The sequence below is a fragment of the Microtus pennsylvanicus genome, chromosome 10, assembly GCF_037038515.1.
Source record: "Microtus pennsylvanicus isolate mMicPen1 chromosome 10, mMicPen1.hap1, whole genome shotgun sequence".
Taxonomy (NCBI): domain Eukaryota; kingdom Metazoa; phylum Chordata; class Mammalia; order Rodentia; family Cricetidae; genus Microtus; species Microtus pennsylvanicus.
In genome coordinates this window covers 93,237,351-93,309,439 of record NC_134588.1, presented here as the reverse complement: position 1 = coordinate 93,309,439, position 72,089 = coordinate 93,237,351, and the positions used below count along the sequence as shown (strand labels likewise).

At 37.6% G+C, this 72,089-nt stretch overlaps 3 protein-coding genes across 3 annotated transcripts in view; all 3 read left to right on the top strand.

Moving 5' to 3' along the window:
- Nucleotides 1-14,684: 14,684 nt before the first annotated feature.
- LOC142859027 (interferon-activable protein 205-A-like) lies at nucleotides 14,685-31,682 on the top strand. The gene is made up of 8 exons (XM_075989202.1): nucleotides 14,685-14,948; nucleotides 18,006-18,047; nucleotides 22,063-22,347; nucleotides 23,366-23,478; nucleotides 24,006-24,164; nucleotides 28,009-28,431; nucleotides 29,998-30,186; nucleotides 31,380-31,682. The coding sequence occupies exons 3-8, from the start codon at nucleotides 22,086-22,088 to the stop codon at nucleotides 31,461-31,463; spliced, it is 1,230 nt and encodes a 409-aa protein (XP_075845317.1). The 5' UTR covers nucleotides 14,685-14,948; nucleotides 18,006-18,047; nucleotides 22,063-22,085; the 3' UTR covers nucleotides 31,464-31,682.
- Nucleotides 31,683-44,661: 12,979 nt separating this feature from the next.
- LOC142859023 (interferon-activable protein 203-like) lies at nucleotides 44,662-61,322 on the top strand. Its single transcript, XM_075989189.1, has 9 exons — nucleotides 44,662-44,988; nucleotides 48,631-48,690; nucleotides 50,110-50,394; nucleotides 52,287-52,408; nucleotides 53,445-53,612; nucleotides 55,826-56,305; nucleotides 57,341-57,757; nucleotides 59,694-59,882; nucleotides 60,868-61,322. The coding sequence occupies exons 3-9, from the start codon at nucleotides 50,133-50,135 to the stop codon at nucleotides 60,901-60,903; spliced, it is 1,674 nt and encodes a 557-aa protein (XP_075845304.1). The 5' UTR covers nucleotides 44,662-44,988; nucleotides 48,631-48,690; nucleotides 50,110-50,132; the 3' UTR covers nucleotides 60,904-61,322.
- A 6,322-nt stretch (nucleotides 61,323-67,644) lies between these two features.
- The window catches only part of LOC142858167 (interferon-activable protein 204-like), a 40,421-nt gene continuing 35,976 nt past the window's right edge, over nucleotides 67,645-72,089 (top strand). Inside the window, exons 1-2 of the mRNA XM_075987360.1 lie at nucleotides 67,645-67,909; nucleotides 71,561-71,620. The gene's annotated coding sequence lies outside the window, so the exon portion shown is untranslated. The remainder of the gene's footprint in view (nucleotides 67,910-71,560; nucleotides 71,621-72,089) is intronic.

Sequence of the window (72,089 nt, the reverse complement as noted above, 5' to 3'; positions counted from 1 at the left end):
TAAAAGCATATATCTATGTACATGCATGTATATGTGCATTGTTTGTATGTGTTTGTGATTAGAGCTGACAATTTGGGATCTGATAATTGTTAGAAGCTTTGGTTCAACACTGGAGAAGATTGTTTCTACCTTTCTTTTATTTTGTTTTTGGTTTGTTTTGTTTTTCTTCAAGACAGGGTTTCTCTCTGTAACAAACCTAGTTGTCTCGGAACTCACTCTGTGGACAAGTTTTGCCTCGAACTAACAGAGATCTGCCTGCCTCTGACTCCCAAGTACTGGGAGTAAAAGTGTGAACCACCACTGTCCACCTCCATTCTGCCTTTTGTAATAACACACTTAATTCATGTAGCTCTCCATTTGGGGGAAGGTGTGTGAGATTTCCTCCATCCAGGCTGTAATGTGAACCAGTGTTGCCATTATGAATATTTTTTAGGAAGTCATGTTATTGAATTTTCTTGATATGCCCATGTGCCATATAGAGAAGAACAAGGTCATCTGGCTCTTACATTCTTTCCACTGTCTTCCCTTAGCTTGGGTGCAGAGATTGTATTAGAGATGCAACAATTAGGGATGAACACTCCACAGTGTTGTCCCCTTTATCAGATATGGATTTAAACAACGCTTTCATCTATTGTAAAAAGTAGCTTCTTTGAAGAAGGATGAGAGCTGAACCTATCTGTAGGATTAAGAATGGGTATTTAGAATGAAATACGTTGGCTATTGTACTGGTCTAAGAAAATGACAATAGTTGTTTTTCATCTAGCGACCATGAGCTCACCATCCAGTAGCTGGCTAGGTTTTCAGTACCGGATATGATTTCCATCCTATTGAGAGGGCCTTACGTCCAGGTGGACAATTGTTGGTTACTCCCAAATTACAAGTGCCACCATTGCCCCATTAGGAATATCTTCCTGTGCTGGTCATTGTTGTTCATATGTAACTGGGAAGGAGTATTAATGACTTTTCTCTTGTGGCAGCTCGCATATCAACTTAAGATGAATTGAGAGCAAGTCAACAACTCTTCAAATGTTGTACTCCAGATATCTAGATTCCATCACAAAACCACAAATGTGAACAACCAGGAGAATATAGCTCTTCCTATACACAGTAATCCCATTGTAACAGGCCCCAAGAAAAGCAATTTAGATGAAGCAGTGGCAAAAACTTTGAAAAGCAATTTGAAATATGTCTGAGGCTATGAAAAAAATTCTGCATAAAGACTGTGAAAATATAAACAGTTGAATGAAAAATGAAAACAATTCAAGACCCAAAAGTAGAATTTAGCAAAGATATTGAATCACTAAGAAAACCTAAACATAAATAAAACTGGAAATAAAATATTCAGGAAGTCTACAAAAGCCTCAGATGTAAGTCTCACCAACAATTTAAAAGACTTGGAAGAGAGGATTTCATAATTTAAAGACAAAGAAGAAAAAAATCAAATACCTTATCTTAGTCAAAGAAAATGTTAAATACAAAACCAAATACAATTAAGAGTTGTACAACACAGAGCAATATGGTGTGTGTGTGTGTGTGTGTGTGTGTGTGTGTGTGTGTGTGCGCGCGCGCGCGCGCCGTGCATCCGCCCCAGTGTCTACACTCTGTGCGCTAGAACCCAGTTCGCAAGCTTCGGGAAAGGGTGCTGGAGGTTGAGAATACAGACGCAGGGACAGACCAACACATGCAGACCTTCAAACGCTGATTCAGAAAGCCCCCTCAATTAATACCGTGTAGGCTTAAATACACTATAGTCAATGGCCAACATGTGATAATCCCATCCTCTGAACCTCTAAGGTAGGCACAGTTTCTAGTAACTTCAATTAGAAGGTTCTAGCAAGATAGAGCAGCTGAAAGCCAGGACTCATTAATCCCAACATCCAGCTGAAGGCCAGGTCTTAATTGGTCCCAACATGTGTGTGTGTGCATGCATGAGTGTGTGTGTGTCCTGTGTATGTGCGTGTCTGTGCGCGTGTATGTGTGTGTTTGTGTGTATGTGCATGTGTGTGCATGCGTGTGTGTGCATGTGTGTGTGTGTGCATGTGCGTGCGTGTGTGTTTAGACGATGAAGCTAGAAAAGAGAACATGAGAAGGGAGGCATAAGTCTTATGATAAGGGAGAAATGGTAATGGTGGAGGAATACACGTGACAAGAAAGCAGAGCGGGGACAACCTTGGAGTAAAGACAGGAAACCTGCAAGAATGGGTGGGAGGGCACAAAAAAGACTTCATGGCAGAGAATGATGAGAGTAAAGTATGTAAAACATATTTACAGACTGGGGCTCATCATCTTTGTTAGGATAGCTGAAAGACTGATGCTGAAGGTATCTGTGAATGTGAATGTGTTATTATTTCAGGAAAATTAGAGAAAAAACCTGTGAAAAAGACTAAAGAGAAAAAGTTACTGTATTCTTTGTTACTTTGAAAATAACTATCAAGGATTAAAGGAGAACAATCTATTTTCTTCCTTTGTAAACAGAAGAAGTCACGCAAAACATCTGTTGCTACAGGAGAAGACACACTACCTGAGACCATGTCCCAGCTTAACATAGCATCAGCTTCCAGCACACATCCTGCTGATGATCAACATGAGACTGCTCCCAACCTTTCCCTAGACCTTGCTGAGATTCTCCCTACTCCTGCTCCAGGCTTCGCTGTGAGTCAACCCCAGATTCTTTTCTGGAATCCACCAAACTCTCCTAGCCATTCCTCCTCAAGTGTTATGATTTCCTGTTTCCTTTATGATATCTTCATGATATAACTACAGGGCTTATAACCTTGAAAGAAGTTCTTTAACTTCCCACAAATTTATTTATTTCATGTGTATATTTATTTATTGAGTGTAAGTTTTGAGATACTGCTTGCAATTTACATAAATACACTCTTCTACTGCTTGTGTCATTACATCAGAACACTGTATGTGTCATTTCAGAGCAGCATCATTTGGAGCATGATGTCCTTAGGCACATCTAATTATTTGTGTTCACAAATCATAATAGTAATGTAAATAGAAACATTCATAAGTCTGGAAAAAGTACAGTTTGATTCAATAATATTTTTCTTTGAATGACCCCAGCTTTATAAAACAATTTTCTAAGAGGCTTTGAATTTAGAAGACTGGTTCCCTGCTTGATCATAAACATGCAAAGCTGTCAACAATACTGAACATCACAATTATATTGAAATGATTCCATGACAACTTACCATTACTTTTAAATCAAAATTTAAAATAAAGTTGTATGCTTTGTATAACTTTATAAAAAGTGTATTGAAGATAATAGATATTGTTCTTGCAGAAATTTTATATAAGCTGTGTTATGATTCCTATAAAGATTTTAACTTAAATAGGTATTGATGTGAGTCCTAACTGGGCTTTGTGCATGATAATCCAGCAAGCTACTGGTTTACAGGTACCTCTGAATATTGACTGTTATCTAGGTGTGATTGGTGTCATAAATATTTTTCTCAGCTCTGTGGAACCTTCTCTATTTTAAATTGCTCTCCTGAAATTCAGAAATAGTGCAAGAAGTCAGCTGTGGTAGTTCACAACTGTAACCCTTGCATTAAGGAGACAAAGACACGTGGGCCTCTGTGGGTTGTTGACAAGCCTAGTCTACATTGTAAGTTCCAGGATAAATAGTAAGATACTGGCTCAAAAAGAAAGGATGGGAGGTAGGAAGGAAAGAAGAAGGAAGGAAGGAACTTAGGAACGAAGGAAATAAAGGAATAGATGAAGAGTGGGGGGAAGAAAAGTGAGGAGTATTGTAGAGACAGTTCATCAATCAACTGCCCCTTTTCGCTTTTTTTCCTGCTCCAAGATTCTCCTCCATATTCATTATTCTGCATGTGAAGAGCTTCTATTTCAAATTTTCAGATTGGCAAAGTCCTTGGGTTACATCCTGTGACTGCCTAGATAAGCATTTATTTATTTATTTATTTTTACACTGTGAGGTCTGAGGAGAAGCACACATGCCATGGTGCTCTTTTTGAAGTCACAGAACAATTCTGAGAGTTGATTTTAAAGCAAATATTTGGTTGCCTGATACAGATCAGAATGGTGAAAGATTGTTGTAATGAGGCCACTTGTTTGTTTCCCAGCCTTCCGGCAGCTCAGACCCAAAATATTCACATAGAAACTGTATTAATTAAATCACTTCTTGGCCAGTTACTTAAGCATATTGGTAGCTAGCCCTTACCTCTAGAATTGACCCGTCTCCATTTGTTCATATTTTAACACGAGGGTTGTGTTTCAATACATCTGTCCCCAACAGTAGCTCCATGGCTTCTTTCTGACTCCACCTTCTTCCTCACAGCATTCAGTTTAGTTTTCTCCACCTAGCTCTATTCTACCCTATCAGGCCAAGCTAGTTTTCTTTATTTATCAATTGTAATCACAGCATACAGAAGAGAATCCCACATCAGAAGATTCATTCATGCCAAGTGATGTTCAAATTTATATTTTGAGAGTGATATTTACTAGAAAGGCCTTCTATAGTAAAGAACAGGTTTGTCTTCCCTCAAGAAGCCAAAGTTAATAAAAGGTAGGTAGGTACTGAAATGAGGCCTAGAATGTAGCTGAAGGGTACAATTCCTTGTATTATTTGTTCTTTGTACATTTCAGTACATTCTACAGTTTAGTCATTTGAAATAAGAACTCCATAAAAGTGGAAGACTTATATGACAAGAACTTTAAATCTTTGAAGAAAGAAATTGAAGAAGACACTGGAAAATGAAAAGATCTCCCATGCTCTTGGGTAGGTAGAATTAACATAGTAAAAATGGCAATCTTACCAGAGGCAATCTACAATTCAATATAATGCCCATCAAAATCCCAGCAAAATTCTTCACAGACCTCTAAAGAACTACTCAATTTCATATGGAAAAACAAACAAAAAATCCCAGAATAGCCAAAACAACCCTATACAATAAAAATTTCTGGAGGCATTACAATCCCTGACTTCAAACTCTACTACAGAGCTACAGTACTGAAAACAGGCTGGTATTGGCATAAAAACAGACAGGAGGACCAATGAAATCGAATCTAAGACCCAGATATTAATCAACATACCTTCGAACAACTGATTTTCGACAAAGAAGCAAAAAAATTCAAATGGAAAAACAAAGGCATATTTAACAAGTGGTGCTGGTATAACTGGATATCAACATGTAAAAAAATGAAAATAGATCCATATCTATCACTATGCAGCAAACTCAAATCCAAATGGATCAAAGACCTTAACATAAAGCCAGCCACACTGAACCTTATAGAAAAGAAAGTGGGAAGTACACTTGAATGCATTTTGGCACAGGAGACCACTTCCTAAATATAAGCCCAGCTGTAACACAGACACTGAGAGAAACAACTAATAAATAGGACCTCCTAAAACTGAAAAGCTTTTGTAAAGCAAAGGACATGGTCAACAAGACAAAGCGACAGCCTACAGAGTGGGAAAAGATCTTCACTAACTCCACATTAGACAGAGGTCTGATCTCCAAAATATAAAAAGAACTCAAGAAAGTGGTGTTCAAAACAGCAATCCAATAAAAATGGAATACAGACCTAAAGAGAGAACTCTCAACAGAGGCATCTAAAATGGCTGAAAGAAACTTAAGGAAATGTTCAACATCCTTAGTCATCAGAGAAATACAAATTGAAACAACTTTGAGATTCCATCTTACACCAGTAAGAATAACCAAGATCAAAAACACTGATGACAACTTATGATGGAGCGGTTGTGGGGTAAAGAGAACACTTCTGCATTGCTGGTAGAAATGCAAGCTGGTACAGCCCCTTTGGATATCGTGTGGCAATTTCTCAGAAACTTAGGAAACAACCTTCCTCAAGACCCAGTAATACCACTTTGGGGTATGTATCCAAAGGATGCTCAATCATGCCACAAGGACATGTGCTCAACTATGTTCACAGCAGCATTGCTTGTCATAACCAGAACTTGGAAACAACCTAAATACCCCTCAACCAAAGAATGGATAAGGAAAATGTGGTGCATTTACACAATGGAGTACTACACAGCAGAAAAAAATAATGACATCTGAAGGCGTAAGTCACAAACAATGCCACACCAATTTGGGATTACGATTAATAGGGTGGTATTTATTTAAAGGGGAAAAAACTTACAGATCACTGTCCCAGGCAACAGCCCTCTACACAACCAGGAAAGGAGTCTAGTCGCCCGTGGAGCAGGAAGTGAAGAGAGCGAGAAGAGGGAAGTGGCCGCTTTTTTAAAGGGAGAGAGACCACGCCCCAATGGGCTGGTATCTCAGCAGCTATAGGTTGGAGGAGGCGGAGGACCTCCCGCAACAGACATCTTGAATTTTGCAGGCAAATGGATAGAGCTAGAAAACATCATTTTGAGTGAGGTAACCCAGAACCAGAAAGACAAATACAATATGTACTCACTCATAAGTGGTTTTCAAACACAGAACAAAGAAACCAGCCCACAAATCACAATTCCAGAGAACGCAGACAACAATGAGGACCCTAAGAGAGACATACATTGTTGAGGGAGCTGCAGGCTGTGTTCCTACCGCCAGCTCCCGGCCACCTGGCTAGCTTATGCCCGGAAATAACAGCACACAAATTGTATTCTTTTAAACACTGCTTGGCCCATTATATCTAGCCTCTTCTTGGCTAACTCTCACATCTGGACTAGCCCATTTCTAATAATGTGTGTAGCACCCCAAGGTGCGCTTACCGGGAAGATTCTAGCCTACGTCCATCCTGGGTCAGAGCTTCATGGCGTCTGCCCAGGAGAGGAGAGCATGGCGTCTGAACTCACTTCCTCTTCCTCCCAGTATTCTGTTCTGTTTACTCTGCCTACCTAATTTTCTGTCCTATTAGGGCCAAGGCAGTTTATTTAACCAATGACCTTCCTCCATCAATACATAGATCTAATCTACATGGGAAGTAGAAAAAGACAATATCTCCTGAGTAAATTTGGAGCATGGAGACCTTGGAAGAGGATTAAAGGGGAGGGAAGAGGCAGAGAGGGGAACAGAGAAAAATGCAGAGCTCAATAAAAATCAATAAAAAAAATGGTTGGTAAAATGGAACTAAGAAGAAATTTACTGTAGTCATTTTAATATCTAACAAAATCAACTTCAAATCAAAACTGATAAAAAATATTAGAAAAAGACTATATACTCATGAAAGGAAAAATCCACCACTAAGAGGACTTTATAATTTGAAAATCTATGTACCACACAAAAAAGCACCCAAATTTAAAACAGTAATACTACTATAGCTTAAATCACATGCTGACTCTCACAAACTGATAGTGGGAGACTTTAATACCCCACTGATGTGGGATTCCCCTTTGTATGCTGTGAATACCACTGGTTAATAAAGAAACTGCTTTGGACCTATAGCAGTGCAGAACTTAGCTAGGCAGGGAAAACTAAACTGAATGCTAGGAGGAAGAAGGCAGAAAGAAGCCATGGAGCCTCCAGAGACAGACATGTTGAAACTTTGTTGGTAGGCCATGACCTCGTGGTGATGCACAGATGAATGGAGATGTAATAAAATATAAATAAATATATAAATAAATAATATATAAATATTATAAATAAATAAAGATGTAAGAGTTAGCTAACAAGAAGCTAAAGCTAATGGGCCAAGTAGTGATTTAATTAATATAGTTTCTGTATGATTAATTTGGGCCTGAGCTTCTGGTCGGCTGGGAAACAAACAAGTGGTCTCCTTACAACAAATTGGCATCCATGTTGTTGACTAAATCCACATAAAACCTGAGAAAGCTTAAAAAGAAATCCTAGTCACAAAATAACAGAGTTTGGTATGGTTTGGTAGGGGCATTTTCTTGGGTGAGCTCTGTTTGCTAGAAGCAAGCAGAGGCATGGCTCCTTTAAGAGAGGTTTTCTTGATTCAGTGGTAGCAGACAAAAAGCCACATTGTTTTGAAACTGCAGCTTCCTGGCCCATGCTGCCAGTGCAAATACTGACAAGGTCCAGCTATTGAGCATTCAAATGGGTTTTGTGAGCAGAGAGTGACAACTTGCTTAATGGCAACATAGATCAGCCGTATGCTTGAAAATGAGGCAATGTACATGGATCTCAGAGGCAGGAAACTGCTCCACCATGCTGGACTGGGTAAGGCAAGCAGGCAGTGCCATATTTTCCTCAGCAGTGATGCAGCTTAGGTTCTTAAGAAGCACTTAGCATTTGAAGAAGCTGTCCTGGTCAAAAGATAATTACAGATATGCAATAAAGAGAAATTCAGGTGGAAAAGACCTCTAAATAAGTCACAATGTTGGATAAATGTATGTAGGCTAGGGAGAGGAAGATAAAGAGTATAGTCACAGACAGTCATAGATTAAAGGAGTAAAGGTAATAAAATAATTATTAAAAATAATAATAAAAAAATAATAGAGTAAAAAAATAAATAAGCTACATAAAGATGAACTATACAAAGAGAGTCTAGATTATGTATATCATTGTGTTGTCTTTGAATTTTTTGACTGTGAAAGAGTTAAGTACAGAAAGACATTTCATTATATGGGTTGCTAAGCTAAACCAGCATATATGTTCTAAAGGTATCATGACTTCCAAATTTTGAGTCTAAGGATTTGTTGCTTTGGAAAAGAGGTTATTCTTTTGTTTCCACAGAGGATGAGAACCTGTGGATTCATTCTAGGCTAATGTGGTTTAATGGACCAAGAACCCCCAAAAGGTTACAATGAACACCCCCAAAAATTACTTCACCCAACAAAAATCAGGAAGCAGTTTGGAGAGAACTATGCCCAAATGCCCTAAATGATTGTTTATAAATGTTTGTTTACATTTAAAGGGGCATATGCTGTAGAGATTTGCATTGGTATAAATCTTGGTTTAATGATACAAATTTAACATCAATTTTGCTATTTGTATATTTCTGCTCTTGATTAAGGTATTGTGTTTGTGCAGTTCATTTAAAAATGTGATGTATAATTAAGAAATATAGGTTAATAAAAAATTATTTATAACAGTCAAGCTTATAATCATGTTAGTTATATTTTCTAGATGTACAAAAATGTATTTTAGATGGATAGGCATTCTTCAAACCTTTCAAAGACTACAGAATATGGCATTTAAAATATTTTAAGAATTTAGGACTTTTCATAAAAGTGAGATACATATGCTCCTGGCAGTACCAGTCTACTTCAAGAGGATGATGGGCATCAAAGAGGCTCCTTATGAAGTTTACTAGTTATGTGGGCAAAAAACTGTTTTTGCCTGGATTGTTTGACATGCAGGACCCATAGAGAAATGACTGCTGAAATTGCCTAAAGTTGAGACAGTCCTTTGGTGTTCCTGCTTCATGAAAGAGTCTGCCATACATTCTACAGGACACACACAAAAAAAGTGACTGACAAACTGCCAATATAGGTGACTAGATATTGGTTAAGTCTGGTTCTCTCATGGAATATCTTGTTTTGTCTGTCTACGATGATTGAAAGTTTTTCTTTATTCTGTGTATGCATGTATTGTTTTTTTATATACACCTAACTGTCTGTATTGAGTCATAAATGTTCCCAAGATTAGGAGCTGTAGTTAGTAACTCCAGATATGCGATGTGAGAAGCATTAGCCCCCAGTTGAAACTTAGGGAAAAATACTCAAGAAAGACCAGAATTTCCAGGGAAAATTTTGGCTATTGCATGTTTGACTAGCAAAGTAAAACTAAACACCACCCAAAGAATTGCCATTGTAATGAAAGAGAAAGAGCTTGCAAGCTACATGAATTTTACAAATTGCTACACTGTCCTATGGACTACTGGTTCTTTTGAAGCAAGAGTCCATTTTCATGGTGTCTTGCAGCGAGGAAACCTGTTGGACAGGTAGTCATATGCTGACCCAAGTCTACAAGTCTCCCAAATACTCTCTATGACATTGTGGAGGACAATCACATCCAGGCTAGCACATTTCACTCCCTTTCCACCATAAGCTTGCAACAACATCATAAATGCATTTAGTCTGATTTCAGAAATCACCATAGTCTATCACAGTCTCAACATCGACTCCATAGGTTTACTTTGAGCTCTATGCTGCTGGAGGCTGGTCCTCTAGGTAGTGAATACCTGGCATCCAGTAGCAGGTATATTAAAAGAATAATTATGAAGACTGTCTGAGAGAAAAGAATCAACTCTTTGGGGAGATTGTCCAAGAAGAAGGGGCAGTCCCCCATCATCACCCACAGATCAGATCTCACTCATTGTGCTTGCAGTTCCTTAACTACTGATGGCCGAATATAGAAGGGCGAAGGGCGAGTAATCTAAGAATCCCCTTATATTTTTTGTTTTTTCTTGTGTCGCGGATATCCCTGCGCAGGTGTGTGGGTTCACATGGGTCCATGAAATGAAGACTCAAGATGCCTGAGAATGAATTTAGCCTTTGCAGTCACAGGGATCCCTAGCCTCAGTGGACTGAAGCACTTTCCCTTCACCTAGGGTATTTTTATTTTTTCCCATATTTACCCATTAACCAGTTGACTTCCTTATGCTCAGAACAACCTGAATGAAGCTTCCAAAAATACAGTGCCAAGGGCAAATACCTGATTCAGAAGGTTGCTGAGGTTTTCCAGGTTGTCCCCTAGCCAAGTTTTGCATAGGCTTTATTTGAGAAGTACTTAGACATGATTCACATAGTGTCACAAAAGGTATCTGTCACACAAAGGATGGATTAGAGCTAGGAGCTAACTTCAGAGGTAGGCCAGGTGTGGCCCAGGCAGGTTAGGCTAACTAACTCTCTGGTGCCAGGCCAGCAGGAAATTCTGCTACACCCTTGTGTTTGTCTTTCCTTCAGGATGGGTCAAGGAAAGAGTCTGGAGAAAAACGATTCTCCGTTGATATTATTAAACACACGCTTAAGAAAAAAAGGAACTGATATCAGCACTGGTCAAATGACTGTTTGTTGTTGTTGTTGTTGTTTGTTTGTTTGTACAGTCAGACCCTGGTTTCCAGACCAGGGGACTTTAGATATAGATATTTGAGCTACAGTAGGATCAAATATTACGAACAGGTATACAGAAAATCGAGGGAAGATCATGTCTCTTGCAGCATTTTTATTTGGGGTGTGCTTAGACAAGCCCTGACAGGTGATAAAGAGCCTCGGTGTGCTCAGGAGCCCTTTGCTCCCCCTCCTCATGAGGGACCTCCATTGTTATCTCATTCGGTATCTAAGGAAGAGGCAGCAAGGTATTATAATCCTGATTGGCTTACTCTGTGAGGCTGGACTGTGAATCATTCCACAGGACTCTAAGAGAAATGTAAATGGAATTGATGGGATTTGCTGTTGCCAGAGCCAGGCCCATCAGCAAGGGAATCACTGGAGAAAGAAAAGAGTTAACTTGCAAAATGCTTCTGGGTGTGGGAAAATAGTTTGGAGTGGCTTGCCAACCAAAACAAAGTAAGTCTTGCTAATGGTGTCTGCGGCTCTATGCCAGACCGCTGACACAAAACTGGAAATTCCAAAAGGTAATTCCCACCCATACCTTAATACCAGCTTCTGGGGTATTTCTACTTACCCATCTCTCCAGCCATTTCCTGCTCTGAGCACTTGTGTCTCCCCCTCCCTTTGGGTAAGTGTCACTACAGAGCTCCCTGTTTTGTTTACATTTACAAGAAAAACCACATCAGTGTGTCCAGAAGCTTCTTGTAGCCCTACCCAGCTCTCATCACACAGACAGGACACCTCTCCTCAATAACTCAGAACATTTCTCTCTGACAAGTCTTTCGGTCCCTTTGGAGATGTCTCAGATTGAAGCTCATTACCAGGACCTTTTACCCTACTGATTCCTCAGGATTCCTCCTAGTGTCCTCCTTTAGCTTCCTTCTCCCTGAGAGCTGCTTACAGTTTTCAGTTCTCATTTAACCCTGAGCGTCTTTCTCCTTGACATTCTGGGATGAACTTTTCTTCCTTTCGCCCACGGAATAACCCTATTTTCACTCACAGTGCATTATAAAAAAGATTAATAAAATTGCCAGTCTCCCTATACATTGTCTTGATAGTTGAAAGGCTTCATTTCAATACTAAAGAACTTCATTTCAAAAGCATTATTGTTAAGGCTAAACTGAACAGGGTTGGAACATAAAGTCCTAGTATTACAAAAGTTACTAACTTACTGCCAACTGGTAAAGTTACTTTAACAACACAAGTTACTGGCTAGTCACCTAATAAATAACCAAACTCTTTCATGTGTTCAGAACTATATTTGTGGTCACACTAACTATTAATGCAATCTATTCTTTACTCAGCCCCTGGCATTTAAAATGTTTAAGCTTCTCACAGTTGACAAAACTACCCCATGCCTTGCTTGCTGCAAATTATGTAGACTTTGGCTCAATCACACCACTTTTTCTGGCCAAGGCAGGGTCAGTCCCCCAAGTGGCTTCCTTACAGAAAAATCTCAGACCTGGATTTGGCAGTCAAGGCCTATGATGCTCTACATGACACCTGAAGACCTACAACCACTTCCCCCCAAAAGGCTATGGAGACCACTGGACCCTAAGGCAAACTGTCTGGGCAATGGACATCTTTCATTTTAATTAATACAAAGACCAATTAGATTATATTTCCAGTCACAGTTTATCCTTTTTAAATCTCTGAGAAATTGACTGACTGCAGCTTTAAACATAACAAACACTTTTCCAAGGCTTCAGCTTCCTTCTCAATTTTCTTCAAAGGTAAAAATTGGGCCATTGGCCTCATTTCCTGAACTGAAGCCAGGTCTACCAAATAAGAAATAAACTTATCAAGCAGATTTCAAAGTAACTTTTTATTATTCCTTTGTTTAAAGAAACTTCAGGAATCATCTACCTATGTCATCCGATAAATAACTGGATTGAAAAAAAAAGGGCACAAAGCTTAAAGTTTAAGTTATAAGGATTCAAAAAAATACTTTATGTATAAAAAATGTGTTTTAAGGTATATAAGCACAAGTTTACATAAGGTCTGAGAACACAAAGGCTTAATTTATGATAAAAATGATTTAAGACACACAAAAATAAAAAGAAATGTTTCAATTCTCTTCCCCTCACTATGATCTTGTTATATTGAGACTTCTAAATCAATAAAAGTCTGATAAGCTATTAATCTAGCTCTGGTAAACACTGAATATTATCATAGTAATAAGTTCAAGGTTTTAAATTTCTTTTGGTTGTTTTCTAAGTATAGATTTTAAAAATATATTTCTAATTGTGCTAAAATCATCTGCCTAATATATATATATATTACTCAATCTTTTGGATAAAGGAAAAAATATTAATGCTTTCAACCAAAATCAATTTTAGGTTTCCAAACTTTTACTATGACTCAAGAACATGGCTCTACTGCCTTTTCTACAACATGGATACAGACTACAAACAATAATAATGCTAACATATGTAGAAATGTTGCCTCTTTAATAAGAGTCTTATAAGCTTTAGGAAGTCAACTTGGATCCACCACCTCTCACAGGTCAAAACAGACTCCAGATAAGTACCACCAATTAGCAGTCTATTTCATTACCAGCCTATACCTCAGGGGGTGTGACCTCTTCCCCTTCCCCTAGTTTGGGACACCCCTCTCCCATCTGCCAGTACCATGGATTTGGAAATTTCAAAGGTACACCAAAGAGAAAAAATTTCCCCTTAATGTCCCCCCAGAGGGGCAGCAGCCTCCAGCAGCATGGGGCTTGGAAGGGACCAATGGAAACAGCATAGAAGATTTTTTTTTATCTGGTGAGGGAGGGGAAGAAAGACATTCAGGTACTCTTTTGATGGTTTCCTTCAGAGGTTTTCTTTCTTCTTCTCTTTTATTCTGATTTTGTAATCTCTTCTCTCATTTCTTATCTCCATTTTTTCCAGCCTTGTGCTGATGGAGGCTGCCCACCCTTGCAGAAAACAAAGTTAAGGAATTGTAAGGGCGTACTACCCCTCTGAGATTATGGGGGCCAATTACACACAAACTACCACATGACTCATCACAGATCTTTCGCTGTACAGGAAAAGCGCAATGCAGGATAAGGAATAACAGCATCTGACAGATTTACCTCTGACTGCTTCCATCCTGAACCGGGCAGGAGAATGAGAAGACTGAGCAATTCACTTTTATCCCTTAGTGATTTCATCTTCACTTAAGTGAGTGTACAATTTCTAGAGACTCATACATGTATAAATCTGTTGGGTATGAAAAACTGAATATTGGGAGTTTGGGCCTGTTAGGAATATTTTCTTAAAGTGAGCTTTCTGCAGATGCAAATAATCCCAATCAAGCCAAATCAGACCAGATTAAAAGATATCCAGGTTTAATTAGACACCTGCACTCCTGGGTGGCCCCAAAGGGACCAGGAAGTCATCAACATGACCACTGGAGAGGAAAAGGGAAAGTCACGTGTTTATATTTTGGGGAGCAGTTAAAATACCCTATAGGACGGTCTTGACCTTTCCTGGGGAGGGGTCAGGGTTTGGTGGGGCACCTTGACCCTCCTTGGGGAGGGGTCAAGGTTCAAGGCACATAGGAGAGGGAGGTTGGAGGCTCGGATTTATAGTGCCTACTTACATTTGTAAGAAAATGAAAAATAACTGAGTAATGAGAAGCTCTGTTTTTGAGATTTTTTGTTTTGTTTTCCTGGAAACTACAGGAAATAAACTGTTTTACTAGCTGGGGAAATCGAAAGCTATGAACACTGCTGGGAGGAGTCCTATTTCATCACAAGTCTCCCCAGAGAAACAGCATGAGGTCAGACGTCTAGCACTGCTCAAATTAGGAACTCACTCTATAACCAGTTTCCTGGTCTTCCTTGTTATTTTGTAGATACTACATTTTCTCAGCGTTTAATGAGATTACAACACCCTGCTGTGTACTTTTTGAGAGATTTATCTTCCTACACAAAATAGACAAGCCCTATTTCCTGCCTTGTTGAAGATCTACAATCTGGACATTACTGAGAAACTTCCGGGAGGTAAGTTCTACCCTTGAATATAAGGAGTAGCTCTGTGAAACCAACAAGAAGGTAGGGGATCACTGTGGGTTCTTCCAGTGCAGGGTGTGAGGGGGGGGTGGCAGAGATGCAGCTAGCATTAAGGGCAGGGAAACCCTGCAGCTGGGTTCTAATCCTTCCTTCAAGACGATGACAGACACATTTTTTTTTCTTTACCTCTGGGGCTTGAGGCAAGAAAAGATGCATTTTGGTTCTTGTGGGTTGTAAAATAAACTTTCTAAGTTTGAATAAATAGAAAATGATAAAAAGGCTTTAGGTATCTTGCCTGGAGAGAGAGCGGAAACTGGTGGCCGTGGCACATGACTGAGGAAAAAATACAAGGGAGTGATATGAAAAATTACCATGAAATAATATTGAGTGGAAAATGCATCTGCACATGGGGCTGTATTATCTAGTAATATCCTAATACTACACAGCACAAAAGCCAGCAAATGTGTATAGTAAAAATTTTCTAAGATTAACAAACACAGTGGTTCAAATACATCCTGTTTTAATAAGCATATTTAACATTTTCTTCTTCTCCCCTTTACACAAGGTAGTAAAAACTATAATTAGTCACAGGGAGAAACTTCCTGTCATCACGAAACTTACTCTTTTTGCTTGGTTATATCTTATTTATTTTTGGTTTTTGACCATACAATGTGGGGGATAAAGAAGAGTTAAATACAAATATACTTCTATTTCTACTTTTCAAATGTTTTACAAATTTTTGTGTCCTCTTGCATAGTACTCCATATGTACTTAAACTTCATAATTTAAATGTTGATTAGAGAGTTATATCCATACTAGAATATATTGATAAGTTTATCAGTTATGTTGCTCAAACATTCTAGATACTAAAAGATGTTTTCGCCTTACTCATTCAGTAATTGATACACTGTTGTACTGACCTCAAAACTATGGGTTCTCCTTTTGATATTTTTCAAATTCACAGATGTGTGCTCTCACAAATATTGAACGTATATGATTTAAATATGTGTGTGATATGTATACTTGTGTTAAAATATAATCCATGTTTTACAGAGCTGTGAATGAGCAAAATCATAACAAATAGCATGCACAATTATCAGCGGTTAGTTACATTTATAATTAAAACTATTATAACATCTAGGATGAGAAGGTTTATCATATTTTGGTATTTAATAAGAGTTTTTACCTTCAATACTACTAAAGCTCCACCAGTGTACATAAACATGATTTTGTTTAGTTTCTCATTAATTTTGGGTGTTTTTCACTGCTAAGGGATATTTTATTAACAACCTAAGGGTACATTTCTTAAATAACATTTCACAAAAGTTGTCGTTGGACTGGTTAGATCTTTTGTTATGGGCTGGTAAACAGCAGGTTTCTGTTCTGCTTCTGCTAAGGTCATTTCATTGTAGAATGTCTTTATCTTACATCAACAAACTGTATGTCCTCTTTCATCTGCCCCTCAACCATGTTGAGGCACTTCCTCTTCGATTGTTTTTAATCAGGTCTTCATTTTTGTATTTTTCATGAAGGAAGAAATGTATGTTTTTTTCTTACTCATTTTTTTAGTTCTTTGAGAGAGTCACACAGTGTAATTCGCTCGTATTCAACCCCTTCCACATCTCCTTTCAAATACCTATTCCCTTCTCTACCGAACCAACTTTGTAAGTCATAAACTACAGTCTGTGATCAACTAACGATGGGCCGTGCCTTTATTAAGAATGGTTCTCCCCCTTCCAGCAGCTATCCATTGCCCAAAGCTCATAAGCTGGGACTTTGTGTCCACCACTTCTCACTTCATGCTGGGGTTTCATCTGGCTTAAACTTCTGACGCTACTACAACTGCTCTGATCTCACATCTGTGTGCAGCTGTGTTCGCAAACACTCTGTCCCTGTAATTATTCACCATCTCTGGGCTCCAAAATTTCTTCTTTGCCATCTTTTTCAAGTTTTCCTGAGTATAGTGGTAATGAGGCACATACTTCCTAATTCCCCCCCCCCCAAAAAAAAAGAACCTTGGCATAGCAACAATAAGATATAGGCACAACCAAAATTCTGTGCTGTAACTCCAAATTCTGTAGTTCAATGAGTTAGGAGGTTTCCGCACCACAAAACAGTGTCTCAAAATTTCAACGCAGCAGAGACACCCTACTTTCTTTAACAGAATAGCACAGTTGGACAAGGTTATTTCAGATCTTTGGTCTGACTACAAGTTCAGAACTTTCCATTTTTGAACTTTCCATGTTGTCATTAAATAGGGCCACTACCTATTATCTTTATCCATAAATTAGGCAAAAACACTATAGATTTTTTAACTTGGTCATCTAAGAAGGAAGAGTTTCGCTATAGATAAGAGAGCAGCAGCTAATGCCACATTCCTTTCTATTTATTGATAGCTAAATGTGCTTAAACAATCTGACTTAGGAACTAAAAATAAGGAAATGCTTTAATAAGTGCTCAAACCAAAAAGACCTACATCAGAGATCTTCCTCTATTTGGGAAACAGATTTAGTTCTTTGTGGCAATAGAACCTGCAGAATTCTCCTCCTGCTACCTCCACGTTTAGAAGAATAGAGGAAGTATCTGGGTGATTTACCACTTTCCTCTTAGAAATTACTTTTATTCAAAGAACTGTTTTTCTCAGTGACCCAAGGTAAGTCTGTTGGACCTAAAGGTTAAATGTTGGAACATCCACACATGAAAACCAAAAACCAAACAACAACAAGAAAAAACTGAGCCCAGCAGACCTTTTTTTTCGTTGTATATATGGAAACTCTTCAATATCACTAGCTAGAAACACCAAAAACTAAGAGCAGTGAGAGCTGTCCTCACTTTTGTAGCCTTCCTCCCCCCCAGGAAGAGCACAGTGCAAGACACTCAGGGCTGCACAACTTGAAGTAAAGTGAAACCAGTGTCGTTCTCCCCATCTTTTAAACTACCTCCTGTTCTTAGCAGCTCAGGGATTGCAATATCCCTGTCCAGTACCTGAGAGATTTATTCATTTATCTTTTTACTGAAATGAAACTATCTCTGCTTCCTGCTTTGCAGCCAAACTAGGATCTGGACACTGCTGAAGAAATTTCCAAGAAGGTGAGTCATTCCCCTGCTATGTAGAGTTGAGAACTCTGTAAAGACAAGGGCAAGGGTGGGGGTAATGTGGGGGCAACAGAGAAGATTGGAGGGAGCAGGGCTGCTGGGAGATGCTTTAGTGGCGTTCTGATGGTTCACTAGGGAAGATGGCAGACATATTTATTCTACACTTACCCCAACAAAAATGTATTTTGATTAGGACAGATGGTAAAATGACTTTTAAGTCTAAGTATAAGAAAATGAAAAATGAAAAGAAGGCCTTAATGATCTTGGTTGGAGAGTGAGAAGGAATTTGCTAGCTGTGGTGATCATGTGGGTAAAAGATAGGACAGAGACATGAAAGAAGTACCATGAAATACTATTTGGTGAAAACAAATCTGGATCTGTGGCTGCATTCTGTTGTCCTCTGATATTGCATGACACATGAAACAACTGAAATGTATAGTAAAATGATCTTCAGATTCACACGATCATTTAAGTACAAGTGTTCTTAATTGTGCAGTCACAACATAGTTATCTATTTCTTGAGATAGTTTCTGTCATCTTGAAAGTTTGTTGTTTTCTTTGCTTTTAGCTTGTCTGAGTTTTTTTTTTTTTATTATGTTCTGGTAGAAAATGTAGGAAGGTGATGATGAGCTGATGAGAGAGTTATTTAGAAATATATCTCTGTAGCCTATGTTTAGAATATTTTATATACTTTCCATGTACCCTGTAAAGCCCATAATGTGTCTTTGAACAGAATATTTTAGAAGTTGACTTCAGATGTGTATATTTGTAAGCTTATTTCTCTTGGTATATCATTTGGGATTCTCAAGCATTCTAAAATTTTGCACATGTTCTTACCTTGTTCATTTAGTAATTGAGACATCTACTTCTGTACCTATCAGAATATTGTGAATTTTCTCAAGTTCACAGATAAGTATGCTATTTACAAATACATGAAGAGGATATTTGTGCATCTGTGCACTTTTAAAACAAAACATGCTCCATATTGCTACTTATTATGGTCCTATGAAGAGACACAAAATACTAAGAAATTGCATACACTATTATTGGTATATGAATCCATAATTTAAACTATTAACTCTTTCTAAGCAGAGGTTCTGGTTGTTTTTGTCATCTTGACACAAAATTATCTGAAATGAGCTACCTGAGTTGAGAAAATTCCCTTTTCAAAATTACCTGGGCATATTTTTCATTATTGTTTGATGTGACTTTGCATATTTTAGAGAGGCTTTGAAATTTGGAAGAAATGTTAGGTGTTTTAAAGAGACTGAACATTTATATTTTTAGCAGTGAGGCTGAACACATATTAATATCCAGGATTTGATGGACATAGATTGACATTGATTCACATATAAGATTTTGTATAATACTGGAAATTCCATTGAGGTTAGGATGATTAGCTCAAATTTATAATCAATAACATTCTAGTAACAAAATAAAAGTTATGTTCTCGTATAAATGGGACCCACAAAAATTACACATAAACTCAGTCATCACGTATCTGGTTGTATTTGAAATAGTTGTGTTTTTACAAGTACCAGCCGAAATGCAAAGTTTCTCTTTTAATTTTCTCAGGATGTGGAGATCAGTGTTGTATGATGTACTATTAAAAGTCAGTTTTAGTCTACTCCTTGAATATGTAGATTACCTATTTTTTAAAATGTTTTATGGCTTACAGAGTATGACTTTTTCTTAATACTCTTTATCTTCCCTGTCAATTGTGCCTGTGTGTGATTCCATTCATTTTTGGGTTTCTTTGAGCATGTTCAATTTTTGTTCAACATGTTGAAGATGTTCAATTTTTTCAAAAAATAAAAGAAAGAAGAAACAGTTAACAGGCCTAGAAATTAAAGTCCTATTACACTAAGATCAATATAGGCAGGATTCACAAACTGAAACAACATAAATTTGAGTTAGAAAATTGCATTCATTCCATTCTCTGAAGATCATCAAGGAAGTATATAAATATGAAAGAGCTACAAAGCAAGACACTCAGTCCATTGGGGAATTTTGGAATTTTCCAGAAAGCATATTCTTAGTTGCTTCTAATTTTTAAATTTTGTTGTTTCCTTACACATTTCTGGTATAGGAGGTCCTTCTGTTCATGTGTTGATTTCATCGGTTAAATAAGGAAACTGCACTGGCCTTTTGATAGGGCAGCACCTTAGGTAGGCGGGGAGACAGAACTGAATGCTGGGAGAAAGAAGGGCAGAAGGCAGATGCCATGGATCTCCTGCCTGGGACAGATGCCAGTTAGAATATTTCCCAGTAAGCCACGACCTCATGGTGATACACAGATTGGCGGAAATGGGTTAGATCAGGATGTGAGAGTTGGCCAAGAAGATAGTAGATATAATGGGCCAGGCAGTAATTAAATTAATGCAATTTCTGTGTGGTTATTTTGGGGGTTAAGCTAACCAGGCGGCGGGGCACAGTCCGCCGCTCCTTCTACTACACATTTCCCTGATGAGGGTTAAAAGACATACGAATATCATAGTAAGTTTAATTCTACTCCTGCTTAGAAGCATACATTAGGAGCTTTGCAAACAGGAACTATGAGTAGTCCATTCACAGGTTCCCAGTTTTATTAATGGTGCCAGGTATAGGTTTCAACTCATAAAGGTCCTAAGTCAAATCACAAAATAGATGGTTAATCCCATAATATTCATGCTACTATTGTACCAGTGAGCATGTCTTGCCAGACTGGCAATGATAGACAAAGTTATGTGTAGCATGCATTTTAGGAAGCTTATTCAGTACTAGATTTCTATTTTAGTTTTTTTTTTTTTTTTTTAGAGACAGGGTTTCTCTGTAGCTTTGGAGCCTGTCCTGGAACTCCCTTTGTAGACTAGGCTGGCCTCGAACTCATAGAGATCCGCCTGCTTCTGCCTCCCGAGTGCTGGGATTAAAGGTGTGCGCCACCACCGCCCGGCTCTATTTTAGTTTTTTGAAATGAAATTATTGTCAGCTACTCTTCTTTCTTTTCCTTTCACTAGCATAGCCTTCCACCAAACATCTCATTTAACTCTTAGGTTTTCAAAATTTATGAAAAGTAAACAGAGAAAGAAATGTGAGAATGCCTTTCTAAACAATGAAGAAGAAATTAGTCATATCATAAAACTTGACAATAGTATATTTTGTAAATGTGAAGCATATGATATCAGAAATTAAAATAAGCAAATCAAAAAGGGCATATTATTTAAGGACTTATGATATATCTTATAAAGAAGAAATATTTTTAATAAATCAGGAAATTATTACCTTTAATATTACCATTTGGGGTAGATTTAAGCATGACTTGTAGTTAGAAATTTTGTCTATGAGTAAGAATCACTAAGTCAAGCCTGAAAGATAAAATCAAGAAATATTGACATAATTCCACTCACTAAATTCTAGGGCACTACTATGAAAATTATGTAGATGTTTGGGAAATTAACAGTAATATCAGCATGAAGTTACCAAAGAGCACAATCTAAGCCCAGATAGGACAGGATGGTAGTGAGGGTTGTTTGCGAGAACACCTAGCAGACAAGGCTCAGAAACTCAGAACAGGAAATGCTACTTAAGTCATTGTTCATCCAGGTATATTGTAGAAAGATGCAATCCAATTGTATATAGGCCACTTTAGAATGGGAAAAATCAGAACCCAAAGACAGATATCCAGCAAAGGGCTTCACCACCAAATGGGAATGGGAAATGGACCCAGGATTTTAGCACTTGCAGCCCAGACTCTAAGCACTGCAGCAAATACACATATATCACTTTTCTTCCCCTACAACTGCCACTGTCCCAAGTCACCTAACATGGCTAATAGGGAAGAATTTCCTAGACTTGTTTGTTAATTCTGAAGTTCTACGTCAATTTCACACAGTGGCATACTTATCTCTCTCATGAAATTATGGATAATATTATCAAGTCAGGTCATGGGATCATACACTCACACGGGAATATCCTGTTTGGAGAATTGTCTGTGTATGTGTGTAATGCTGTATCTATTTTCATCTTTTAGGCTTCTCCATCATTTTAGAGATAATGAATGACTATAAGAAAATTGTTCTTCTAAAAGGATTACAGGGTATGGATGATTACCATTTTAGGATGATTAAGTCCTTACTAAAAAGAGACCTACACCTGTCTGAAAACATGCAAAATGATTATGACAGAATTAAGATTGCTGACAAGATGGAGGAGAAATTCCCAAAAGATGCTGGACTCAACAAACTGATAGAAATTTGTCAAGAAATTAAAGATCTTAAAGATCTTGTTGAAAATCTTAAAGAAGAGAAGGCAAAAGGTAACAGAGGAATCCCCTGGTCATTCACCTTTTCTCCACCCTCCTCAAACTTTCTATCTCCCTGCAGTATCAGAGCTGATAGGTTGCTTTCCCATTGTTTTTCTTAGAAGCTGTAGGGGTTGAAGCAATTCAGATGTCAAAAAGTTTATTTCGAAAAATCATTTCCTACAAGGAACTTGATGTATTTCAGGGTAGACATCATTTGCATTGGAGGTTAAAAATATAAAAATCTGTTGTTGAGATAGATCAGAACATCCAAAATGGTAGAAAAACTAGGAACTAATAAAGTGAGAGTTGAAAAAAAATCATTTAAAGCATATAGAGTAATAGAGTATTTATACATAAATAACAATGTTACACATTTGTTAATATCTTTTCTGGTAACAAATACAATACGATATTTAAGTAGAGCTCTATATCATAGACATATGAAGAAGTTCCTATTCATAAAGTGACTGAATTTAATGCATATTAGTTATACTGGTGCAGAACTCTGACCCAGAATTCAACATAAGGAAGCCCCGATAGTGCAGTATCTCATTTTACAAGTCTGTGCCAGATTACCTTTCATTGGTTTCTATGATTTGGGTGTGTTATACCCAAACATGACAAGTCTGTATGATAAAAACTGGATTTTTTTATTTTTCCATTCAAAAATTTACACTTCCTCCCATCCTCCTATTCCCCTCCCGCTCCCCCAATCACCCTCCTCCTTCCCCTAAAAACTGGATTTTTAAGATAACAGTAAGAAAATAGAAGTGAGAAAAGCTTGGCTGATGTATATGGGTTCAAAACAGGAATTTTCTCATTTCATAGGGAACAAGTAAGGAAAATATCAAGTAATGCAAGATGGTGACTAAGGCTCTGTCTCTACAGTAAGCTAGTGAAATTAACATTGATATGAGTGCAATGGAGAAGAAATAACAGGAGAACTAGATGTTTCCTTGATCCTCTGTTTTGGTTTATGGGGGCTGTTTTTTTCATTCGTTTGTTGTGATGAAAATTATACCCATCCCAGTAAAAGGAAAAAAACCCAGGGGCAAAAAGAGGCAAAAAGCAGATTTTGCTGTACCTACATCGACTACAAACAACACCTTAGCATCTGATGGAGGGGAGACATCCACAGCTCAGGTGAGCCTGGGGAACAATGGTGGGCTGGCAGCGCACAGAGGTAGTGCCTCTTGCCCCTACTCTGTCCATCAAGTACTTAATGCTTTGCTAGTTTATCTTCAAGCTTTATCAAAACTTAGGATAAGTGAACATGTGGCCTTAATATGTGTTCACTCCTACTAGAGATGCTGTAAATGTGAAAATCAGGTAGAACAATGTCTGTTCCATGTGTACTCAAAACCTAGTTTTCACATTCAAAATCAGTTTTGTCCTACCATACAATTAAAGATAGGAAAAATGTATATATAGCTTTCTTCTACCTTTATTTAATCAAGCCTGTTATCCACACATTTTGTCATATTTATGATCATATTTTGCCTGTCCAGAGGGTGAGTATTACCCCTTCAAGTCCCCAAAACATTCAGGCATAATTAAATTAATAGTAGATTGGGTAACTAGATTAGTAGATTTCTACTTCCTAATAATGAAGACATACTCTGCTCACTTGATACTGAGATTCATTAACAGGCCAATGGATACACTTTCAGAAAAGAAAAAGTATGAATGAAGAGAAGCTTGAAGTGAAAAAGACCAAAAAGTCTAAGGGGTCAGATTGTCCTGACTTTCCTGGAGAAGCCACAGTCAGATGCCAGACCCCAGGACCTCAGATCTCATCTTCGACTTCATCAAACCCTTCTTTGGCTAAGGTACAAGGTTTCTGCTTATCTTTCATTTCTTCAATCCAAATATCAGAATCAGATCTTCAAGTTTCTGATCATTTTTTCCACTTATCACTAAGATTTAATTAATCAGACACATATAGAGGTTGGATTTGATAGATACAGATCTTCATCCAAACTCAGAAAGAACACATAAGTAAAGGTGATACAAATAGAATTTTCTGTACCATAATATTTTTGCTGTCCTGGGGACACTTAATAAAACTGGTATTTCTTCTGGCAATGAGGAGTTTCCATGACTTGTCTTCATCCCAGGCAAGAAGAGAGAGGTGAAAATTCCAGTATATACAATGGTCACTAGCAATGGACTGCATATCTCCTCTCTAACACTGTCCCATATCTCTTCCTTTTAAATGACTGACTTGTAATAAATTCTCTTTAACACGAATCAAGGGTACCTCTTTCTTCTGAATTTTTGGCTTTCTATATATTCATTCCCACTCAAAATCCTGTAAGTGTCCAAAGACACCCATGCTCTGAATTTTAATGTTGGTATCTTGCTCTGTCCTTAATATTTCTTTCCAGAATCCCTAGCCACACTAAGTTAAAAACTGATAGTGTTAACCTGAATAAAATATTCTTGCTTTTTTGACTTATTACCAGTTACGGCACATAACTAATATTTATTTTCCAACTTTACTGTGCATTGTAAGATTATGGTGCCCTATTTTTCTATAGATACTTTCAGATCTGAGATTTTCAGAAACTTTTAGAAGTAAGAAGCTGCGGCACACGATGGCTGTCTGCTCTATGCGCCCGTCGCCATGCAGTTCGCGAGCCGGGCAAGGGACTGGAGATTGAAACACACAAAGAATCACATACAGAGAGACACAGGTCATCCTTGATGCAGGAATGCCCCAAGAATGCCCCTTTTATTGTGTGCAGGGTCAGCTCATATAGAGATAGCCATGCCCGAGCCAAACACACCAAAAACCATTCCCCTGCCATCAGGAGCTCCCGAGGGTCTCATGCTCAGAGCAGCTGTAGGTACTCAGATCAGGGGAAAACAAGTTGTTTACCAGAAATTCAGAATCGGAAGTTCACTGTTCCCAGCAAGAATCAGCACAGACAAGAAGCGTAAATGAGAGCTGTGCAGTCCAGTTAAGGCTCTAATAGGTGTCTGGTGAGATTTAGAGGTCACAGAACAATGTGATAATATAGGTGAAATTAGGTAATCAACCAGTTTTTGTTTGGATCTAAGTGCATTCTATGAGATGGAATCTATATCTGAAACAGCTATAGCAACCAAGAGTCTGAGTCTAGATAGATTATAGATCTGGGGAAAACAAAACCTGCTACTATTATTCTGCTTAAGGAACATAGCAATAACACGACTCATAATGACAAGCTGTCATCTAAAGATCAGTGCTTCATTCCGATCTCATCAGAGAAGCTTCTTCTTTCCGTAGAAGGGAATTGTCACAGAGGCCCACAATGGCCAAAGTGCAGACAGTGAGAGACTTCACAGTATCCCTCCCTCAACAGAGTGTCTGCATCAAATCCCTCTCCTCAAGATTCAGAAATCTATGTTGAAGAAGAGGAGGAACAATTGTAAGAGCCAGAGATGGTACATGACTTTGAGAAAACAGTCTCTTTCGGACAAACATGACCAATGTACATATGAGCTCAGAGACGGTGGTGGCACACATTTAAAAAACACAGGTTCAAGCTACCTGGAATCCCAGAACAGAGAGGAAGAAATAGACACAAAGTCCCACCCCAATAAGAAGCTATTTTTAGTTGATACCCACTAGCAAAAGGATAATCAGTTTTCTCCAATGGAGACTATCAACCATAGTCTAGATCAGGTCCCACAGCTGAGAGTGTTTGGCCAACAAAGAAAGAATTCCATATGTATGTATAGCGTTTTTCTTTTTGTTTTATTTGGAATTTTTCAGTTTTGTTTGCTTTTATTTTTTGAGAGTGAGAGAAAGAACACTAAAGATTTCGGAGAGTGGAGGATCTGAGAGGAGCTGAAGGAGTGAAATCTTGATAAATATATATTGTATAAAATTTTTTAAATAAAAACAATAGAAAAATAGAAATTTTGGGAGAAAAACATATAGTGGAGATAATTAAAGAATATTTGGAAATTTGGAAAAGTGTGCATTCACCAGAAACTGAGAAAAAAGGAAGTGAGCTGTAATTCATTTCATGTTTACTCTTCCCAGGTCAGGCTGTCTTCACTTTTGACTTCCAAATATTTCTGGAATATCACCAATCTTAGTCTCATAGCACATAAAGAATGGGATGATTGATGCCTCCTTTCTTTCCTGAGTACTCGCTGGAGGAAACAAAAGATTTGTCACAGAGGGAAAACCACAACATTGTCAACATCCATCTCTAGACTCTCCCTTTCCTTTCTCTATCTCTCCTTCCGTACGCCCCTCCTTTTTTTCTCACTTGAAGAAATATATTCAGCTGGTTAAGCAAAAAAAAAAAAAAAAAAAAGCAAGTTTTACTCACCCCAAACCTTGCCATTTAGATAATTTAAAGGATTTTCTTAGTATTTTTCAAATATTTTTTTTAATTATGTGGAAAATTTACTAGTCTTAACATCTTACAATACTTATTACTTGGGTTTTTTTTCAATTCAACATAACAGGACCATCTCTCCAATTTCCTAAATTAACATTCATATAATTCAATGGCTATATCAGTATTTGTGCTTCTTTTTTAAATATTTAATTACAGATTTATTATCTACTACCACAACTTCAGTTCCACTTTTAATGTATACACTGGAAATTGTTTACATTACGAATTATTTGGTGGTCTTCATAATAGCCCACTAATTTATTTTATACATATCCTAAAACTTTCTTGTTAATTTTAATCTAGTCATTGCTACTTGCTTACTTATATACACATCACTACCACTAACTATATTGCTTTTTATTTTTATGTTATACCAATTGGTTATCCTGATGGAAAAATCAGATCCAAGTGAACACTAATCACTAATAGGTAATAACTGTGTGTGACATGATGCTTGGATTATTTGCATTTCTTTGGGTCTGTAAAGGCAACTCTGTCTCCTTATATGCAGATGTCCAAGCTTATAGCTTTTCCTTACTTTGCATATTCTGTCTTACAGTTAGGCAATCTTCTCTTCATTGAAATACTCTGTATTAGTCTGTGATCTCAGAACACTGCACAGAAAAGAGATTAGAGGCCTATGACTATATCACTGTGTTATAAACCCCTGATATTGAGGAAAAAAAATCTCTAAACATTGAGGACATGACTCTAACCAAAGGACCTCTACCTGAGCCTATTTAAAAGAGGTGGCTGTGAGCTGGTTCATGTTGTTTTTGATCATTTGATAGGAGCAGGTTGGTATCTCCAGAGGAGACATACTTTGATGTGTACCCACATAATAACCTAAGAAATTCCAGTTATATGTTTTATATTTACTATTCTCTAATCCAACAATATTTAATTTTCCCATTTTATATTCTTCTGTCATAAAAGAAAAGGATATATTTGAGTTAATGATAATTTCACTTAAGTACTTCAGACAATTGCTCTCAACAGCTTGTGCTGTGTTCATGCTGAACATCCTGTCTCTCATTAGAAAGATTCCTCTGCTTTTCAGGGAGAGTGTTCAAACTTTTGTGGCTGAAGCCCATTGCTTTAACTCATTAGTTTTTTGTCTTATGAAAGAATTTCTCTTTACCTTATCTATAGTACTACAAATACATACAAATTTTTAGCACCAATATGGAGTTTGAGATTTATTTTATATGAAGGTTAATTTTTATTTGTTGCTAAACTTACAAGTTTATATCCCTGTGATTGTTTAACTCAGAACCAAAAGACACAGACCCCAAGAAAGAGCGCTACCAGAGGAGCTGTTGGCCAAAATGATGCCATGACCGTGATGGTGCTCAATGCAGCCGAGCCATTTGAATATGAGTCAAGAGAACATGGAGGAAAGATGATGTTTCATGCAACAGTGGCCAGTGTGAATGAGTATTTCCGTGTGAAAGTTTTCAACATCACCCTGAAAGAGAAATTCACAAAAGGGAATGTCATCATAATCTCCAATTATGTCAAGTTCAGAGGAATCATAGAGATAAAGGAAGACTCCTATGTGATTAAAGCTGAACCCAATGAAAAGATTGAAGTTCCCAAGAAGCTAATCAGTAAAGCAAATGAAACTCCCATGATTTCTGATATTCACAAGAGTGTAGGTGGATCACTGTTTTATGGGTTATTTACATTACACAAGGTAATATTTAAAAACTTGTTTTTGTTTTTTTTTTAAACTGGAATCAAATATGATAACTTTCCAGTCACAGCTTAGTGACAATATTGTAGCACAGTATTCTAGACTAGGGACAGAAGATGAAATCGTCCCAATATTAGAGAATAAGAGTGGGTGCCCTTTTCCTACTCCCTAAGATGTCTCTGAAAGAGCTCCAGAAAATGACTTGCCAAGGAATTTATTTTGCTGGTTAAAAATCAATGAGAAGGAATGGTGCAGGCCACAGGTCAGGGTCATGCCAACAATATCAATTTTTTTTAGATATACTATAACTATACAACACTCATTTTTTTCTTTCTATGCATTCTGTTTCTACAGATTCTTTGAAAAGGGGTGAATATTGATTGTGACATGTATTTGAAATAATAAATGGATGAGTGACATCCTCACAAATTCAAAACCATTCAATAGAATAAATTTACTCTCTCTGCTGATAGAAGGTTTAATCATTTAATGTTAACTCATATCTTATTTAGTTACCTAATTATTTCTGAAGACCTCAGCAACAAAGTACGATTGTATGAAATTACCTTTAGGGAGTAAGTAAATTTAGTTTTTTCCTTTACAAATGAAATTTTCCTTTACAAATGAAAATATGTACAGATATCTTACTGATGCATCAATCCTCAAATTCTGAGTATTAAGATTTTAAAGATTTATTTATTATGTATACAGCATTCTGCCTGCATGTATGCCTGCACACCAGAAGAGGGCACCAGATCTCATCATAGATGGTTGTGAGCCACCATGTGGTTGCTGGGAATTGAACTCAGGACCTCTGGAAGAGCAGCCAGTCCTCTTAACTTCTGAGCCATCTCTCCAGCCCCAAGATTCAGTTTTTAAAAAAAATGACAACCTCGGTGAACTCAACAAACATTTTATAAACTTGACAATTTAAGATTCTTTAGTCCATCTTCTGTTAAAAGCTCCTTTATTTTAAAGCCGTTACTTTATAGCAAACTCCTTAGTGACAATGCTTATGAACACAATACAGTGAATTATGAAAGCCAATACAGTATGATGTGGGGACTTTGACTTTCTTGGGCATGATACTGGAAAAAGCTAAGTAAATGAATAGAGTTCAAATGAGTGAACTACTGGAATCTTACCTGTTCTGGAAATTCCCTATAATCTATTGAATGAATGAATGAATGAATAGTAGAGGAAAATGTCCATTCATCCTTTTATAAGAGGATACAAAGATGATTGCCTGACGTTTTGATTCCTGAGATTGATCAAGGTGATCTTTGGAGAATACAGACTATTGAGGAATAGAGAGTAGTAGGAAGCAGGAAGAACATTTATTGTCGTAACACTTCCAGGCAGAAATCCTCTAGATAACCAAAGTAAATCATTGCAGTAATAAAAGAGACTTCTTTGAGAAGACATCACTGAAGATGCCTATATGCTTATATCTGAAACAGGTTTCATGTTTTCCTGTGATTTTTGAAATGAAAAAAAAAATCCTTTTTACGTGTATAACAAAATGAGAAAACTTTCAGAAAAGGAATGTTAATTTTACTTTTGCAGAAAAAGGTGAACCCAACGAACACAATCTATGAAATAAAGGATGATACAGGAAGTATAGAAGTTGTATGGAAGGGGAAATGCTACAACATCAGCTGTGAGGAAGGAGACAAACTGCGACTCTTCTGCTTTCAACTGAAAACTATTGACAAGAAACTGAAGCTGGTGTCTGGTGATCACAGTTTCATTAAGGTATGAAGTAGACAGGGAACAGATTTACCAAAGCAGAAATTCATGTTTTCTTTAGGATTCCAAATATGAACTTTTCAGTGTGGAGTACAGATAATTCTATCTCTGGAAGGGAGAATTGAAATAATGCCCTCATACTCATTTCTATGGGGAAAATTTTCAAGAATTTATATTGAAGGAATAATCCAAAGACTATTGTATACAAGATGTATGAGGAAGTTTAAATGCCATGCAAGTACATTTGAATAGTGATCAAGAGCAAGAGTTTTGAATAAGTCAGATGTGATTTGAATGGCAGCTTCAACAATTAGGATGTGGCTGGTTCTGGGGAAAGTTTAACTCTTAATCTGTACTTTAAGGGAAGAAATGCCCATGTATTTATGAGTTCACACAGTGCTTAGCACATCTTAAGATGTGAATAAACATTATTTTCTTGATTGGGTAAATCATTAGAGAGAGAGAGAGATCTAGGAAAGAGAAATGGCATAAAAATATATGAAAGTGAGGATCAACACTGTTAATTCCACTACACATGGAAATATCCAACCTACTTAAATAAAGTCATGTTGAGCATGAAGAGTCTTCTCTTCAAGGACCACATAATTGGAAAGAGGTGTCTCAAAATAAGCCAATATGATGAAGAAGATGAAGCAGAGATCAACAGCCTTTGAGAAGGCAGAAAGGCCATTGAGTGCAATAGACAAGGATGGTTGACTGGTGTTGAGGGAGCTGTGGGCCGCATTCCTCAGCCCAGCTCCCTGCTAGCTTATGCCCCGAAATAATTACATGGAAACTGTATTCTTTTAAACACTGCTTGGCCCATTATATCTAGCCTCTTCTCGGCTAACTCTCGCACCTGGACTAGCCCATTTCTAATAATGTGTGTAGCACCCCTAGGTGCGCTTACCGGGAAGACTTTAGCCTATGTCCATCCTGGGTCGGAGCTTCATCGATCGTGTCTGCCCCGGAGAGGGGAGCAAGGCCTCTGAGCTCACTTCCTCTTCCTCCCAGCATTCTGTTCTGTTTACTCCTCCCTCCTATGTTTTAACCTATCAGGGCCAAGCAGTTTCTTTACTACTTAACCAATGAAATCAACAGATTGATATATGACACTCCCACATCAGACTGGAGAAATATAAACAATGATTCAGTTCAATAGTTAGAATCTAATAGTATCTCTCATTGTCTCTTTCAAGGTCACCAAGGCTGGAAAAAAGAAAATATTTGCTCCCTTTCCTAACCCAAAAGATGGAGAAACAAGTGGTTACCCTCAAAATTAATTCAGTGCTTTTAACCGTGGAGCTTTTAAAATAAAGACACCAAGCAACTAGAAATAAGCAACAGCTTCAGTCGTACATCCAAGCATTTTAACATTTTGTTACTTGATTTGTGATTATGTATTTTCATTTGTAAAACTCCTTACTCTGTTTTTTTACGAAAATAACACTTGAATTTAATTTTTCTAGTGTAGAAGTAATAAAAGTTTCTTTTGAAAAGGATACCGTCATTCAGTCAAAGTAGCCAACTACGATATGGGGAAAGATTTTTACTGACTGCACTTCTGATAGAGGGCTAATATCCAAAATATATAAAGTACTCAAAAATCTAGATAATCCAGAAAACAACCCAATTTAAAATTGGACTAAAGTTCTAAGCAGAGAATTCTCGAAAGAGAAAGCTCAAATGGCTGAGAAACAATTACATGTTCAGCATCCTTAGTCATCAGGGAATGCAAATCAAAACTATTTTGAGAATTAATCATTTTTTCTTAATTTGTATTGCTTTATAAATAATACCATTCAAAATTTCCACTTCCTCACCTCATCCCATTTCCCTCTTGCTCCCCCACTTCCCCTCCTCCCTCCCCCTTCAGTCCTAAGAGAGGTCAGGGTACGCTGCCCTGTGGGAAATCCAAGGCCCTCTCCCCTCTCCATCCAGGCCTAGGAAGGTGTACATCCAAACAGACTAGGATCCCCAAAAGCCAGTACATGCAGTAGAAACAAATCCCAGTGCCATTATCATTGGCTTTTCAGTCAGCCCCCATTGTCAGCCACATCCGGAGAGTCCGGTTTGATCACATGATCCATCAGTCCCAGTCCTGATGACTTTGATTAGCTCCCATTAGACAGGTCTCAGTGGGTAGACCAACCCCTCGCGGTCCTAACTTCCTTGTTCATCTTCTCCCTCCTGCTCTTCAACTGGACCTTGGGAGCTTAGTCCAGTGCTCCTATGTGAATCTCTGTCTCTATCTTCATCCATCACAGGACTAAGGTTCTATGGTGATATTCAAGATATTCATTAGTGTGACTATGGGACAAAGCCAGTTCAGGCACTCTCTTCTCCACTGACCAGAGTCCTAGCTGGGCACATCTCCGTTAACACCTGGGAACCCTTCTAGAGCCAAGTATCTTGCCAACCCTAAAATGGCTCCCTTAACTAAGATATCTTCTTCGCTGCGCTCATATGTGTCCTTCCTCCATCTCAACCATCCCACTCCCCCAAGCTCTCTCTAATCATTCCCTTCTCCCTTTTCTCTCCCCCTCTCTCTTTCCCCCTACCCCACTTCTACTCCTACATGCTTCTTAGAGGCTAGCAGAGTGTAGGAACAAATGTGGATGGATGAGTATAGGAAACAGATTTAAATATGTAAGAGGAATGTTGCACTTATGATCATTCAGTGGGACTTCCAGTGGGAAATTTAGTTACGCAGTGAATAACCTTGGTTACCACAGTCGAATCTCTGCTTCATTCCCTGAGATACATTAGAAGCCCATTCCCTGCAACTATCTTCCATTTGGCAGGACATGCTGTCAGGAAAAGAGTCTTTTGGATAGATCACATTTGGAACCTTCAAACGTAAAAGGGCGTCCAGACTCAGAGAGACCGTCCTAGCTGCAATCACAAGAGGTTTATTGACAGGACAGGAACCAGTGCACTGGGGCTGAAACTCATTTCCCACGCAGGGGTAGAGTTCAACACCCCTGAAAAGGGGTATTTAAGGGAAGAAACCATAACCCAATAACCCAAAGGGAGTAGGAAGGGCATCATTGGAAAATTCCAAAAATACCAGTCATCATTGGAAAATTCCAAAAATACCAGTGATAATCACAAGAGGTAACTCCCTGTTTCTCAAGATTACTCTCAAGATTATAATCTAACTTTATAGTCAGCTAGTTCCTGGAAAGGAGTCACTGAACCAGCTAACCTAGAGTTTTGGTTCTTCTCTCGCAGCTAGATTTTGTTGGCCCTCCTCTTTCTGCTGGGGTGGGGGTCTGAATTTATCCGGGTCTTTCAGCAGGTGGGCAGGTGTGGAGGCCCAAAATTATGGGCCTATTTTCATGTTGATCAAATGTCAAAGTTGGAACTTACTTCTAGTTCCTTCAAGGTCATGAGAGGGAGACAGAAAAGAGAGTTAGGCTGTAAGCAGGAAGGAAAATCTGCCTGCCTCATCACTGGGAGGGGGGAGTGGGCATGACTTGTCTCTTAAAAAGACAGAACAGATCAGTACAGTATGGAGTTTTGAAAACTCAATTCCCTCTGCCAATTAAATACTCTCTTCTACAAGACCATATCTACTCCAGCAAGACCGCACCCTTTTTCACTAACTGGAGACTGGGCATTCAATGGGTCTATGGGGGACATTTTTATTCAACCATCACAGACATATTGAACAAAGACATTTTGCCCATTCTATAGACTGTCTCCTCACTGTAATGGTTGTGTCCTTTGCTATACAGAAGCTGTTTTATTTGTTTGCTTTTTTGAGCCAGGGTTTCTCTGTGTAACAGTCCTAGCTGTCCTGGAACTCACTTTTTAGTCCACGTTGGCCTTGAGCTCACTGAGATTCACCTGCCTCTACCCCCCAAGTGCTGCAATTAAAAGTATGCATCACCACTACCCAGCCAGAAGCTTTTAAATTTTGTGACGTTTTATTTATCAGTTGTTGTTCTTAGTATTTATACAATAAGAGTCCTGTTCATAAAATACTTTCTTGTGATGATGAGTCCAAGTATATTATCTATATTCTCCTTAATAAGATTTGGGTTACAGGATCATATGTTGAATTCCTTGATCCATTTGGGATTGATTTTTGTGCAAGGTGAGAGATAATGACATAGTTTCAATTTTCTATGTGTAGTTATCTAACCAGCACAATTTCTTGAAGATGCTGTCTTTTCCCCAATTTTTATTGTTGGTCTCTTTATCAAAAATTAAGTGTATGTAGGAATGTGAGCCTTTGTGTAGGCTTTTAATTTTATTCTATTGATCAGTGTGTCTGTTTTTATGCCAGTATCATAATGTTTTTATTCTCTGTTGAGAAATAAGAAAAATGAAGGAGATAAAGTGGTTAAATAGAAAAGGAAAAGAGCAAAAAATACTCCCTAAAAAACCACCGGTCACACCAGCCAGAAAAGTAGGCAGATAATCTTCAAATCTTCAGACCTTCACTCTCCCTCCTGTCCTCCAACTCGAATCCCCCAGTCTCCAATCCCCCTAGTTCTGTAGCAGATCACCTGTTGTGATCTCCCCTTCCTCCCTGTACACGTTCAGAGGATCAAGCAGATATTCTCCCATAGCCTTCCTTACCCAGCCCATTGATCTTGGCTAGTTTTATGTCACCTTGACACGAGCTAGAGTCTTCTGAAAGGAGGAATCCTGAATTGAGAGAATGCCTCCCTGAGATGCAGCTGTAGAGCATTTTATTAATTAGTGGTTGATGGGAGAGGACCCGACCCATGGTAGGTGGTACCATCTCTGGACTTGTGGTTCTGGGTTCAATAATAAAACAGGATGAACAAGTCATGAGGAGAAAGCCAGTCATCAGCACTCCTCCAAGGCCTCTACATCAGTTCCAACTCCCATCTCTCTGCCTTGTTTGATTTCTTGTTCTGATTTCCTTCAATGATGAATAGTGATCAGGAAGTGTAAGCCAAATAAACCCTTTTCTCCCCAATTTACTTTGTTCATGATGTTTTATTTTAGCAATAGTAACCTTAACTAAGTCACTATCCCTTTGTCTAAACCACAAAGTCCTGCAGACATTCTTTGGAAACCATTTAGCCGCTCCAGCCAAAAAAGCAGATAAACCAGAGAAGCAGGTAGGCAATCTTCAAATCTTTACTCCCCATCCTTTCCTCTGAATCCAGTCCCTAAGTCTTATTTTCAGCTCTGCAGCAGACTACCAGCTCTGGCCCTCCTCTTTTTCTGCCTCCATTCCCAGGGGACTAAGCAGATTCTGGTGAAATACCCACCTGAACACCTTTCTTTCGTCCCTCCCATTGAATCCCTCAGCCCATCTCCAAACCTAAGTGTCAGCTCCCAATACCAGGAAGTGTATTCTAACTGGAACTCCAGCGGCCTCACTTGGGAGGAATTCGGCAGCACTCCCCACTAGCAGAAATACTCAGCTACCACACTCTTCTAAGAACCAGAGAGGGTTCAGGAAGCAAAAAAAGGAACATCACCCAACAAAGTCAAGAACACCTATCAATAGGGAGAATTACAGCCATCCCAAACCCAGATGCTTAGACACTGGCATAAAAACACAATCAATAACAGCCTGGACAATGTGTCTTCACGAAAGCTCAGCAAACCTACTACAGTAGGCCCAGAAAATGCAATATCATTGAAGTGCCAGATAAGAGGTTCAAAAGAACCTTTATGAATATGATAGAGGACCTTAAGAGGATATGAACAAAAATCTATTAAGGAAATCTATGTAAAGAGAAATACTACACTGAATTGAAGGGAATAATTCAAAACTTGAAGGTGAAAATTGAATTAATAAAGAAACCCCAAATTCTGAAAAAACCGGAAGTTTAAAGTTTAGAAAATAGAACAAAAACCGCAGAAACAAGCATCACCAACCAAATATAAGAAATGGAAGAGAAAATCTTTGGTATTAGAGATATAATAGAAGAAATGGATATCTCGGTCATGTTAAATTAAAAAAAAAAACTTGGCACAAAATATCCAGGAAATCAGGGACACTACAAAAAGTTCAAATCTAAGAATAATAGCAATAGAAGAAAGAGAAAAAACCCAGGTCAAAGGCACAGAGAATACTTTTTAAAAAAAATCATAAAAGAAAATTTCTCCAACCTAAGGAAGGAGGTGCCTATCCAGGAACAAGAAGCATACAGAACACCATAAACACTGGACTAGAAAATAAATTCTATATAATAATCAAATTTCTAAACTTACAGAACAAAGTATATTAAAAGTTACAAGGGAAAAAAAACAAATAGTTTATATAAACAGACCTATTAGACTAAAACCAGACTTGTCAATAAAGCCCCTAAAGGCCAAAAAGGCTTTAATAGATATCCTACTGACTGTGAGATACCACAGATAACCCCTATGACCAGTACTATACCCAGCAAAAGCTTTAATCATGTTAGAGGGAGAAAATGTGGCATTCCATGATAAGACAAAATTTAAGCATATTTATCTACAAAAGTTCATCCCTACAGAAGGTGGTAAAAAGCAAAACCTCAACCTAATGAGGTTAACATCTCCAAGAGAACATGAAAAATAATTGTATCAGACCATCAAGTCAAAAGAAGAGGAAAAACAAACAAATGAAAAACCCACAAAAATAACAGTTATCAAAAAACACTACTCACTGATTACCCTCACCATCAATTGTTGCCCAATAGACGCAGACTAAGAGAATGGTTTTGACAACAGGATACACCCTTCTGCAACACTCAAGAAACACACCCCAATATATCAAGCATAGACTTTAGCTCAGGGTTAATGACCAGAAAAAAATGTTCCAAGTCAAAGCAAAAGGACCTATAAAGAAGAAAGCCTCTGTAGCCATTTTACAAACAAACAACCAAAAAAAAAAAAAAAACTTCGACCAAAAACTATTCAGAAGAAATAGGATATAGGAAAGGACACCACATACTCATCAAAGGCAAAATCTATAATAAAGAGCACACTGGAATGGAATTCTTAACAAACATTATTATAGTTAAATCACATATTTATCCTCACACACTTTTAGTGGAAGATTTCAATACTAACAGACAGATAATCCGGACAAAAGTAAACTGAGAAATGCTGGAGCTAACAAATTTATAACAAAAGTTATAAATAACAGATGTTTATATAACATTTTGGCCAAAGACCAAAAAATAGACCTTCTTCTCTATCCCTCATGGAACTTTTTTCTAAAACTGAACACATACTCAGAAGCAAAGTCACTCTTCACTGGTACAAGAACATTGAAATAATTCGCTACATCCTATCAGACCACCGCAAATTACAGCTGAATCTCAACAGCAGAAGCTTACAAACTCATGAAAACCAAACAACTCTCTACCAAATAAAAATCGGTCAAGAGAAAATAAAAAGAGATTTGAATGAAGATAAAAACACAGCATACCTAGATCTATGGGACACAGAGGCAAGTTCATAGCACTACATGTCTAAAGCAAAAAAAAAAAAAGGAGAGATCTCTATCTCATAGTCATAACTTAACAGCACCCTGAAAGCTCTTTTTCTACTAGAAGTAATGATGACCCAAAGTGATAGATGACAAGAAATGATGAAACTAGGAAATAATAATAGGAATAGAAATGAACAAATAGAGTACCACATAGAATCAGTTAAGAGAACAGTTGATTCTGTGAGAAAATCAGTAAGGTTGATAAACCTGTAGCCACCATATCTAAAAGGCTATGAGAGATGATATAAATTAACAAAACTAGAGACCAGATGGGGGACACAATAACAGACACTGAGGAAATTAAGAAACTCAAAAGGACATACTTCAAAAACTTGTACTTCACTAAATTGAAAAAAATCAGAAGAAATGCATATTTTTCTTGATATATACCACCTACCAAAGTTAAATCAAAATCAGAAGAGCAATTTAAACAGATCTATACCCCTAGTGAAAAAGTGGCAGTAATTAAAAATCTCACAATCATAAATACCACAGGGTCAGCGGATTTAGTGTAGACTTCTACTAGACTTACATAGAAGAGTTATCACCAATACTCCTGAAATTATTCCACAAAACAGAAACAGAAAGAACATTATCCAATTCATTTTGAGATGCCATGGTTACCTTGATATCTAAAACATGTAAAGGCCCAACAAAGAAATAGAAATACAGACTAATTTCCCATATTACTATAGCTGCAGAAATTCTCAATACATGCAAACTAAACCCAAGCACACATGAAAAAATCATCCACCATGATCAACAAGGCTTCATACCAAAGATTCAGGGATGATTCATCATACATAGGTTTATAAATGTAATACACCATTCAACCATACTAAGGCAAAAAACCCACATGATCATCTCACTAGATGCAGAAAAGACCTTTGGTAGAATCCAATACCCCTTCATGACAAAGGTACTGGGACTAAGGATACAAGGGACATACCTTATCATAGCTAAAGGTGATTTACAACAAGTCCATCATGAACATCAACTTAAATGTGGTGAAACTCAAAGGAAATCCACTAAAATCACGAACAAGACAAGAATGTCCACTTTCTCCCCATCTATTCAATATAGTACTTGAGGTCTTGACTAGGACAATAGACAACTGAAGGAGATCAAGGGGTTACAAATTTCAAAAGAAGAAGTCAGAGTATCTTAATTTGTACATGATATGATAGTATATAAATTTGACCTTGAGAATTACATCTCAGAACTCCTACAGCTGAAAAATATTTTCAACAAAGTAAAAGGATACAAAATTAACTAAAAAAAAATCAGTAGCCCTCCTATATACAAATGATAAATGAACTAAAAAAGAAATCAGAGCAACAATGTCTTTGTTAAGTCTCAAATAATATGATATCTTGTGGTAATTCTAACCAAGCAAGTAAAAGACTTACATGGAAAAAAAATAAGACATTGAAGAAAGAAACTGAAAACAGCAGAAGATTAAAGATCTCGATACTCATAGATTGGTAGGATTAATATAGCAAAAAAAAAAACCTACCAAAAGCAATCTACAGAATTAATGAGATCCTCAACAAATTCCAACACATTCTTCACAGAACTTGAAAGAACAATTTCCAGCTTTATATGAAAACACATTGCAGCAAGTGGGAGAGCAGACCCTAAGATCATGAGAGCAGAAGAGCTGGTCCTACCCCTTACCAGCTGCAGCACTCAGAAATCAGGCCCTACACCTCACCTGGGCAACACAGTAGAGCTGACGACCTTGCTGGTGACCTTGCTGGTGCAGGTGAAAGTGAGACAGCCACAAGGGAACGGAAGCAAGAGAACTGGCCCACCTCTTGCTCCCTGCCACACTGAGCAAGCTAGCTGAGATAGTGCTGGTGAACTTTTCCTGATGATGAGGATGAGAGAGAGCTGAGGGCTGACCAACTGAGCTACCATTCAGGCCGAGAACCAGTGCTATGTTTTGGCCCCCTTCCAACATCCACTCCACTTATGAGCTGCTAGAGCTCATGAAGGGGCTGGTACTGTAGCTCCAACGCTACAGTATCTCTATGGTAATAGGATAAGAGACATCACAGTGAAGGCCCAGTTTCCACAGCACAGCAGAAGACAGAAACCGAGAACCAGAACAATGACTCATTGCAATGAACACTTGTAAGTAAGCTTGTGTGAACTAAAGAGTATACTGTGTGACTCACTGTGCAACACTAAAGCTCCAACCATGAGATACTTTTCTTTCAATTTTATTTTATTTAAATTTATTTTATTTTATTTCGGGGCATTGCAAGGGCAGAGAGTGGATATGAAGGGACAAGGTGATAAATGGGATGGGGACACATGAGGTGAAATTCACAAAGAATTAATAAAAATCTAAAAATAATAACAAAACCCCACAGGATATCCAAAATAATCCTGAATAATAAAATAACTGCTGGAGGGATTTTCATCTCTAATCTCAAATTGTACTAGAGAAAAACAGTAATAAAAGCAACATGGTATTGACATAAAAACAGACATGTCAATCAATTCAACACACCTATGGACACCAGGTTTTTTTTTCCTTTTGGTAGAGAAGCCAGAAGCCAGAAATACACACTGGAAAAAAAAAGACAGCATCCATAACTATTGTTTCTATTCATTTATCCTTCCTAAGGAGATTAATCCATTCTCTCCTAGTTTCTTACTCTCCAATGAACCTCTGTGATTATATGGATTGTAGCTTGCTTCTCATTGACTTAAGAACTGACATTCACATATAAGAGAATACATACACTATTTGCCTTTCTGGGACTGAGTTACCTCACTCAGGATGATTTTTCCCCCTTGTTCCATCTATTTACTTGTGAATCTCATAATTCAGGAGGGAGGGGTCACTGTAACAGGAAGACAAAACAGAGCAAAGGAAGGGAGAGGGCAGCAAGAAAGTGAATACATGGAGGGACAGAGAAAACTAAAGGCCAGTTGAGCAATCATAGAGAAACTTATACAGTAGAAACTTCTTTCAATTTATACACATAGAAATATAATATAAATAAAATCACCAAATATTTTGGGAAAGAGAGTCCCAACTGCCTATTATTCATCACCAAATTCCAGTTCTAGAAATGGGCTAAATTGAATAGATCTGCTGGTCAAAGGGATGCCATAGGAAACCCCAAAGTGCCTAGTTTATTGTCAAGAATATTGATGGCTGCCCACAAACTGACAGTAAGGCTTTTTTGCTGAAGAAAACACATACACAACTCATTAAGCACAGAGAAATAGAGATTTGACTACCTAGATCCTTCACCTCTGTGAACTAATAATATTCATGGAACTGGAAGGTACTCTGCTCACAATATCAAAGTAGAAACATAAATCCTGACCCAGCTATAAACCATTCCATTTGCAAAAGTGGCCTGCCTGAAAGACATGCTGGTGTAGCAGGGGTACAAAGCTTGTAGAAGTGACCAACCACTATCTGATTTGAGTTAAGGTCAACTCCATGAGGTGAACCCCCATATCTAATGCTGCTTAAATGGTCAAGAACCAGAGACAGGATAGGGCAGTGAGCTAGGAAAAAACCAACTACTACTGTTCTGTAAAAGGGATGAAGTGATAAAATGACTCCTAATGACATTCTGCTATACTCATAGATCAGTGCTTTGCTCAGCCATCATCAGAGAAGTTTCCTCCTGCAGTAGCTAGGCACAAATACAGAAACACACAGCCAGACAGTATGCACAAATGAGAGACCTTGGAACTCTCCATTTTAAACGGGATGTCTCCATCAAGTCTCTCCCTTCAGGACTTGGAACTCTACAGAAGAGGAGGTGGAAAGACCATAAGAGCCAAAGGGGATGGAGGAACTAAGAAAACAAGGTCTTCACAAGAGAAGGTTATACATGTGAACTTGGGCAGACCGTGGCAGCAGGATTAGGGCCTGGAAGGTTCTGTATCAGATGGGGTCAGAGAACTGAAAGGAGAAGTGGACAAATTCCCCCAGCCCTTCTCAGAAGCTGCCCACAATTGATTGGCATTTACAAAGGAAAAAGAATAGTTTTCTCCAAGGGAGAAACAAAGCATTCCCCAGGGGCCCATGCTCAGCAGTAGGGGAGGAACACAAAACAAACTCAACAGGATCTTTGGATGCTCTTTTTATGTTCCATATTTTTAAGTCAGGTATTTTTTTTCCTTTTTGTCTTATAAGTCATTTTTGTATATATTATGGATTTTGGTTTGAAATTTTTAGGGGATTCCCATGTGAGAAAAATGTGTGTCAGTGTCTGTAGGTGTTCCTTTTACTTTTTCCTTGGCCTTTTCTTGTTTGGCAATTTTGGTATAGTCCAATTTGTTTATTTTTAACTTATTTTATTATATTGCACTTTATTTTGTTATTATTTATTGAATGCCTGTTTGTTTTTGAATAGATAAAGAAAGAGAAGAAAGGTTTAGTTGGTGGGGAAGAATTGGAGAAGCAGAGAAGGGTATCATCAGAATATATTATATGAAAAATCTATTTTCCTCTTTTCCATTCTTTTTAAAATATAAAAAATAAAATACGATAAGATAAAACAAAAATTATTACATTGAAGTTGAACAAGACAAAAGAACAGAAGGAAAAGAACACAGAGGAAGGCACAAGAATCATAGATTCGCTCATTCATATACTCAGGAATTCTATAACAACACTAAACAGGAAGACATAATATATAGAAAGGACCTGGTGCAGACTTGTGCAAGCGGTAATAAGAAAACGTAATATAGTAGGATATTTCATTTATATACATGAGAGTGATATAAATAAAATCCCTAAATAATGGGGGAGACAGAATTCCAACTGGCCATCTCTTGTCACCAAACATAGCTTCAACTAGGTGAGAAAACCAAACAAAACATGTTGAAACTGTGTTGCATCTAATTGATTTGTTGACCAAAGGGATCCCATGAGAATCTCTAAACAATACAGCCTATTGTCAAGATAATAAGTTGCTCTCCACAAATTGACAAAAAGGTCCCACTGCTGAAGGAAACACCTATACAACTTATTGAACTTGAACAAGTAACTCTGGTGCCTCCATAGAGCCTTTAGCCCTATGTTCGAGCATCTTTGGTACCCTACCAAAAGGGAAACATAACCACTGAAACAGCCACAAATCCTTTGATCTACAGTGGTACCCTGCCTGAAAGATTAGCTAATGCAATGGTGACAGAGAGCTTGTGGGAGTGACCAACCAGTATCTTATTAGAATAAAGGCCCACTCCATAAATTAGGACCCACGCCTGACACTGCCTGGGTGACCAAGAACCAGAGATTAAATAGTCCAAGGACTCAGGATACAATCAAATGAAACTGGTTGTAAAACAAAATAAAATTAGTGGGCAAAAAAACCTATTTTCAATAAAAGAAAAAAATCCAAAGCATTATTATTTTCAGATGATATGGTACTCTATATAATAAAGACTCTGAAGACCTTACCAGAAATATCGTACAGCTCATAAACACATTGAATAAATATAAAGATACAAGTATAACACTTAAAAATCAGTAGATTTGCTATTTAAAAGACAAGCATATCAAGAACAAAATCAAGGAAACAGTCATACTCAAAACAGCCTAAAATACAAAGCAAAAAAGGGAAGGATTTGCACAATGAAATTTTAAAACAATGAAAGAACTTGAAGAAGATATCAGAAGATGAAAGGCACCCCAGTCTCATGGATTGTCAAATATAGATGTTGTTGGAGGCCACTCATTTGTTCCCAGGTGCTTAGACCCAAAATAATCACACAGAAACTGTATTATTTTCCATACTGTTTGGCCAATAGGTTAAGCACTTTTCTAGCTAGCTCTCATATCTCCATTAATCTGCCTCACCACCAGGTCATGGCCTACCTGCGAAGTTTTGGCAGGGTAGAGAAGAGGCGTTTGTCTCCTGTGGCAGCTACATGGCTTATCCTGAGTCTGTCTCCTGCAGTGGTTTCTTGGCTTCTCACTGGCTCTGCCTACTTTCTCCTCTACCTCTCCTTGGTCTGTGTCACTCTATTCTGCTAAGCCACTGGCCAAAACAGCTTTATTCATTAACCAATAAAAGCAACACATATATAGAAGGACTTTCCACACCATACAGGGAGATACAAGAGCAGCCAAACACCCGCAGTTGGAAAACACATATTCATGTCTTCTATCTGGGTAAATCAATAGACACTTCCAGGTGATGGTGTTAACCTTGGTAACCATTGCTATTACCATAATCCATGGCATGACCCTGTTTGTGGATTACCTTTAAAGCTCTCAAACTAGCCTCCACTGGTTTGTGTCATTTGTTCCATGCCTTGGTAAAGCAATAGTACAGAGACCATCCACTATCCTTAATAGGAAAAATCAGCCAGACAACCATTGTTTTAGGCTCTGAAGCTATCAGAAGTTCAGAACTTTTCCATAAGTTTTCAAGGCTTGGTATTGTTGGAGCTATATAGAGAGTTCAGTTCAGTCTTATATAGATAAACTCATGATCTGCTGTGTTTTCCCATAAAGGATGCCTAAAGGCTCATTATCTTAATCATTGAAAGAAGACAGCTTAGTAATAACAAAGACAGCAGTTAATGGCAAATTACTTTCTATTTAGCTGAATTTGGAGTTACATGTTTCTTGTAAAATTATGCTCTGGATAGCTATGGCCTGGGAACCGTCAATAAATTAATGAATGCTTTGGAAAGTGCTTAAATCAAAGGTGATTCAACACAAATCATCCCTACTCAGGAAACAAGCAGCCAGGTTTGGGGAACAACAGAATCTGGCAAGGTTATCTCTGACTGCTTCCATCCTAAACAGGAAAACAGGGTGAGAAGGCTGTGTGACTCACTGTTAGCTCTTTGTGATTTCATCTTCATTCAAATGAGTGGAAGATTCCCAGTGACCCACGTGTAAATCTGATGAAGAGGTAGGCTTACTGTTGGGATGTTGGGATTTGTGCCTACTCTTATTTGCAAGAAAAATAATTGAGTAAGGAGTAGCTTTTTTTTTTTTTTTTGTCTTCCTGGACACTGCACTTGTTACAGGAAACAGGCTGCTCTAGTTGAGAAGCTGGGGAAATCGAAAGCTATGAACACTGCTGGGAGGAGTCCTATTTCATCACAACTCTCCCCAGGGAAACAGCACGAGGTCAGACATCTAGCACTGTTCAAATTAGGAACTCACTCTATAACCAGTTTCCTAGTCTTCCTTGTTATTTTGTAGATACTACATTTTCTCAGCATTTAATGAGATTTCAACACCCTGCTGTGTACTTTTTGAGAGATTTATCTTCCCACACGAAATAGACAAGCCCTATTTCTTGCCTTGTTGAGGATTTACAATCTGGACATTACTGAGAAACTTCCGGGAGGTAAGTTCTATCCTTGAATATAAGGAATAGCTCTGTGAAACCAACAAGAAGGCAGGAGATCACTGTGGGTTCTTCCAGTGCAGGGTGGGAGACAGAGATGGCTCTAGCTACATTAAGGGCAGGGAAACCCTGCAGCTGGGTTCTAATGCTTCAGGCAAAAAGACGGCAGACATGCTTGTTCCTCCATCTCTGGGGTTTGAGGCAAGAAAAGATGTGTTTTGATCACTGCAGACTGTAAAATAAACTTTCAAAGTGTAAGTATAAATAACTAGAAAAGTAGAAGAAGGCTTTAGCTATCTGGGCTGAAGAGTTAGCGGAAACCTGTTGGCCGTGGCACATGTCTGAGGAAAGGACAGGGAATGATATGAAGAATTACCATGAAATAAAATTGAATGAAAATGCTTCTGCACAGGGGTCTGTGTTATCTAGTAATATCTTAATAACAAACAAGATGAGAGTCAGTGGACATATATAGTAAAAATTTTTAAGGTTCCTAAACCCAGCTATTCAAATACATCCTGTTTTAATAAGCATATTTAATACTTTTCCCTTCACACAGGGAAGTAAAAATATTATTTAGTCACTGGGAGAAATTTTCTGTCATCATAAAAAGTTGTTCTTTTTGGTTGGTTATATTTTATTAGTTTGCAGTTTTTTTGTCATAATATATAAGAGATATAAAAGAAAGCTAAATAGAAATATATTTCTATTGTCTACTTTTAAAATATTTTAAACACTTTCTGTGTCCTCTGACATAGCACTACATACGTTCCTGAATTTCATAATTTAAATGTCAATTTCAGAGTTGTACCCATAATAAACCCATATTTCTAAGTTTAGCAGTTGCTCAAATTTTTTGGATTTTTGCAGATGCTTTCACTTAGTCATTCAGTTATTGACACACTGTTATATTGTCCACAAAACCATGGGATCTCCTTTTGAGTTTTTTTTTTAAATTCACAGGATGTGTGCTATCAGAGACATTGAATGTATATGATGAATGTATGTGTGTTTATAAGTATACTTATGTCAAAATATATTTCATGTTTTCATAGAGATGTGAAGGAACAGAATAATAAGAAAGAGCATGAACAATTATTAGTAGACAAATCCATAATTAAAACTGTTATATTTTTCTCGGATGGGGAGGTTTAATCATACCTTGGTATTTGATAAGAGTTTTCCCTTCATTTCTATTAAATCTTCACTAATGTAAGTTAATCAGAGTTGTCTTTAGTTTCTAATTATTTCTTTATTTTTCCATTGTTAAGGAACATTTTAAAACAACATAGGGGTACATTTCTTAAATAACATTTCAAAGAAGTTGTCGTTGGACTGGCTAGATATTTTGTTATGGGCTGGTAAAGAGCAGGTTTTTGTTCTGCTTCTGCTAAGGTCATTTCACTGTAGGATGTCTCTATCTTACATCAACCAACTGTATGTCCTCTTTCATCTGCCCCTCAACCTTGTTATGTACTTCCTCTTTCACCTTAATTTTAATCAGATATTTATTTTTAAGTATATGTGTGCCTAATCATCAAGTTTGCAGTTTTCATTAAGAAAGAACTGTTTTCTTTTTCTTTTCTTCTTCTTCTTCTTCTTCTTCTTTTTTTTTTTTTTTTTGAATTTTCAGAGAGAGTTTATCTGTGTAACAGCCCTAGCTGTCCTGGAGCTAGCTCTTGTAGACCAGGCTGGCCTTAAACTCACCTTGTGATCTGCCTATCTCTGCCTCCTGAGGACTGAAAGGGCAGTATACTACACCACCACCCGGCTAAGAACTGCATTTTTTGGATTTCTCGCTTTTGTTAGTTCTTTGAGAGAGTCCTACAGTGTATTGTGCTCATATTTATCCCGTCCCACAACTCCTTTTAGATACATACTCCCTTTCCTACAAATCCAACTTCGTATCTCTCTTTATCTTTAAAACCCATCAGGTACAGTTTGTGCTCAACTTACTTTTGGGGCGTCCCTTTAACACGAATGAGTCTCCCTCTCCCAAAAACTATAAAGTGCCAAAAACTCCTTAGAAGGTTAAGGGGCTTTGTGACGACCCCCTCTCATTTCATTCTAGGATTTTTCCTGGCTGAAACCTCCACAGACTTTAGGATGCTACCACAACCACTCTGAATTCTCAAGTTCCTGCCTGCCCAGCTGTGTTTACACTGGTTCCCTGCACTCATCCAAAACCTCTGTCTCTAATTTTTTTTTTCTTCTCGTCTTCTTAAAGTTTTCCTGAGAATAAGGAAAAGACCTGAGATGACTTTTCTCTGCTGGTAGCAGAGAACTTGTTTTTTATTTTGTGAAAGTTCACAGTTGAGATACTTTAAAATTTTAAAACTTTGGAATTTTAGGAAGACTTTGTATATTTTTTGAGAGACTTTTTGTATTTTAGAGAGATATTGGGTATTTTAGAAAGACTCTGGGCATTTTAGAGAGAGACTGGGTGTTTTGCAGAGAGACTGGATATATTAGAGAGGCTTTGAAATTTGAAAGAGAATTTTGGTCCTTTAAAGAGACTGGGCATTTCAAGTGTTTAGCTTCTAAGCAGTGAGGCTGAACACATTGATATCCAGAATGTGGTAGGCATAGATTGGCATTGATACATATGTATGAAATTGTGTAATTTTGGAAATCTATTGAACTTGGGATAATTGGTCTAAATTCAAAAGCAATATAACAAAATTGCTTCAATTTTGCTTCAATAACAAAACAAATTTTATGTTCTCAAATAAGTGAAACCCACAAAAATTATACATTATTTCTGTCATCACATATCGGGTTGTGCTGGAAATAGTTGTGTTTGCACAAGTACCAACCCAAATAAAATCTTTCTATTGTAATTTTCTCTGGGGTCTGGAGATCAGTATTGCATGAAAATTAGAATGCTGCTCTGAAGAAGGAAGTTTTACTGTTGAGAGCCTCTTTTCATCTCCTCCTCGGATATGGAGATGATCTGTTTTGTAATGTCCTAGGGCTTACAGACTATGTCTTTTTCTTCACACTCTCCATTTTCCCTCTCTTGTGTCCTCGTGTGAACATTCTGTTTATTCTTGGGTTTCATTGAGCATGGATGATGCTCAATTTTTCTCAAAAAAAGAACCAATTAACAGGCCTAGAAATTAAAATCCAATTATAGAAATGTCCATACAGGCATGATTCCTAAACTAAAATAATATAAATTGAATTATTGGACTCTGCATTCTCTGAAGTTTCTCAAGGAACTACATGAACTGTTGATGAGCTCTAAAGGAGGATCTTAGCCTATTGGGGAATTTCCAGAAAGCAAATTTTTAGTTGCTTCTAATTTTCTAATTTTTGTTATTTTTTTCTTTACAAATTTATCTGATGAGTGTTGAAAGACCCGTGGATATAATAGTAAATTTAATTATACTCCTATTTAAGAATGTAAAATTAGTAGGTTCTCAACTAGTGACTCTTAGTCGTCTAGTCACAGGGTTTTTGTCTCAGTAATGATAAAGGTTTCCACTCATACATGCCTTAGATCAAATAACCAAATGGATGGTTAATGCCACATTTATGTCATTATTGCACCAGTGAGCATGTATTTCTAGACTGGTTGCTAGTGTTCCACCAAGGATCCACAGATGAGTAAGTTTTATTTTTTTAATTTTCTTCCTCCAGTGTTGTGCACAGTACCTTCCAGAATTAGAAAATCTAGCCAGTAGGGACAAAAGCTTCCAGGTGAGTACCAACTTGATTTCCCCATGTTTTGTGACTCAATAATGTGGTGTCTTCTATAATAGATTCTTACCACAAATTTTTGACATGTAACCAATAATATTGTTCATAGTCTATATATTGGGCGTCTATGAGAAATGACTGGCCAGTAATTTCAAGAGAGCAAATCCATTCATTCCTAGCACTGGGTATTTCTTTAACCTGTAGAAACATTGTTGCCTCATTATAGAGTAAATTCATGTAAATTCTTGATAGATAGATAGAATATATATATATATATATGTGTGTATATATATACATATATATACATACATATATATATGTATTAGGAAGTTTTTACAGTGATACATTTCCATCTCAGTTTTTAGAAATATAATTAGGGTTACTTACTTCTTTGTCTATTCCTTCTATTACCCTAGCCTCCCATCAACCACCCCATTTCACTCTTAAGTTTTCTATATAATGAAAATTATATAGAAAATTAGTGAGACTACCTTTCCAAACAATGAAGAAAAAATTTAACACATCATAAACCTTGACAATACAAACATATTTTGTATATTTTGAAACCTATGGTCTCAGTAATAAAAATAAACATAAATGGAAGAATGCAATTATTTAAGTATTTCTTATATATTTTAGGAGACAGGAAGTTTTTAATAAATTATGAAACTATTAAAGGCCCTGGAAGAATTTAAGAAAGACTTGTCATTAGAAAACTGTGTCTATGAACAAGTACGTATCACTAAGTCAAGTCTGAAAGGATAAACCAAGAAACCACTAATGTAAATCCATCCAATAAATTCTAGGGTGCTGCTCTGAAAAACATGTAGATGTTTGAGAGATTGACAGTAACATCAACACAAAGGACCCATAGAGCACAAAATCTAAGCTCAGGAGAGAAAGGATGCTCCTGAGGAGTGTTTTGGCTAAAGCCTTAGCGGACAAGGGTCAGTGGCTCACATGGGCCATGTTACTTCAGGCATTGTTTATCCAGGATGAATCAGATGCAGTCCATTTGCATATAGGTCACTTTAGACTGGGAAAAATCAGACACGCACAGGCAGATATTCAGGAATGAAGCACTAAATAAGGATAGAAAAAGGACTCAGGATTTTAACACTCATAGCCCAGACTACGAGAAACAGCAACAATGACTGATTCCAACACTTTTCTCCCCCCACGACTGCCACTGGCCTAAGTCGCCTAACATGGCTACTGGGGAAGAATTTCCTAGACCTGTTTATTAATACAGGAGTTCTACATCCATTTTGGACAGTGACACGGTTGTATGTAACTCTGTTTTTCTCTCACATGCAATTATAGACATTATCAATTGGGGTTATTCATTAATACAGGAAAATCTTTGTTTTGGAATTGTCTGTATATGTGAGTAATCATATGTCCATTTTTATCTTTTAGGATTGTCCATAATATTAGAGATAATGAGTGAGTACAAGAAAATTGTTCTTCTAAAAGGATTAGAGCGCATGGAAGACTACCACTTTAGGACAATTAAGTCCTTACTAAAAAAAGAACTACACCTGTCTGAAAATATGCAAAATGATTATGACAGAATTCAGATTGCTGACAAGATGGAAAAGACATTCACAAAAGATGCTGGACTCAACAAACTGATAGAAATTTGTCAAGAAATTAATGATCTTAGAGATCTTGTTGAAAATCTTAAAAAAGAGAAGGCAAAAGGTAACAAGGGGAGCCCCCCCTCGACACTCATACCTTCGCCACCCTTCCCAAATGTCTAGCTCCCTGCAGTGATCAGAGCTGATGTGTCCCTTTCCCATTGTGTGCCTTAGAAATTATAGGGGTTGAAGTGTTTCAGATGTCAGTTACTTGAGGATTTCAAGGAATCCTTCTTAGAAACAAACTTCATATATTTCTGGTAGACATCTTTTGCTTTGGAGGTAAATGAAATAAAATGCTGTTGTTGCGATAGATTACAATACCCAACTGCCCAGTTCTCTGACAGAAAGAGCAGGGTAGAGCCAGACCCACTGGACTCTCCCTGGGGCTGAAAGGGGTGATGAGTGTCACGACTCAGCCACCCTCCCCCCTGGGCATGGGTGGGGGAGAACACACCCACTGAGTATGGAGTCTGTGGAAGCATAAATTCATTTATTGGTATCAAGCAGGGACTTATATAGGGCTGTGATGGGGCTCGAGAAGCATGCGATGGGCCAAGGCAAAGTAAGAAATGGAGGTCCAAATTCTAGCACATTTGTGGTAGCTGGTCAGAGGCGGATCTAGGACAGGTAGTCAGAGACATGTTTCCAAACTCTAGCTAGGCTCAGGAATTTACACTAGGCCTCACACCAATTCAAGTTAGGCTCAGGAAATTATACTGGTTCTCACACCTAGGCCTCATGAGGCCCAATATTCAACATGTTGGAAAAACTAGAAAATGATAAAGTAAAAATTAAAAAAAATCATTTAAAGCATTTAAATAGCACAAATTTAATACTTTAAACAATATTGAATATACTGTTACACAACTCTGACCTGAGAATATATCACAAGGAATCTCAGTCAAGGAGATCTCCAGATTGAGAATACCCTGAGTTGCATAGAAAGATATATCCCCAATATAAAAGTAAAATAAAACAATGTTACTATGTATTTACATCATATATCAAATCATAATTCTTTTGCGTTTGCTGTGATTTGGAATTATCCTCTTTAGAAATAACCTAATGCTATTATCATAAAGCATCAGGTTTATAAAACCAGTCTGTGGGATAAGATTGTTGGCACAGGCTTGTACTGACATAAACAGAAGTTCCCAGAATGGAGAAGCTGAGTCCACTATGCCTGAGATGAGTAAAGAATCCCCCGAGGTAGTGCCTGTATCTGACTTGTTATCATTGGCGACTTTCTGGGCAGGTAGAGCCTCTGCAGCAGAAGAAAATAAACACAAAGACACAAGAAGAGACCTAATAGTTCTTAAAATTGTTGCATAATATTTGATTGCACTTTCCACCCTGAGATTGCATTATTTACTGAAAAGAAAACTGTTTCGAGGTTTGGAGTGGCTCAGCCCTAGCACACACCTTTAATCCAAGAGCTTTCTGGTTGAATATTGTAAACAGGTTAAAACAAATTCAACCACATGCCAAGAGATGGAGCAAGCAACCAGTTGACAGGAAGTGAACATAGGGTTACTAGGAAAACAACCATAGAGAGTGGGAGGAAGTCAGGGCAATGGATAGAAATGGATAGAAAGAAGCACAAAAAAGCTGATGTGAGGGACATTCAGGTTGAGAGATTTTGGTTTGAGACAATGAAGGAAAAGGGGTTTATGGTACATCAGTGGAATAGGAAGGTCAGCTGGGTGCTTTCTCTGCCTCTGTGAGCTAGCAAGCTTTCACCCCAACATCTAGCTTCTGAGTCTTTATTGGTAAACATGAACCAGAGAGGTTTTCTTAAAAACAGCATGAAAGTGTCTTTCTGTAAAATCACTAATGAAATGGAATAAATTACCCATTTCATTTTTTTAAAAAAAGAAAGACAAATAATTTTGAATAAGCTTCAGCCATATTAACCATTTTCCTGGACTTAGTGTGTTTTCTTCATCCCTGTAGTTAAAAAGCCAAATAAAGAAAAAGTAAAAACTGCAGTGAAAAAAAGGAAGCAAGAGGAACCCAGTAGTTCCCAATCTCTTTCCACTGATAATGAACCAAACAAGAACAAGCCCTCTTCAAAGGTAAGGTAGCTAACCTCCCACCAAAAAGTTTTTTTTTCAGGTTCTTCCCTTCTTAATTTTTATGAGAGATGTAGTACTCTATCTAGTCCAAGGCTCTGTTAAAACAGAACTCCAAGTCAACAAATTCATAGTGGCCCATCCCTCATTCTGTGCTGAGTTTATCATGTGTTCTATGTTGTGTAGTATAACCCCCCCAATATCAACCAAAAAAATCACTACATGGCTCTTTAAAGACTATTTACTGAAAAGGCAGTTGCTTTGGGATGAGGTTTTTAAAAAGATTAAACATAATATGGACTTTATACTTCCATATCTAATACTCCTCTGCCTCCACAGGGATGAATATGACAAGGTAAATGTAGTTTTTCTACTCCTCTATGAGACAGTCCTATATGTCTTAGCTAGGGTTTTCATTATTCTGAAGAGATTCCCCTTCTCACAAAATGGCTACAGCAGCTCTTATTAAAGACCACATTCAATTGGCGCTTGCTTACATCCAGAGTGTTATTATTATATTATATTATTAATAGTATAATTGGAAGCATAGCAGCATGCAGGCAGACATTGTGTTGGAGAGGTAACAGAGAGTTCTACATCCTCACAGGCAACAATAACAGAGAGTGAGGCTGGGACTGACTTGACCATCTGAAGCATCAAGTCCCACCCCTCAGGGACACACTTCCTCCAACAAAGAACACCTACTACAAAAAGCTCACACCTCCTAATACTGACACTCCCTCGTTACTAAGCATTCTAATCTATGAGTCTATGGGGCAATTCTTATTCAAACCACTTATTATACAGTCTATCTGTTCAGACTGAGATATGCACAATGACAAAAAATGTATAATTAGAATCCAGTAATAAAACAAATTTTCTTATGGTCTTAAAAATATGCTTTATTTAATACTGAAGACATTCCTAAGGACTGGGGATAAAACTGTATAGAAAAGCACATCTTAGCATGTACAAAGCCTGGAGTTCAATTTCCAACACACAGGAAAATCAATAAAGAAAGCCAAAATTGTTCTTTCAGAAAAAGAGTAAAATACCCACAGAAACTGAAGGTGGCAAGAAAAGGAAGCTTACCCAGGAGAAGACTCATCTTCCAGAAGCTCCAGAAAGCAGCATACAAAAAAATGAACATTGTCTCCAGACTCCTCATAAGCCTCCACCAATACCACCCAGCAGCTCCTCCAACAAGGTACCACGTTTATATTCTCAGTGCTTGCACCTTTCCAGAGCATATCACTGGGTTCACCACAGCCTTGGAAAAACATCTCACTGATCCCCTACTTCAGGGATTTTCCTCATATTATTAAATAGCTTATTAAGTTATCAAGTCATGTATCACAGCTTTTGTGGTATTGAAAAGTTTAAGTATTTGTGAAATGATTTCTAATGTTGTAGACCAACTTTCTGCTTAGAATTCAGAAGGAAGTATAGAGGAGACAGTCAGGTATAAACATAGGAATGTGTTAATCTTCATTGCCTTCTTTCTTCTCAGCCTTTTCTCTTTGCTGGTGACCCAACCACAAAGATCATTTTCACCATTATGTGTTCTTTTCAGCACGTGTTTTGATACATGCTGTTTCCATTCTTGGAAGTCTTTTATCGCTGTTCATTCCCTAACCAAACACTATATAACTGAAATGATCACTTTTGCTGAGAGTCAGCTTCAGATCGCTCCCATCCCGTCAAGGCATACACTAAATTCTTCCAGCCATTCCTGTTCTATGAAGGTTTACTTTTTTGACTTTTTGAGGAACCCACAATCCAGCTTCCAAATAAATCACACGCAGAAGCTTATTTTTAGTTATGAATGCCAGGCCCTAGTTTGGTTTCTTGCCAGCTTTTTTTACCTTATCCTATCTACTTTTTGCCTCTGGGCTTTTATCATTCTCTCTTGTAATTCTTACTTTCACTCTTGCTCTGTGGCTGGCTGGGTGACTGGTCCCTGATGTTTCTTTCCCTTCCCTTGTCCTCTGTTCTCCTCCTCTTCCTAGATTCTCCTTCTGTTTACATACTCTGCCTGCCAGCCCTGCCTATCCTTGCTCCTGCATCACTATTGGTTGTTTAGTTCTTAATTAGGACCATCAGGTGTTTTAGACAGGAAAAGAATCACAGCTTCACAGTTAATCAAATGCAGCATAAAAAAAATTCACATACCTTAAAATGATATTCGCCAACAATTCCTCATCAAAGGGAATGGATTCTTGTTCCCATTTTGATGACTTGTTAATAAAATTACAACCATAACTTAGAAAGAACTCTTCATCAAGTCTATTAATCATATATATATATGTGTGTGTATATATGCATATATATATACATATATATATATATGGCAGGCATGTATTTTGAGAACTGGACTGTAATTTATACTAATCTTATTTTATTGCATGATACAATTGTGTTGTACATGCCATGTGACCAACATTTATTCTTTTTAAATGGCAGAGTCCTGATATTTGCATGGAAACGCCTTAGGAACGTCTAATTAACCGTGTTTGTAAATGATGACAGCAATATAATTCAAAATGTATACAATCCTGGAAAATAGGCTACAGCTAGTAGTCATTTTAACTAGAATGGCATCAGCTTCATAGCAATTGTTGCATTAGAAATGGCCATTGCAATTATTCAAAGGGATATGCATACTAACTTACCTTCACTTTTAAAGCAAAATTTTTAAATATTTATAATTTGTACTTTAAAGATTATTAAGTGTAATGAAGACCCTAACTAGATCGATTGCCTGAAGTACAAGTACTTCTCACATATGTAGAAGTTTGATTTAATTGAAGTTATGGCTATTTTAAATACCTAAACAAGGGTTTAAATGGGTCTGGATGGGCTTCACGCATGTGAGTCCAGTATTCTGTCAACTGAAATACATCCAATCCACCAAAATCTATCTTTGTGGTAAATTTTTTAGGATATTTGTCACACAATTTCTCTAAGGTCACCTGAAGAAGTATAACTGTGTATGTGTGGTGGGGGAATCCCGTGTGTACAATAAAAATGAATATATGATGAATTGGAAAGTCTACATGAAGAAAAATATAGAAATGACCAATTTTATCCCATGCTTCCTTTCCCATAATATGACACTAAGAGTTGAATATGCCAAGTAATATTTGGACAGTTTTGTGAGGTATTTGAGCTAGTATTCCATCCCAGACCAGTGAAATTTCAATACCTGACTTTTAAGAGGAGTTGTAATATCGATCACTAAGGATTGAACCTCTGTGCTAGAAATACTAAGTATGTTCTAAAATACTTCCCTCAGCCCAGGAGAAAGCTGACAGGTTTGAAAGTTCTCTTTTCAAAAAAGGAAGTGAAAGGATGTATTGGCTCTTATTTCTAAAAACCATTAAGCAGCATTAAGAATATCTCAATTATATTTTCTTTTAGAAACAGAAAAGGATAAATATCAAAACCCAGAGGACTTTTAAAACAGAGATTACCCAGGAAGAACAGCAGCTTCCAGAATTATCAGAAACCAGCAACTCCTCAGCTGCCAGTGAACTCCAAAATTGTCGGGGACTCTTGACAACAGCTTCTAGCAGCCTTCAGACTCCCCAGACATCTCCGTGCCTCGCTTTTAAAAAGGCTCAGGGCACTCCAGCACTACCCTGCCAGAATTTTCTAGCATCTCCAGTATCAGACTCTAACACCCATCTGATCTCTCAGTTACCTCTAACCCTGTCCAATGGTGTCCAGGCTCCTCGGGTACCTTTAGTAACAACATCTGAAAGTCCCCTGGCTCTATATATGTCTCCACCATCAGCATCCAAAAGTCTCCTTGCTCCAAGGGGGTCTCCAGCATCAGCAATCAGTGCTCTCCATGATCCTCTGGGGTCTCCAGCAACTACAAGCAGCAGTTCATGCAAGGTAATGGCTTCCTACTCTCAAAGTATAATGACAAAGATTAGCACAAGCCTGCAAGACTTTTTCATTAATCTATATGGACACATGATCTTTGACTTAAATAATCACTATTTTTATGGTGTATAATCACTGATCCTTCCCTACATTCAATTTTAGAATACTTTGTATGTTCTACTCCATTAAGAAAATGTCTGAGTCAGAGATCACCTGATCATGACTATCTGTAAAGAGTATGCTGAGTCACGTGCGTATTTAATTTTGCACATTATACTTTTTATTCAAGGTGTTGTTTTCAGATTGTGAATCGCTGCTGCAATTATATTGGAAGTGTACTTCCTGATGTTAGAACACATCAGTTGGTAATCAGAGTTAAGCCCCATCACCCACAGGGTGAAGTCTGCATGTTTCCAAGTCAAGGGTCAGAGAGTGCTTCAGTTCTAGCTGCCTCCCTGCGCTGGTACCCAGGTCGGCAGTGACTGTCCATGTACTTCCTCCTTCAGTTCTACAGTGTTGCCTCCATTTCAAAGTGCTCTCCTGATGTTCAGAAATGGAGTAGCATACTGAGAAGGCAGGTGATCAAAGTAAAATGACCTCATGAACATTTTCTGGTCACAGGATTCTCGTCCATGCTTGTTATTATAGAAAAAGAAGAGCTACTAACCTGAACCCTTTCTGAGTAGCAATATTTGAGGGTATCTTCCTTGGATGCCTACCTATACCTATTATAAGAAGGCTCTAATTTTTAGTCAAGGTTTTGTAATCAAACTCTTCCAAATGTTTCTAGAATGAAAACTTGACTAGAGCATTGGGGGCTTTGAGTTCAGCCCCCACAACTGTAAGTATAATCCCTTCGTCTACCAAGTAACACTCATATTAACTGAAATCACTAGGTAATAATTCAGGTAAATATCTATTTCTCTCTTTATTTAGATTATAGTATGACAATCATTGTTTAGATGTTCTCCACTGTACTCAGTGGAATAGTGCCTTATGATCTGTCTGAATTACACATGTTTATATTGTGTGTGTTTTATGTAGACACCAAGTAGAAGAACCATACCCAAGGAACCATCTAAGGAAGAAGGTTACCATCGAGATCCCAAAGAAGTGATGGTTTTGAAAGTAACAGAACCATTTACTTATGATTTGATTGATGACAAAAGGATGTTCCATGCCACAGTGGCGACTGAGAATGAATTTTTCAGAGTGAAGATTTTTGACCCAGTGCTAAGGAATAAGTTCATTCCAAATAAGATTATTGCCATATCAAATTATTTTGGCTTAAATGGCTTTCTGGAAATACACGAAGCTTCCTGTGTGTCTGATGTAGACAAGAACAGAACAATGAATATCTCAAAAACACTGAGGCAAAGAGCTAATGCGACTCCTAAAATTAGGGATCTTTTCTCACAGGCACAGGAGACATATGTTAATGGAGAGTTTGTGGTCTATAAGGTAAGCCATTGTGATACTTGGGAAATTCCTTTTGCAGTCTGGGATTTTAAGTTTTAACTTGTCACTGGAATTTGCTCAACTTATTTGACACAGTAAATAACTGCTCTTCATATCAGAAAGAGATGAGTACGGTTTCCTTATTTGGGGATTGGGAGAGTCTCTTATTCTTCTCCACAAGGTAAAACGATGAAAAATCTTTGAAATCGATTCATCAATAACCTTTGGCATTTTTCTACCCGGAACAATCCATTATACCCATCTTATTCCCAGACACTATTCAATTTATAGCACACTTCCAGATTTTTACTCTTTGATAGCTTCAATACCCATATTATTAGCAACTGAGTTGCAAAAAGAGCCAAACTCAAAGCCTACATACAGTTTGAGATGATGAGAATAAGAAACAAGAAACTATTCTGCTCCAGATTGAAGTCTTGACTAACTAGCCAAGATTATTTCTTTAATGTTTTCTCATTATAATATTCTTTACATTGTATCAATATCTTTTGATAGGGTGATTAATGTTTTAAATAATGAAAGGAAGAACAGGTTAACAGTCTAGTTTAATTTCACAGTTTATAACTAGGCACAACAAAAGTGAGGAAATTTAAGGAAATCTGTGACTTTTTAGTATTTTTTTAAGGGCCAACGTACCAATTCATTAGTATGCTTTTAAGTGTATGTTTTCATAATTCATTGTTTATGAATCACTCTTGGCTTTTTACTTTTTTCTCTGTTGTTTTTGACTGCTCTGGTGCTTTTGGTTACACAATTAACAAGTAAACTAAGTGGGGCATGAACTTAAATGCCAGAACTAAAAGCTGTAGATTTAATCCATGAGAGGTTAGGAAGGAGTAGAGTGAATGATGTGTGCAAGAGCAAATGTGATCCATTTAAAAAGGAGGTGAGTGTCTGTCTCTGTATGTGTGTGTGTCTATGAGGTGGGTGTGTGGCGAGTGAGTGTATCAGTCTTTATGTCTGTCTGAATGTTAGTTTCTATTTGTATGTCTGTGTATTTGTTTCACATACTATTTCTTATTTCTGTTAGTGTTCCTTTTATTTCATTATTGTTGATTTTCTTCTTTATTAATCTGTTTGTTTTCTTAAGAAAGAGAGAAAGAAGCTGTGGAGTTGGAAAGGTAAGGAAGTGAGGAAAATCTAGGAGTAGGGAAGGAAAAATTATGATTAGATTAGGTTTCATGAAAATAATTTATTTTCAATAAAAATTGAAATAAATTAAATAAAAAAGACTTATAGTTGTGTTTCTCGGACTGACAATGAGCCAAAATTAGCCTTTCTTCGCAGGCCTTCTGGAGACACCTAAGAAACCTGCAATGGTAACTAAACGGTTATTGCTGTATTATTCTTGTTCTCATTTATTGTCCCTTAAGAAATCTCAGATACTCTTATATGTTACCATAGTACTTAGAAATATACTCATTTTTCCTAAAAACTCCCAGCAGAAGAAATCATTAAGTAGGTAATACATAAGAGTGGCTTTCAAGGGCTGCAATGCTGACCCAATCATTAAGGCTAGGCCCACAAGGCTTCAAGAGGGAATTCAAAGAAAAGATTTGTTCACTAAAACATCTTAAACTCTCTGGTTCCTGAAAACCTTTTTTCAGTTATTTATTTTGTCTGTGAGGGATGGGAAGAAACACAAAAACTTTTAAAGTAGTGTGGAAGTCATGAGAGAACTTCACAAATGACTTCTCTCTTTCTACCATGAGAGCTGCTCATTGAGCCCAGGTAATCAGGCTTGCCAGCAAGCCCCCTTCCCCACTGAGCCATCTCACTGGCCCTTGTGCCTGTGATTCTAAACCTAAGAGCCATCTTGCCTTGGCAGGGACAGGATTATGCCGTCACTCTTTATTCCTCACAGAGGTGACATGCTTTGACACATTTTCTAAAAGATAAATGTTAACTTGCTTTTCAGAAAACTGAGAGGAGTCCCTTCATTTACTATGGAATTGAAGATGATACAGAGAAAATGGAAGTGGTGGTCCATGGAAGACTGACCAATATAAAGTGTGAGCCAGGCCAAAAACTTCGACTCGTCTGTTTTGAATTGTCCTCAAGCAAAGATAAATGGCAGCTGAAGTCTGTAAGACACAGTTACATGCAGGTGTGTGCTCTGTAATTTAATATTATTAAGAATCATTCATATATATGATTTCATAAATACATATATATTGTGTACTTGACTGTTGGCATTACATAGACAATCCAACATGAGAATAAAAACTAACTTTTCACATTTAATAATGAAATACCTTCTAGTATCTTTTAAGTAAATATTTCTAAATCATAATATAGAAAATAAATTCAAAAGTTGTTATATGTTTAGCCTAATGACAAAAAAGAATGTCCTTTATCAAAGCAGAGAGATAATTGGACAGGACTCAGGTTAATTAAGATTTTTGTTCATATTCTGACTCTTTGATTTTTCAAACTGAGTAAAGACTAAAGCACAAAGAATCTTGGAGTCTTCATCTATAAAATTCAAATACTGTCTCTTGCCCAGAATGATGTACAGAAATCACAAGTTCCCAAGGATGCCCTGGGCTAATAAGACCACAATGTGCTAAAATCCAAAATCCTTGTCATACTTACACATTGTGTGGGATTCATTTTACACTTTAAAAAAGGCCACAATAACCACGTGAACAGAAGAAATAGAAGGGATCACATGTTCGTTCACATAGAAACACTCTTACAGCACCATGGTTCCCAGACCACCAGCCAAAATTTCAAACATTCCCCCATGGCAGCTGCAATAGCAAAGTCCTTTCTCCCTCCTCCCAACCTGCCTGTTCAATGAGACTCTGCAACTCAATCTCTACCTAAGGAATGACAGCTCTTTCCTCTCTTCTGGAGCTCTGTGCCATAACCGGGCCTTCCAGCTGTGTGCCCAAGTCTGTCGGAGTGACTAGCTACTCTCATAGTTCCAAGAGGGGAATAAAGCTTACTTCAAGGACAGAGTGACATTTAAGGAGATAGACCAGTGAGAAATTGGATGTGACCCATAGGGACAAGTCAGTATGAATATAGAGAGTGTTTGGAGCCATTTGAATTTCACTTGATCTGACCTCATCATCTTCTTTTTTAAGGTCGTCGATGTCAGAAAGAAAGTCACTCTAGCCTGATTCAGATAAGAAAACCTGGATGCCAAGATACTGTTTATGGAGATAAGATCCAAGTCCAGAAAACACATGTATACATGAACTGTTGCATACATTTCATATCTATGAAAGCCAGCTCCTTTTTAATGGTTTTCCAAGACAGGATTTCTCTGTTTTGTCCTTGCTGTCCTGGAAATCACTTTGTAGACCAGGCTGGCCTTGATCTCAGCGGTCTACCTGCCTCAGTCTCCCGAGTTCCAGGATTAAAGGCCTGGACCACCACCACCAGACCTGCTCTTAATTCTAGGAAATGATGATTTCTTTTATTGTTTATACACCTTTAATGATTTAAGTTCTATTTTTTCTATCAATAACTTTATACATGTAAATCTATAAGTTTTACATATAAAACTTAAAAATAAAACCACATTTTGATAAAGAAATGATTCCTTGGGAATATCTTTTAGCCATTGGAGAGTTGCTGTAAAATCAAAAGTATAGAATACAAACTTCATGTGTGATGTTAAAGACCAAGCATGCCAAAGAACAAGTAGTCTGTGTCTACCCCAGAAAACTCAAGGCATTACTAAAAGACACGGGAGAAGGTTGAATTCAGCCTTGAATTCCGACTCCACTTCTTTGATAACCACAGTTACACTTTCCAGCCATTATCTGTATCTTCCGTGTACTTACATTTTCTACCAATATATCTGAAGCCTATTGACCACATGGGCACCCACATACATCAGGTCTCTCTTTCTCTCTCTCTCTCTCTCTCTCTCTCTCTCTATATATATATATATATATATATATATATATATATATGAAACAATGAAAATGATTGCTGCCCTTAGAAATACTTTCATGAATTATATTTAATCAAATATTTCACAAAGAAAGAGGATCTGATCAAGACTAGTTTAGGTGCATGTACAACAAGACAAACTGTATCCTCAAAGGGAACTTTTATGATGAATATCATGTTGTGCATCTTTCTCCTATGTATAATTATGTGTATATAATCACATAATTTACTGTGTTGAAAAGACATGCACAGGAAGTAAATGCCTACCTAAACTAATCCTGTCGGTTGAAATGAAGATCCATCCATGTCACACCCCCACAGCACCCCAGCTCCTTCTCCTGAACCCCATGAATGTGGCTCCAAACAGATGCTGGGATTCCTGAGCACCTTTCCTCATGCGAGCACTGTTGCTCTTCACACATATTCCCGTCTGATCAGTACCATTACTGTGCTTTCAGAAAAGTTTCAAGGCTTCTTTAAAATCTATGTGAGCCTTTACCCCCAAATCTTTGAATGAAAAGGCAAGGTATGGGAAACACTTGGCTTAGACTCTGACCACCCCATATAATAGGACAAAGAAACAGGAAAAACCACACGAAATGCTGAAGTTTAGTCTTGGGTTCCCGAGCTTGCAGGTTTGTGAGTATTACATTTATCTTCCTTGTACAACACTTTTCCTGTAGTGTCATAACACACCAAAAAACAGACTCAGAGAGAAGAAAATGATAATTTTCTGTAACAATAAGGGACAGGGAATTGTATCTTTTACAGACGTAAAGTTTTAGTTTGTATAATACGCAAATGCTATGCAACAAAGATGAGGGTACAGTAACAAATCCACCTACATAGATTAGGCTGGAACCATTCTCTGACTCTTTTGTATGAGAATATTTCTCAGGAGGTGTAAACAAGTATCTACTTGCCCCAGAACAAAGTTCAGATCCAATTAAGTTCAATTTTTTGAACCAATAGGATTTATTTTTACTGTGTTTCTTACAGGAATATTGATGAAGTGTTACTTGCAAAAGCAAAAATGCCTCAAAGATAGCTATGTCACTAGTTCATCCCAAAATGAGCATCAGCTCACAGTAGCCAGAAATCTGGAGCACCCTTGACAGACTGTAGACAGTACAACGCTTTGGAGACTGTACTCTTCAGGTAGTTCAGGTGGTCAGAGCCCCTTCTGCACAACTTGGTTGGTCTCTACATTTTCCAGGCACATTAGCTTGTCTGAGCATGCCTAGCAACATCCTGGATATTCTATAGGAAGGAAGACAGAATTTCATCTGGTTTCAGAGATTCCTAAAACCCCTATATTATTTATTTATTGACCTTAAAGATTTTGCTTGGAGGATGCAAGTGCCCACCGTTGTTGAAATATCCTGCTATTCTGCATCCTTTACATAACTCCCTGTGTTTTACCAATCTTTCCTCTATGATGAAAGATTTTGATCTTAAAGGAAGATAAAGGCTTCCAGATGTTTACATAAAGAATCTGTTTCTCTGTTGCCTGAACTTAATACCACCTCATGCATAGAGAAAGAACAGTAGCACTGTTATAAGCTACTTTCAGAACTTTTCCACAAAGAGAAAATAGGACATCTGGCACAATGTGGCACCAGTGTCACAGTGGTAACTGGCAGCCTTCTGAGTGTATTTGAGGCCTGGTACACAAGAGAAAATTGATACCTAGCATTATACACCTCGTCAAAACATCTCACCTGGAGGCCAGCAGACCCTAGGGAGAAACCTTACAAGTTATTGTCAATTTTCCTTTAAGATAACCGTGTTTATATCCACAGGTTAGTGCTACACACAGGATTGGTCAAGAAGCTTCTGTTTGCAGGGAGATGCTACTAATCCTGAGATGCAGATGTAAAACCTGCAGGGGCCTATAGTGACTCCATTTCTCTCTCAACTCATGGACAGAGAGTTAAAGCTTGTCAAGGCCAAATAACAGGTTGTTTGATTTAGGGTGTGCTTACTAGATATGTTGAGTATTAAGGAGGTTATTGTTATTGTTTGTTTCCTGTATCATTGGTAAGGAAGTCTTTTTTACCCCCCTTTTGCTTGGGGTATATAAAAACTATGATTAATAAACTTGGGGCTTTTTATGTATTCACTGAGAGGCCTCCCAATTCTATCTTCTGTCTTCTGTCTCTTTCTTTTTCAATCCTCACCCTACTTTCAGGCACATTCGAATAAGTCCCTCAACTAGACAAAGAACAAGCTTGGTGACTGTGCCTTTGGTAACTTAATTACTAAGTATTGGACTCTCCTAATTGATTGTTACTTTCTTGGGCAAAAAGACTGCCAGTCATACAGCAGGTCAGATGACCCTTATAGCAACTCTTACTGTTAAGAACAATGTACAGATACCCCGAGGAAACCATGGCTTTGCTCTCAAAGATTCAGTTTCAGGGATCCTTTTTCCAATACTTTCTCTCAGACTTTGGTTCTTCTACTATAAAACTTTAAGAATCTATGTGATCTTGGAATCTTTTCCATCTAAGCTAGAGCCAGAGCACTTGCCCAATACCTAATAGAAAGATTTCTATTATTGGTGAAAATGGGAAATTTTACTTGTGTGTGATGCACTCTGTATCTAGTCTACAGAAATCCTTCTCTGCTATCAGCAAGCAGCTCAGCATCACTGGCTGGCCTGGGAGAAAATGTTCACTGGAAACCCTTACAGAAACTCAAGATTAGTCCTCCTATGCCAGTTGTTTTTTAATGTTTATTATTATTTTGACAGTGAAGGTCAAGCTGGTAACATGAAAAAATGACCAGTCATTTCTCCTGGTCTAGCTTCATCACTTTGTGATTCTCTAAAACACAAAGAATCTACCTGTCTCTCTACAAGGGACATCAGAGCCATCATACTTGATTGGAACTCATATTGACCACTTGCTTACCTGTGCCCTTCTTTGCCTTGTCCATTCTTCTTTCTCCAGAGTACTCTTAGAGCATCTGCTGCCTTCTTTCTTCAGCTCCTCCACATATGTTACCTTCTTTCATAAAGACCAACAAAAACATAAACAACCAAGATCATTTATCTGTGTCGTAACTAAGCCCCCAACCCTTAAAGGGATGAATGCAAAGTCGGGGCTCCCTTCCAGATTCTTGATTAGGCACAAACCATACCCAATGCCTGTTTTCATAGGGAGATCCCTTATTAAGCAGGGAACAGAAGTTAAAGCGGTCGCTTTCTGGTTCTGACAGAAAAACAGCAGCAAATGACCTTGCAGGTACAGTTTTAAAAGGAGGAAAAGGGCGAGGTTTGTGATAGATGGGCTAGGATGCAGTGGTAAAGGAGATAGGGGACTAAGAGAAGGGAAAGGGGACAATGGAGAGGGGAAGGGGTATTTGTCCTGGAAGAACAAAAAACTGCCTGTGGATAGAGGGTAGACAGATGTTGGGCACATAGGGAAATTGCAGTTTATTAGGGTATCGGGGGAAACACCTGTTGGGATGAGGTATTCAATTTTAACTGGTCATGTAATCTAGGTTAGTCATAAAGGGCTTCTGATTGCTGGATTTTGCTATTCTGCCTCGGAAAGAAGTGATCAAAGAAAGGAATAGACATTGATGCTAGCTTTAGGAATGGAATGTATTCTAATGTGTTTTTTTTAACAAGACAGAGGGATTATGGGAGAAGAGTAAGGGCTGCAAGAGTCACAAGGTCTAGTGGGCTAGTGTCTCTTCAAAACATACTATAACAAGCCATGAGAAAAGCTTGTTGAAACTGTGTTTCATCTAATTGATTTGTTGACCAAAGGGACCCCATGAGAACCTCTAAACAATGCAGCTTGTTGTCAAGATAATAAGTTGCTCTCCACAAATTGACAAAAAGGTCCCACTGCTGAAGGAAACACCTATACAACTTATTGAACTTGAACAAGTAACTCTGGTGCCTCCATAGAGCCTTTAGCCCTATGTTCGAGCATCTTTGGTACCGTACCAGAAGGGAAACATAACCACAGAAACAGCCACAAATCCTTTAATCTACAGTGGTACCCTGCCTGAAAGATTAGCTAATGCAATGGTGACAGAGAGCTTGTGGGAGTGACCAACCAGTATCTTATTAGAATAAAGGCCCACTCCATAAATTAGGACCCATGCCTGACACTGCCTGGGTGACCAAGAACCAGAGATTAAATAGTCCAAGGACTCAGGATACAATCAAATGAAACTGGTTGTAAAACAAAATAAAATTAGTGGGCAAAAAAACCTATTTTCAATAAAAGAAAAAAATCCAAAGCATTATTATTTTCAGATGATATGGTACTCTATATAATAAAGACTCTGAAGACCTCACCAGAAATATCGTACAGCTCATAAACACATTGAATAAATATAAAGATACAAGTATAACACTTAAAAATCAGTAGATTTGCTATTTAAAAGACAAGCATATCAAGAACAAAATCCAGGAAACAGTCATACTCAAAACAGCCTAAAATAACAAACCAAAAAAGGGAAGGATTTGCACAATGAAATTTTAAAACAATGAAAGAACTTGAAGAAGATATCAGAAGATGAAAGGCACACCAGTCTCATGGATTGTCAAATATAGATGTTGTTGGAGGCCACTCATTTGTTCCCAGGTGCTTAGACCCAAAATAATCACACAGAAACTGTATTATTCGCCATACTGTTTGGCCAATAGCTTAAGCACTTTTCTAGCTAGCTCTCATATCTCCATTAATCTGCCTCACCACCAGGTTGTGGCCTACCTGCGAAGTTTTGGCAGGGTCGAGAAGAGGCGTTTGTCTCCTGTGGCAGCTACATGGCTTATCCTGAGTCTGTCTCCTGCAGTGGTTTCTTGGCTTCTCACTGGCTCTGCCTACTTTCTCCTCTACCTCTCCTTGGAATTCTGTGTCACTCTATTCTGCTAAGCCACTGGCCAAAACAGCTTTATTCATAAACCAATAAAAGCAACACATATATAGAAGGACTTTCCACACCATACAGGGAGATACAAGAGCAGCCAAACACCCGCAGTTGGGAAACACATATTCATGTCTTCTATCTGGGCAAATCAATAGACACTTCCAGGTGATGGTGTTAACCTTGGTAACCATTGCTATTACCATAATCCATGGCATGACCCTGTTTGTGGATTACCTTTAAAGCTCTCAAACTAGCCTCCACTGGTTTGTGTCATTTGTTCCATGCCTTGGTAAAGCAATAGTACAGAGACCATCTACTATCCTTAATAGGAAAAATCAGCCAGACAACCATCGTTTTAGGCTCTGAAGCTATCAGAAGTTCAAAACTTTTCCATAAGTTTTCAAGGCTTGGTATTGTTGGAGCTATATAGAGAGTTCAGTTCAGTCTTATATAGATAAACTCATGATCTGCTGTGTTTTCCCATAAAGGATGCCTAAAGGCTCATTATCTTAATCATTGACAGAAGACACTTAGTAATAACAAAGACAGCAGTTAATGGCAAATTACTTTCTATTTAGCTGAATTTGGAGTTACATGTTTCTTGTAAAATTATGCTCTGGATAGCTATGGCCTGGGAACCATCAATAAATTAATAAATGCTTAGGAAAGCGCTTAAATCAAAGGTGATTTAACACAAATCTTCCCTACTCAGGAAACAAGCAGCCAGGTTTGGGGAACAACAGAATCTGGCAAGTTTATCTCTGACTGCTTCCATCCTAAACAGGAAAACAGGGTGAGAAGGCTGTGTGACTCACTGTTAGCTCTTTGTGATTTCATCTTCATTCAAATGAGTGGAAGATTCCCAGTGACCCACGTGTAAATCTGATGAAGAGGTAGGCTTACTGTTGGGATGTTGGGATTTGTGCCTACTCTTATTTGCAAGAAAAATAATTGAGTAAGGAGTAGCTCTTTTTTTTTTTCTTCCTGGACACTGCACTTGTTACAGGAAACAAGCTGCTCTAGTTGAGAAGCTGGGGAAATCGAAAGCTATGAACACTGCTGGGAGGAGTCCTATTTCATCACAACTCTCCCCAGGGAAACAGCAAGAGGTCAGACATCTACAACTTCTCAAATTAGGAACTCACTTTATAACCAGTTTCCTTGTCTTCCTTGTTATTTTGTAGATACTACATTTTCTCAGCATTTAATGAGATTTCAACACCCTGCTGTGTACTTTTTGAGCGATTTATCTTCCTACACAAAATAGACAAGCCCTATTTCTTGCCTTGTTGAGGATTTACAATCTGGACATTACTGAGAAACTTCCGGGAGGTAAGTTCTACCCTTGAATATAAGGAATAGCTCTGTGAAACCAACAAGAAGGCAGGAGATCACTGTGGGTTCTTCCAATGCAGGGTGGGAGACAGAGATGGCTCTAGCTACATTAAGGGCAGGGAAACCCTGCAGCTGGGTTCTAATGCTTCAGGCAAAAAGACGGCAGACATGCTTGTTCCTCCATCTCTGGGGTTTGAGGCAAGAAAAGATGTGTTTTGATTACTGCAGACTGTAAAATAAACTTTCAAAGTGTAAGTATAAATAACTAGAAAAGTAGAAGAAGGCTTTAGCTATCTGGGCTGAAGAGTTAGCGGAAACCTGTTGGCCGTGGCACATGTCTGAGGAAAGGACAGGGAATGATATGAAGAATTACCATGAAATAAAATTGAATGAAAATGCTTCTGCACAGGGGTCTGTGTTATCTAGTAATATCCTAATAACAAACAAGATGAGAGTCAGTGGACATACGTAGTAAAAATTTTTAAGGTTCCTAAACCCAGCTATTCAAATACATCCTGTTTTAATAAGCATATTTAATACTTTTCCCTTCACACAGGGAAGTAAAAATATTATTTAGTCACTGGGAGAAATTTTCTGTCATCATAAAAAGTTGTTCTTTTTGGTTGGTTATATTTTATTAGTTTGCAGTTTTTTGTCATAAGATATAAGGGATATAAAAGACAGCTAAATAGAAATGTATTTCTATTGTCTACGTTTAAAATATTTTAAACACTTTCTGTGTCCTCTGACATAGCACTACATATGTTCCTGAATTTCATAATTTAAATGTCGATTTGAGAGTTGTACCCATAATAAACCCATATTTCTAAGTTTAGCAGTTGCTCAAATTTTCTAGATTTTTGCAGATGCTTTCAATTAGTCATTCAGTTATTGACACACTGTTATATTGTCCACAAAACCATGGGATCTCCTTTTGAGTTTTTTTTTTAAACTCACAGGTATGTGTGCTATCAGAGACATTGAATGTATATGATGCATGTAAGTGTGTTGATAAGTATACTTATGTCAAAATATATTTCATGTTTTCATAGAGATGTGAAGGAACAGAATAAAAAGAAAGAGCATGAACAATTATTAGTAGACAAATCCATAATTAAAACTGTTATATTTTTCTTGCATGGGAAGGTTTAATCATACCTTGGTATTTGATAAGAGTTTTCCCTTCATTTCTATTAAATCTTCACTAATGTAAGTTAATCAGAGTTGTCTTTAGTTTCTAATTATTTCTTTATTTTTCCATTGTTAAGGAACGTTTTAAAACAACATAGGGGTACATTTCTTAAATAACATTTCAAAGAAGTTGTCGTTGGACTGGTTAGATATTTTGTTATGGGCTGGTTAAGAGCAGGTTTTTGTTCTGCTTCTGCTAAGGTCATTTCACTGTAGGATGTCTGTATCTTACATCAACAAACTGTATGTCCTCTATCATCTGCCCCTCAACCATGGTATGTACTTCCTCTTTCACCTTAATTTTAATCAGATATTTATTTTTAAGTATATGTGTGCCTAATCATCAAGTTTGCAGTTTTCATTAAGAAAGAACTGTTTTCTTTTTCTTTTCTTCTTTCTTTTTTTTTCTTCTTTTTCTTTCTTTTTTTGGTTTTTTTTTTTCAGAAAGGGTTTATCTGTGTAACAGTCCTAGCTGTCCTGGAGCTAGCTCTTGTAGACCAGGCTGGCCTTAAAAGCACCTTGAGATCTGCCTAACTCTGCCTCCTGAGGGCTGAAAAGGCAGTGTGCTACAGCACCTCCTAGCTAAGAACAGCATTTTTTGGATTTCTCACTGTTGCAAGTTCTTTGAGAGAGTCCTACAGTGTATTGTGCTCATATTTATCCCGTGCCACAACACCTTTTAGATACATACTCCCTTTCCTACATATCCAACTTCGTATCTCTCTTTATCTTTAAAACCCATCAGGTACAGTTTGTGCTCAACTTACCTTCGGGGCATCCCTTTAACACGAATGAGTCTCCCTCTCCCAGAAACTATCAAGTTCCAAAAACTCCTTAGAAGGTTAAGGGGCTTTGTGACGACCCCCTCTCATTTCATTCTAGGATTTTTCCTGGCTGAAACCTCCACAGACTTTAGGATGCTACCACAACCACTCTGAATTCTCAAGTTCCTGCCTGCCCAGCTGTGTTTACACTGGTTCCCTGAACTCATCCAAAACCTCTTTCTCTACTTTTTTTTTTTCTTCTCATCTTCATAAAGTTTTCCTGAGAATAAGGAAAAGACCTGAGATGACATTTCTCTGCTGGTAGCAGAGAACTTGTTTTTTATTTTGTGAGAGTTTACAGTTGAGATACTTTAAAATTTTAAAACTTTGGAATTTTAGGGAGACTTTGGATATTTTTTGAGAGACTTTTTGTATTTTAGAGAGATATTGGGTATTTTAGAAAGACTCTGGGCATTTTAGAGAGAGACTGGGTGTTTTGCAGAGAGACTGGATATTTTAGAGAGGCTTTGAAATTTGAAAGAGAATTTTGGTCCTTTAAAGAGACTGGGCATTTAAAGTGTTTAGCTTCTAAGCAGTGAGGCTGAACACATTGATATCCAGAATGTGGTAGGCATAGATTGGCATTGATACATATATATGAAATTGTGTAATTTTGGAAATTTATTGAACTTGGGATAATTGGTCTAAATTCAAAAGCAATATAACAAAATTGCTTCAATTTTGCTTCAATAACAAAACAAATTTTATGTTCTCAAATAAGTGAAACCCACAAAAATTATACATTATTTCTGTCATTACATATCGGGTTGTGCTGGAAACAGTTGTGTTTGCACAAGTACCAACTCAAATAAAATCTTTCTATTGTAATTTTCTCTGGGGTCTGGAGATCAGTATTGCATGAAAGTTAGAATGCTGCTCTGAAGAAGGGAGTTTTACTGTTGAGAGCCTCTTTTCATCTCCTCCTCGGATATGGAGATGATCTGTTTTGTAATGTCCTAGGGCCTACAGACTATGTCTTTTTCTTCACACTCTCCATTTTCCCTCTCTTGTGTCCTCGTGTGAACATTCTGTTTATTCTTGGGTTTCATTGAGCATGGATGATGCTCAATTTTTCTCAAAAAAAGAACCAATTAACAGGCCTAGAAATTAAAATCCAATTATAGAAATGTCCATACAGGCATGATTCCTAAACTAAAATAATATAAATTGAATTATTGGACTCTGCATTCTCTGAAGTTTCTCAAGGAACTACATGAACTGTTGATGAGCTCTAAAGGAGGATCTTAGCCTATTGGGGAATTTCCAGAAAGCAAATTTTTAGTTGCTTCTAATTTTCTAATTTTTGTTATATTTTTCTTTACAAATTTATCTGATGAGTGTTGAAAGACCCGTGGATATAATAGTAAATTTAATTATACTCCTATTTAAGAATGTAAATTTAGTAGGTTCTCAACTAGTGACTCTCAGTCGTCTAGTCACAGGGTTTTTGTCTCAGTAATGATAAAGGTTTCCACTCATACATGCCTTAGATCAAATAACCAAATGGATGGTTAATGCCACATTTATGTCATTATTGCACCAGTGAGCATGTATTTCTAGACTGGTTGCTAGTGTTCCACCAAGGATCCACAGATGAGTAAGGTTTTTTTTTTTTTTAATTTTCTTCCTCCAGTGTTGTGCATAGTACCTTCCAGAATTAGAAAATCTAGCCAGTAGGGACAAAAGCTTCCAGGTGAGTACCAACTTGATTTTCCCATGTTTTGTGACTCAATAATTTGGTGTCTTCTGTAATAGATTCTTACCACAAAGTTTTGACATGTAACCAAGAACATTGTTCATAATCTACATATTGGGCGTCTATGAGAAATGACTGGCCAGTAATTTCAAGAGAGCAAATCCATTCATTCCTAGCACTGGGTATTTTGTTAACCTGTAGTGTCTAGTAGAAATACGGTTGCCCCATTATAGAGTAAATTCATGGAAATTCTTTATATATATATATATATATATATATATATATATATATATATATATATATGTGTGTGTGTGTGTGTGTGTATTAGGAAGCTTCTACAGTGGTACATTTCCATCTCAGTTTTTAGAAATAAAATTATGGTTACTTACTCCTTTGTCTATTCCTTCTACTACCCTAGCCTCCCATTTCACACTCAAGTTTTCAAAGTTTATGAAGATTATATGGA

What these genes read in the sequence shown, in the direction of transcription:
- LOC142859027 (XM_075989202.1), top strand. Translation starts at nt 22,086, where the DNA reads ATGAATGACTATAAGAAAATTGTTCTTCTAAAAGGATTACAGGGTATG. An exon ending in GGGAGACATCCACAGCTCAG is followed by an intron (nt 23,479 to 24,005) that starts GTGAGCCTGGGG and finishes ATACACTTTCAG; the next exon opens with AAAAGAAAAAGTATGAATGA. An exon ending in GTGATCACAGTTTCATTAAG is followed by an intron (nt 30,187 to 31,379) that starts GTATGAAGTAGA and finishes GTCTCTTTCAAG; the next exon opens with GTCACCAAGGCTGGAAAAAA.
- LOC142859023 (XM_075989189.1), top strand. Translation starts at nt 50,133, where the DNA reads ATGAGTGAGTACAAGAAAATTGTTCTTCTAAAAGGATTAGAGCGCATG. An exon ending in CCAGCAGCTCCTCCAACAAG is followed by an intron (nt 53,613 to 55,825) that starts GTACCACGTTTA and finishes ATTTTCTTTTAG; the next exon opens with AAACAGAAAAGGATAAATAT. An exon ending in TAAGACACAGTTACATGCAG is followed by an intron (nt 59,883 to 60,867) that starts GTGTGTGCTCTG and finishes TTCTTTTTTAAG; the next exon opens with GTCGTCGATGTCAGAAAGAA.